The 72089-nt window shown below is 41.2% G+C and overlaps 1 protein-coding gene across 1 annotated transcript; it reads right to left on the bottom strand.

Moving 5' to 3' along the window:
* Nucleotides 1-20439: 20439 nt before the first annotated feature.
* On the bottom strand, nt 20440-53709 carry ido1 (indoleamine 2,3-dioxygenase 1). Its single transcript, XM_034169552.1, is given in 11 exon segments — nt 20440-20949; nt 21031-21144; nt 21147-21178; nt 21274-21325; nt 21405-21522; nt 21656-21755; nt 21856-21870; nt 35530-35624; nt 35626-35673; nt 36130-36249; nt 53578-53709. Coding segments are annotated over 11 exon segments (1221 nt in total). The 3' UTR covers nt 20440-20554.
* Between the last annotated feature and the right edge of the window lie 18380 nt (nt 53710-72089).

Raw genomic sequence — 72089 nt, 5'->3', positions numbered from 1 at the left:
AATGGTCCAAAATACCTTCAACCAGAATCCAGACTCTCACTGGAAGCTATAGGAAGCGTTTAGATGCTGTTATTTCTGCAAAAGGATGATCTACTACAACCCCAAATCCAATGAAGTTGGGACATTGTGTGAAATGTAAATAAAAACAAAATACAATGATTTGCAAATCCTCTTCAATCTATATTCCGTTGAATACACCACAAAGACAAGATATTTAATGTTCAAACTGATAGACTTTTTTGTTTTTGTTCAAATATTTGCTCATTATGAAATGGATGCCTGCAATACATTTCATAAAAGCTGGGACAGGGGCAACAAAAGACTGGGAAGTTGATGAATGCTCAGACAACACATGTTTGGAACATTCCACAGGTGAACAGCTTAATTGGAAACAGGCGAGTGTCAAGATTGGGTATAAAAGGAACATACCCAAAAGGCTCAGCCGTTCAAAAGCAAAGCCAGGATCACCACTTTCTGAACAACTGTGTGAAAAAATACTCCAACAGTTCAAGAACAATGTTTCTCAATGTTCAATTGCAAAGAATTTAGGGATTCCATCACCTACAGTCCATAATATAATCAGAAGATTCAGAGACTCTGTAGATGTTTCTACACGTAAGCGGCAAGACCAAAAACCAACACTGAATGCCTGTGACCTTCGATCCCTCAGGCGGCATTAAAAACCGACAATATGTGTAAAGGATCTTACCGCGTGGGCTCAGGAACACTTCAGAAAGCCATTTTCAGTTAACACAGTTCGTCGCTACATCTATAATACAAGTGCAAGTTAAAACTCTACCATGCAAAGCAAAAGCCATATATCAGAAATATCCACAAACGCCGCTGCCTTCTCTGGGCCCGGGTTCATTTGAAATGGACAGACGCAAAGTGGAAAAGTGTGCTGTGGTCTGACAAGTCCGTATTTCAGATTGTTTTTGGAAATCATGGACGTCGTGTCCACCGGACAAAAGAGGAAAAAGACCATCCAGATTGGTACCAGCACAAAGTTCAAAAGCCAGCATCTGTGATGGTATGGGGGTGTGTTAGTGCCCATGGCATGGGCAACTTACACATCTGTGATGGCACCATCAATGCTGAAAGGTACATCCAGGTTTTGGAGCAACACATGCTGCCATCCAACCAACGTCTTTTTCTTATTTCAGCAAGACAATGCCAAGCCACATTCTTCACGTGTTACAACAGTATGGCTTTGTAGTAAAAGAGTGCAAGTACTAGACTGGCCTGCCTGCATTCCAGCCCATTGAAAATGTGTGGCACATTATGAAGTACAAAATACGACAACGGAGACCCCGGACTGTTGAACAACTAAAGTCATACATCAAGCAAGAATAGGAAAGAATTCTACCTACAAAACTTCAACAATTAGCATCCTCAGTTCTCAAACGCTTATTGAGTGTTGTTAGAAGGAAAGGTGATGTAACACAGTGGTATACAATCCACTGTCCCAGCTTTTTTGAAATGTGTTGCCAGCATCCATTTCAAAATGAGCAAATATTTGCACAACAACAATAATGTTTATCAGTTAGAACATTAAACATCTTGTCTTTATGGTGTATTCAATTGAATATAGGTTGAAGAGGATTTGCAAATCATTGTATTCTGTTTTTATTTACATTTTACACAACGTCCCAACTTCATTGGAATTGGGGTTGTACAATTTCCATAAAGGATTTGCAGAGGGGATCAAAAGGCTTATTTATATGATGTTAAGTCACCAATAATCAGAATATTATCTGCAGTAGTTGACAAGTTAGAGAGGAATACACCAAATTCACCTAAGAATTCAGAGTATGGATCATGCGGGCCTATATACAGTGACAAAATCCCATGGCTGATTTCCATTCTTCTGACCCTGGCAATACGTAGCATTGTGGGCAGAGCAGAGAATTACATGCTCAGACAAATTACATTTGTGACCCCCAACAGCTAATAAGCTAAACCTAGATTTATAAATATGGCAACACCCCCGCCTTGCTTCACATCACAGGGGATGTGACTAAATGTGTATGCCGGTGGGCAGGCCTCATTTAAGGGAGAGACAACTGTAGGTTTAAGCCAGGTTTCACATAACCCAATCATATCTCAGAGATGATCCATAATTAGATCATTAATCAACAATGATTTTGAGGACAGTGATCTTATGTTAATGAGACCCAAACTAAGTACCTCAGTGGGGTTGACAGTTGGACTGTTTGGATTTAGGGCTGGTTCCAGAGTAACATATATAAGGTACCTGGAGGTAGGTTTAGGTTTGAGACATTCCATGCGGATTGTAGACAGCAGACACAAAATATTTAATATTACTGGAACAGCCAGCGGGCCATCCTCAATTTCAATGTCATCCAATGTAGTAATGGGTAATAAGTTTGCAAAACATATCTCTCTATGATTTTTAAGGATAAGATAAGATAAGAAAAGCCTTTATTCATCCCTCAATGGGGAAATATCAGTGTCACATCGCAGCATAGAACAGTAGGAATAGACAGAAGGGCATGCAATAAAACAAACAAGTATCTCTTAAAAAACAAGAACTAAAAAAAGCACTGAGTGCTGGGTAAAGCTAAGGCTACCATTGTTCAGTTCAATGCTGCACTGCCGGGATGACAGTGATCAGATAAAGTGACTTCAGCGTGAAATGTACGATAAGTTACTCTGATATTTACAATATGGACAGGTTAAAATATAGTAGGTAAAGTGACTTGAGTTTGCACCATAAGTTGAATTATTGCACCTAATAAATACAGCAGATAATGACATGATTATTGTCCTGGTTGCTATGGTTACCACAGTACTACATTGTTCACTGTACAGTCTTACAGCAGCCGGGAGAAACAATCTACGGAATCTCTCCCTGACACAGCGAGGGTGGATGAGTCTGTCACTGAAACTGCTCTCCAGAGCAGACAGAACATCCAGACACATCTACGGAAGCAGGCCACAGTCTCAACATGATATACGTATTTCCTTCCCTGAAAATCCACTATCACCACAATGGGATTTCTGCACTAATTTTCCCACTATCTTGTGGATTCCACATCCCCATTTGTCATAAGCCTTGTAGGGTCTTTAATCCACTGCTCTGTGGCCTGCTGTAAAATCTTAATGTTACCCTCCCTGTAGATCTCTATCTATGTTTGCAGAGAAGATGGTGGCACCTTCCCCAGTAGGGTGAAGGCCTTGTGTCTACAAAACTGTGCCAGCCACCTATTTAACAAAGTCAGCCTGCTAAATGCCTCATCATTACCCCGGGAGGGGAGGGGACCAGAGACTATTAATTGATGCCGACACATCTTTCTGGCAAGGTCACAAGTCCTCTCTATATTTCCTTTGTGACCTCTGAGTGCTTCATCCTGACATCATTGGCACCAACATGAATAACTATGTGACTGTATCTAGTGTTCTGTTCCTTTGTCTGTCTATCCTTCTGCAGTGTCAGGACCCTAAGATGGGAGGCAATGTCAGGAGCTCTGGCCCCTGGAATATATTTAACGTCAGCCGGCGTCTGTAACCTGACTTTGTGGGTGATAGAATCCGCTGTCACTAAAGCCCAGTGTTTCGGCCTGGAGATAGGAGTGGAAGTCACCTGTGGGATCAGAGAACTCACATCAGACATATCCAAGGGAGAAAACCGGTTCACAGTTCACTGTGGTGAGTGTGATCGGGGTACCACAACTGGGCAGCAAGCCATACGTGACTTCCTCCGCCTAACCACAGTCTGAAAGCAATCCTCCACAGCCGGAATTTGTAGGCTGATGCTAATGGGCATGCTAGCCAGCCCAACATTAACCTCATTAACATGCCACTGTCCCAGCTTTTTTGAAATGTGTTGCAGGCATCCATTTCAAAATGAGCAAATATTTGCACAAAACAATAAAGTTTATCAGTTTGAACATGAGACAATAGACACCACCTCTTTGTGGTGTCTTCAGTTGAATATAGGCTGAAGAGGAATGCAAATCATTGTATTCTGTTTTCATTTACATTTGAGACAATGTCCCAACTTGTTGAGGTTGCTCCGGGGCTGGATATTTCAACAAGACAATGACCCTAAACACTGCTCAAAATCTACTAAGGCATTCATGCAGAGGAACAAGTACAATGTTCTGGAATGGCCATCTCAGTCCCCAGACCTGAATATTATATAAAATCTGTGGTGTGATTTTAAGTGGACTGTCCATGCTCGGAAACCAACAAACCTGAGATGTTTTGTATGTTTTCTCTGTGCATCGCTCAACTATTCAGCAAATTTTGCTCAAAGAGATGTTATATGATGCTGTAATGCAGAGGAAGTCTTTTGTGCGTACACGCCACAAACAGTCAGCTTCATTTTGGAATAAGGTGCTATGGACTGATGAAACTAAAATTGAGTTATTTGGACATAACAAGGGGCAGTATACATGGCTGAAAAAGCACACAGCATTCCAAGAAAAACACTTGCTACCTACAGTAAAATTTGGAGGTGGTTCCATCATGCTGTGTGGCTGTGTGGCCAGTGCAGGTACTGGGAATCTTGTTAAAGTTGAGAGTCACATGAATTACAGTCAATATCAGCAGATTCTTGAGAACAATGTTCATGAATCAGTGACAAAGCTGAGGTTGCACTGGGGCTGGATATTTCAACAAGACAACAACCCTAAACACTGCTCAAAATCTACTAAGGCATTCATGCAGAGGAACAAGTACAATGTTCTGGAATGGCCATCTCAGTCCCCAGACCTGAATATTATTGAAAATCTGTGGTGTGATTTTAAGCGGGCTGTCCATGCTCGGAAACCAACTAACCTGACTGAACTGGAGATGTTTTGTAAAGAAGAATGGTCCAAAATACCTTCAACCAGAATCCAGACTCTCATTGGAAGCTATAGGAAGTGTTTAGAGGCTGTTATTTCTGCAAAAGGAGGATCTACTAAATATTGATATATTTTTTCTGTTGGGGTGCCCAAATTTATGCACCTGGCTAATTTTGTTTAAAGAATTATTGCACACTTTCTGTAAATCCTATAAACTTCATTTGACTTCTCAAATTCCATTTAATTCAATTTAATTAGCTTGTAATGCACCAAATCACAGCAAAAGCCATCTCAAGGCGCCTTACACAGAGCAATTCAACATTTAAATAAATGAATTAATTAAAAATGAATAAAAAAAATTAAAATACATAATTAAAAACAGAAGTAAAAGAATAAAACAGATAAAAAATAAAAACTATTCATAAGAAAGAGAATAAAAATAGGTTTTCAGTCTTGACTTAAAAATGTCCACGGACTCTGACTGCCTCACGGTCACAGGAAGACTGTTCCACAGGGTGGGTGCACCATGAGAAAAGACTCTTTGACCTGCTGATTTCTTCTTCACCCTGGGAACACAGAGAAGTCCTGCATCCTGCGACCGTAAAGCCCGGACCGGCACGTAAAGTTCCACCAGATCAGCCAGATAAGATGGTGCCAGTCCATGAACAACTTTATAAGTCAATAACAAAACCTTAAAATCTGCTCTCAGAGAGATAGGGAGCCAGTGCAAGGATGCCAAAATGGGTGTATGTGGTCTGTCCATAAATTAACGGTCCTTTTAATTTTTTTTAAAAACTATATGGATTTCATTCATATGTTTTTACATCAGACATGCTTGAACCCTCGTGCGCTTGCGTGAGTTTTTCCACGCCTGTCGGTGACGTCATTCGCCTGTGAGCACGCCTTGTGGAAGGAGTGGTCCCGCCCCCTCGACGGATTTTCATTGTCTGGAAATGGTGGAATGAAAAGGACTTTTTTCCATCAGAATTTTTTCAGAAGCTGTTAGAGACTGGCACCTGGAAACCATTCGAAAAATTTATCTGGCTTTCAGTGAAAATTTTACGGGCTTCACAGAGAATAAGGACTTTAACTACAGGTTTAAGGACCCCTTTAAGGACGGTCGGTGCACCGCGCTGTGAGCTGTGACGATGCGGCACAAACCACTGGATCATTTCTAAGCTGATGGCTCTGTGGATACGAGACCATTGTGTGCTCTTTCTCTGGTTATCACAAGACCTGGACATCAGCCATTTTCCGGCAGATTTCACTTTTAACAAGAGATTTTGTTATGGAAAGCCGCGCGGAGGCTTCGCGCGTCACGACCGATTCACTTTGGAAGCGAGACAAAGGAACACCTCCATTTTGGAGTGTTAGAGGACAAGTTGGGACATGTCTATCTCGGCTTTCAGTGCTTACCAGTCGAGTGAGTATAAAGAACTTGTGGAGAGCTGGACATGTCCCAACTTGTCCTCTAACACTGATATATCTATCAGATATCTAACATATGATATACTGAAATTGCTGAACCGAACAACCAATGATTTATAAAGGAAAATCATGGAAATCATCAGGGATGCCCAAACTTTTACATACAACTGTATATACTGTATAACTGTCCCACATGACCTTAGCCCTGTCATTCCCAACCACCTTTGGTGGCATCTCCCATCAGGACATGGGGACTTCTAATCTGTATGCGGCACAGATGTTCCTGCACATGATTCCCGACACTTGTTTGTGCCTCTAAGTGTACGCTGTACCAACTTGCATCTTGCATCCTGCTACTAGTAAGTCCCTTCAGCTGCTCCCTTGTTTGCCCTTGGGGTCGCCACAGCAAATCCAAGGTGGATCTGCATGTTGAATTGGCACAAGTTTTACGCCGGATGCCCTTCCTGACGCAACTCCACATTACATGGAGAATGTGGCAGGGGTGGGATTTGAACCCGGAACCTTCTGAACTGAAACCAAGTGCATTAACCACTTGGCCACCACCCCCTATCTTGCATCCTGCTACTACGTGTTGGAATGTTTCTGGAGCACATTTGCATGGCCTGCGTATGGCCTGTGGGGATCCACGGGCTGTAGATTGGGTAGTGTTTATAAAATAGGTAGCTGATATTTTTGTGGTACTGGTGGTAATAAATTAAGCAAAGCTTGTATAATGAGTCGAATGGCGTGTGAGTCCATTTTTAGAACCTTAGACCTCAACAATTTTTAGAAGAGGAACTCAACTCTTTTATTTACTGTTAAAATTATGTCTCTTTTATGTTAATTTACTGTCTTAATGTATTTATAAATTGTTTAGGCTGTTGTTATCATATACGCTTTTTTTTTTATTATTACCCGAAGCCATCAGGTATTGTGAAGACCTGGCGTCCGTCCGCCTGTCTGTCTGTGCTCAGCATAAGTCCAGTTCTATTACTGCCACAGTCTTTAAATTCACAGAGAACATTCTTGGGACACAGACCTTGGACAAGTTCGAAGATGGCTAACCTGGACATATTTTAAGAGGTATGTTGAGAGGTTAAAAACACACATTCTGTGTGAACTTGGTCTGTTTTGTTTCTGAGTGGCGGGCGTGACAGCCAGAGTAGAGCTGTACAGTGACATCAGTGGTTTGTCTCTCCAAAACCGCTTTGTTTTCTGTGTTTATATGCACATCTTTAATGTGTTATGTAAAAGCTAGTGAGAAATAAACACTTCTAAAACCGAAAATGCCATTTTTGGAACCTAAACACCTCTGAACTTATTTCACAGACATTAGCATGGTGATGTCACAGGCTAGTAGCTAGCTGCAAAACTCTGTTTCATTGGTGTGTAAATGTATCCTCTTTGTCATATATTATGTAAACATAGCAAGAAATAAACACTTCTAAAACAGAAAATGGCATCTTTGGAACCTAATAACACCTCTGAACTTATTTCACGGACGTTAGCATGGTGACGTCACAGGCTGGTAGCTAACAGTTAAATTTGTCTCCTTAATACCAGCAAATGCACAAAGGGTGACCTACAAATATTCCTTGATTTGCATAACTTCCGTTTTTGTCAAAACCTCATGTACACGCACATGCAAAGCCTCCTGCAGACGCTGTTAAAACGTAAATATTGTTTTTGATTGACTAATTAATAGAGGGGCTTCATTGAACATGTACAAATTCTCTGTAAGACAACAGGATCTGAATAATTAATTTAACAACTGCAAATTATAAAGAACACATACCATACATGTATTTTTAACGTATTTACAGTTATATTATGTACTTTCACTGCAGCTGATCTGCTCTGTGTCAGCCTGATCCTGTCAGATCTCAGAAGCTAAGCAGTGTAGCATCTGGTTAGTACTTGGATGGGAGACCTCTTTGGACCACCAGCGGCTGTGTGTGTGTGTTTCTCTGGGTGAAACTGGAGTTGCATCAGGAAGGGCATCCGGCGTAAAACTTGTGCCAATTACCGATGCAGATCTGGCTGTATCCACTGTGGCGACCCCGTCCAGAGATGGAAGCAGCTGAAATGACAACACACACACACATTATATACTTTCACTGAACTTAAAATCACTCACCACACTAACACTTTGAAATAAAGATGACTTACCGCTCCCTGCTGGAGTGGCATGAGTCCAGAAGGTAGTTAGCAACACACAAGCACGCACGCACAACTGCTGTAAGCAGGTGGATTTAATTTGACAAAGACAGTGGCTGAAGACATTAAAACCACTAAACATTTCACTCATGGTACCAACATGAAACTTAAGTCACTCATCGTAATAGCAACATGAGACTTATCTAAACTTACTAAACCAGCTGAGCTACAAAAACCACAATAAATCAATAACACTAACAACACTGATAACTAGCATAAACCATAATAACATTTAAAACCTCAAACCTGAACTCCCCTGGTGCATTGCAGGACAGCATCCATTGTTTACTGGTTAGCTAAAATTGCTAATTTCTTGAAAATATTGTCCTATCAACTTTCCATTTTCGCAGTGTTTATCCTTGACCCAAATACATAAGCATGCCAAACGGCAAATGTCAGCTCTCCTTGGTTTTTCGTGATCAAAGCCATACACACGCACGCACGCACATACACACACAAACACACACACACACCACACACACATGCACACAGAGTCGACTTGGTATTATAATCTAGATGTATGTATTTCCCTCTTCCCCTACTGAGGTGGTGGCATGTGTGTGTTCCTGAAGCTTGGGTCCTTTACCAGAGGTCTGAGAGTTTGAGGGTTCTGCTCAGTGTCACAGTATCATAGCTGTTCCTAGGACTGCACCCTGCTGGTCAAAGTCCTCTGATCTTGTGCCTGGAATCTGCTGGAGCTACTCTTTCAGTTTGGCTTACACCTCCTAATGCTCCTATTACCACTGGGACCACTTTGGACTTTACATTCCACATCTGGTGCAGTTGTTCTATCAGCTAGTGGTAAGAACCACTTTACTTGCGCCCTTTCTTTCTGATGTTGCTGTCGGCTAAGATTGCCACTGTCTGTTACAACTGTGGCCTTCTGCTGCTTGTCAACTTGGACTATGTCTAGTTGGTTGGTCACCAGCTGGTCTTTCATATACACTAGCAGTCAAACACACACACACACACACAACACACACACACACACACACACCACACACACACACACACACACTGTATATATATATAAACAAAGACATATTTTAATGTATTTATATTATGAATAATAGTAATAATAATAGATCTTACATTGGATTAAATAAATTCTGTAGTCCCAGCAACATCTGCAAGTGAATACCTCTTACAGACTTGTGACATATTATTCAGCATGTAAAAGGAAAGAGGGGAAGATAAAGTAGATTGCCCAGATTTTGAGATTTGTCACATTCATTTGCCCTGTTTGTTATCTGATTTTGTTGCGAGGTTGTTGTAAAGAAACCCCGATAAATAGGAAAGGTGAAGATAATCCATTCATGGCACAATTCATCCCTTCACAGCTCTGGGTTTTCCACATTCTCAGTCCAGGAAGTTGTGGGACATGTGAGGACCGGATGTGAGCTGGAGGACTCCAGAAGTGCTAAGGTAACCACAGATAAGTGATGCATCTCACCATTGTGCATTGTGTTGTTTCATAACAATGTGAAGGGCTCCATAGAACTGAGGACACAATAAAGGCTTATTATTTTTTGAGAACCTGCCACCTGAAAACACTCGAGCCATTCAAGTCAAACTTAAACTTTCATGCAATGCCCAGTGTTTTATATGTTTCAAGGCATCAGCTGTGAAAACTTCCCATAGTCTTTATTTTGACACTGACCTTTCATGCCCTGCAACGGTTTCACAAGCTAATACATGATTATATGTATGTGTGTATGTATAGTAAACACATACAGTGATGGTGATTTAGTAGTGCTTATTTGCAAAAATGGAAAATATCATATATCTCTTTATATATTTTCTGTAATATAAGTTGCACTTTTTTTTAAATGCCTCTTGAAGAGGAAAAACCCATATATTAGTTGTACTGCAGTATAAGTCACACCATTTTCTGTATGATCATTGCTTCAATTTGGGAGTTTTGTGCACTGCTGTAGTGTACCTTGTATTGTGAGCATTTATTCTTGAATTATTAGAGTCTATTTTGTTTAGTTTTGTTTTTATAGGAAAGTCCTATAAAAAAATAGCCTTGTAACTGCTTTTAATAATGAATGTGCGATTTTTCAGTATATAAGTCGCATTGAACGTTTAAGTTACAGGACCTCCTGTTGTGGTGGTACCAGGAACTAGAAGGGGACGCAAGATGCTGCAAGGCAGGTGTTAAAGAAAAATGGTTTATTATAATACTGCTGGAGAACCAAATAGTGATACTGTGAATGATGGGAACCAGGAGGTGGAGACACTGGAGAACGAACTGCAGGTGTAGGAAAAACCAGGTGGGCCAGTGGAACTGATGGTGGCTGCAGACTGCACAAAAACAAATACAAAATTAGAATTCATTCAAGGGGAAAACGACAGGTCAGAATTCCTTCAAAAAGACACGAGTCAGATGGAAGTCCCGGACGAGAGCAGGGTCCAAGATGAGGAGGCGGGACACCCAGGAATGCTCCTCAGTTCCATAAATCTCCCAGTCTACCAGACACTGGAAAGCCAATAATACACATTCAGCAGATGCCGCATGGTCCAGGCATGGGCTGGGTGGGGGAGGGGGATCAGCTGGAGGGCACAGTGGACTGCTTCACAGCGGCTGCAGGCGGGAGCCATGGAACACCAGATGGATGCGGAGAAATCCATGTAAGGCGCAAGGGAACTGCCACAGAGTTGATTAATACAGTCCACCATGAAAGGTCACAGGAAACGTGGAGCCAGCTTGCGAGTCTCTGCAATGGAATGTTGGGTAAGGGTAGCCACACCTCATCCCCGGGATGATAGAGCGGAGCCAGGGACTGATGGCAGTCTGTATGGTGGCGAGCTGGGTCCCTGGAGCAAGCAAGGCAGAACGAGCGGCAGTCCAGACCCTGCGGCAATGGCAGAGGTGCACCTGGACAAACTGCACCACCAACTCCTCCTCTTGCTCTGGGAACAACAGGGTTGGTATTCAAGGGACCACTCAAGCAGGGTCTGTCTGGTGGATATGCGCACCTGAAGAGGGGATGATGTTTTCTGGAGTACCCGAGTCTCAGTCCAGTGAACTGTTGGGATAAGTACCTGGTTTGGCGTTCTTGAATCGGGTCTGTAGGTGATAACAAAATTAAACCAACCAAAAAATAGGGCCCATCTGGCTTGTCGGGCATATAGTCTCTGGGCATTCTGGATGTAGACAATGAACAGATCTGTAGACCCCTCCAAGCAGTGTCTCCACTCCTCCAGGGTATCCTTAATACTTAGTAGTTCCCGGCTGCCAACATCATAGTTACCTTCAGCTGGAGGCAAGTGGCAAGAAAAGTATGTACATGGACGTAATCTGTTATCCGACCCGCTCTGAAAAAGTACAGTCCGATTCCGCTATCGGAGGTATCTGATAGCGGCTAGGCTTGGATTCGGCTGGATGAGGACTGGAGCAGAGGTGAACCAATGTTTGAGGTTGGTGAAGGCCTGGTCAACTGCAGGTGTCCAGTGAAACGGGGTTTTCGGAGAGGTGAGAGTGGTCAGTCAGTGGCAAGTCAGCCTGACTGTAATTGTGGATGAATTTATGGTAGAAGTTAGCAAGCCCTAAGAATAGCTGTAGCTGCTTGAGCGTAGTGTGTGTCAGCCATTCCTGAACTGCTTGAATCTTCCCGAGGGTCTGGTTTCATTTGTCCTTGTTTAATGATAAAACTTAGAAATGTAACTGGTGGTAAGTGAAACGTGCATTTCTCAGCCTTTACAACAGCTGGTTCTCCCTATAGCCACTGGAGGACCTGACAGATGTGAACCTGGTGTTCCTTAAGGTTACAGGAGAATATAAGGATATGGTTCAAACAGATGACCACAAACCGGTTGAGGAAATCATGCAGCACATCACTGACCAGGGCTTGGAATGCTGCAGGAGCATTGGTTAGCCCAAGAGGCATGACCAGGTACTCAAAATGACCAAGGGGGGTCTTAAACGCAGTTTTCCAATTCATCAACCTCTGTCATACAGACCAAATGGTAAACACTGCATAGATCCAGTTTAGTGAGCACAGGTGACCAATGGAGTGGTTGAATGGGGAACTGAGTAATGGGAGCATATATTTATTCTTGGTAGTGATGGAATTTAAAACCTGTAGTCAATACAGGGGTGGAGAGTGCCATCCTTCTTGCCTACAAAGAAGAATCCGGCAACCACTGGGGAAGATGATGGCTTAATGATGCCTGAGGACAAGCAGGGGTCAGGGTGGATATATTGCTCCATCAAGTCACGCTAGCAGTTAAGGTTAAACAACCTGCTGGAGGGCAGATTTGCTCCAGGAAGTAAATCAGTGAAGCACTCATAGGGATGATGAGGTTGGTAGGGATAGAGCCCTGTCTGTACTAAATACTGGAGCGAGGTCGTGATAAACTGAGGGGACTAAAAACAAATCAGCGGGGATGGTATTTCAGGAACAAGGACCAGGATGACTGGTGGGCATGGCGGATTGAAGACAGTGGGAGAGACACCTCTCACTCGACTGGGTGATTGCCCCAGTCAGCCAGTCGATAAATGGATTGTGAGTGAGACGTCAAGTGTGCCCTGATATGATGGGAGTGGAGGAGGAGAATATGTATATTGTCCATCCGGAAAGTATTCACAATGGTTCACTTTGTCCACATTTTGTTATGTTATAGCCTTATTCCAAAATGGATGATATAAATTTACTTCTTCAAAATTGTACACACAATACCCCATAAATAAAATGTGAAAAAGTTTTTTTTAGATTTTTGCAAATTTATCAAAAATAAAAAGACCAAGAAATCGCATGTACATAGGTATCACAGCCTTTGCCATGAAGCTCAAAATTTAGCTCAGGTGCATCCTGTTTCCGCTGATAATCCTTGAGATGTTTCTACAGCTTAACTGGAGTCCACGTGGGGTAAATCAGTTAATTAAATATGATTTGGAAAGACACACAGCTGTCTACATATAAGGTACAACAGTTGGCAGTGCATGTCAGAGCACAAACCAAGCATGAAGTCCAAGTAATTGTCTGTAGACCTCTGAGACAGGATTGTCTCGAGGCATAAATCTGGTGCTTTGAAGGTCCCAATGAGCACAGTGACATCCATCATCTGTAAATGGAAGAAGTTTGGATCCTCCAGGACTCTTCCTAGAGCTGGATCACTTTTAAACTGAGCAATCAGGAGAGAAGGGCCTTAGTCAGGGAGGTGACCAAGAACCCGATGGTCACTCTGTCAGAGGCACCAGCATTCCACTGTGGAGACAGGAACAGGAGAACCTTCTAGAAGGACAACCATCTCTGCATCAATCCACCAATCAGGCCTGCATGATAGAGTGGCCAGTTGGAAGCCACTCCTTAGTAAAATGCACATGGCAGCCCACCTGGAGTTTGTAAAAAGGTACCTGAAGGACTCTCAGACCATGACAAACAAATTATCTGGTCTAATGAGACAAAAATTGAACTCTTGCTGTGGGGATGTTTTCAGCGGCAGGAACTCAGGGACTAGTCAGGATTGATGGAAAGATGAATGCAGCAATGTACAGAGACATCCTGGCTGAAAACCTGCTCCAGAGCACTCTTGACCTCAGACTGGGGCGACGGTTCATCTTTCAGCAGGACAATGACACTAAACACACCGCCAAGATATCAAAGGAGTGACTTCAGGACAACTCTGTGAATGAGTGGCCCAGCCAAAGCCCAGACGCGAACCCGATTGAACATCTCTGGAGAGATGTGAAAATGGCTGTGCACTGAAAATGGCTGTGCACTGATGCTTCCCATCCATCCTAATCCATGTCGTGCAATTCGACCTGCAGTTGAACTGCATTCGACCTGCAGCATGAATTGCACGAATGCTGTATGAATTGGCATTTGAATGACCACTCATGCACTTCAATGAATTTAAAAGAGTAAAAAGCATAGTAACATATTATGTATGTTAGCCATATGAAAGGGAAATAAGTGTGTCTTAAGTCTGGACTTGAAAGTTTCTAGAGAATCTGACTGTTTTATTGACGCAGGGAGATCATTCCACAGAACAGGGGCACGATAAGAGAAATGTCTGTGACCCACAGACTTTTTATTCACCCAAGGGACACAAAGTAGTCCTGCACCCTGAGAACCCAGAGCCCAGGCCGGTACGTAGGGTTTAATTAGGTCAGCTAAGTAGGGAGGTGCCAGTCCGTGAACAATTTTACAGGCTAGTAGCAGAACCATAAAGTCTGATCTCACTGGGACAGGAAGCCAGTGAAGAGATGCCAAAATGGGTGTAATGTTGTCAACTTTCTGCTTCATGTCAAAAGGATGGCAGCAGCATTTTGAACTAATTGGAGACCCCTAAAGCCACCATAGACAGGATGGGACGAATCTTCGCTATATTTTGCAGGTGGAAGAAAGCAGTCCTCGTAATATCTCTAATGTGAGGTCAAAAGACCATGTAGGATCAAAATTACCCAAGGTTCCTCACTTTGTCAGTGTGATGACACACGAGCCTAGGCTAAGCGTTAGTTGGTCAAATTGATGCCGATGTCTCACTGGACCAAGAACCATCATTTCAGTCTTATCAGAGTTTAAAAGTAGGAAGCTGCAAGACATCCAGCTTCTCAGTGATGCAAGGCAATCTTCTAAGGATTTTATGTGGATGAGATTAGTAGCAGTTATTGGCATGTATAACTGAGTATCATCAGCATAGCAGTGAAAGGTAATCCCAAAACGCCGCAATATGTGCCCAAGGGAGGCTATGTAAAGGGAGAAAAGCAGGTGGCCTAAGACAGACCCCTGTGGAAACCCAAATTTGATGTCACTAAGGTTAGAGGTAGTATCGTATAAAACACAGTGAGAACGACTGGTCAGGTATGACGTCAACCATGCAAGGGCACTCCCAGTAATTCCAAAATGATTCTCCAGCCTATATGAAGAATATGATGATCCACGGTATCAAATGCAGCATTAAGATCTAACAGCACCAGAACCGTAGTGGTGTCCAAATCCATTGCATTTAGTGCGAGCTGTCTGTGGAAAGATATTTTCTAAAAGCAGACTGCAGTGGCTTGAAAAGATTATTCTCAGTAAGGTGGTCCACGAGCTGCCATGAAACCACTTTTCCAGAATTTTAGAGCAAATGATAGGTTACCCTACTAATGTTTTTAGCCTGGTACAGAGGAGATTAATCTTGTTTTAGTTGACAAAACATCAGTGTTTACATCAAATACGTCAGCTATCATGTACCAACTTGATGGAACATGTTGCTTGATGGAACACTCAAGAGCACCCCTATATCGCTCATATTCCTTCAAAAGGAGAGCTTCCTCCGCTTTTGCCCATGGTTGCAGCAGACAATTTTCATGATGTGTTTGTAACAGTTCTCACATTAGCCACTGGGCATTGCTGTTACACTGAGCATGGTTGAGTGCACAAAAAGGTTTGATGGAAGTGTAGAAGAATTGTTCGGCTAAGAGCTAAGCACATCATTGTGCAGTTACTATGTGTCCGTAAATGTTAATAAAGCCAGTTAATGAAACAGTTCATGACAACGACCAACAAACTGTCCCCCATTGGAGGTGTTTCTTGGCAACGGGCACTCGCGAGGCTGCTGTGCCCGTGCGCAAGATGGCTAATCTACAAGTTTAGCCATCAGTGTGAAATGGTGATTAGACGGATAATGCTGGGTGACGAACTGTAGTTGACTAAGTAAGTTTAACAGACTCAAAGATTAGACTGCTTTAAGAAACCGGGCCCTGGTGCAACAAGTTTGAGAACCCTCATTTTTATGAGGTGGAACTCAAGAAGACAAGGGGAATGAATTCTCATCAACAAAGAAGAAAACCCTTGAAGGGAAATTAAATTGTCGCCATTTACAGCATAAAGCAGTCTGCAGCCTCACAACTAGATGACAATAAATCGCACACACTTTAAGTCCTTTTCCTTGAAATATGTTCTGTAGGCACCTTTTGATGTATTATTACACCCACACAAGGAAGTAGTGCACGGAATGTTTTCACTTCTGTGTGTCAAAACAAACATGAGGGAACATTTGGATGTCACCCAAAGACAAAGTGATTTGATTATAAGAAAATCTGGTTAAAAGTCAAGGTCACTGGCCAAGGTCAAAATTTTATGGGATTTTATTGAGATACATGTGCACTATTAAGCACTAATATATAGTCATATGCCATCTTTCTATTAGTCACATGATGGTTGACCTTGGGTAAGATGAAGGGTCAACCTCAAGCTGAAAATTGTTTAACTCACAGTTTGGAGACCAATATGAATTAAACATAGTAGAAGTGCACTGTTATGTTCAAGGATAAAGTTGTTGATTTTTAGACAGTTTTCATCAAATATCAAACCCAGACAGAACCGCATACTATTATGGTAACACTGAATCACAAATAATAAATGTAAGGCAACGCGTGTCTTTCCCAGTTTTACTCAGTCACAGAAACACAACCCCTCTGTTATTTCTACACTATATTATTATATATTACTGTATTACTGAATCTTAAAGTTCTTTCATCAAAACACGCACATACAAACATACAAGGGAATTCAGTAATGATTTATTTTGATATTCAGTTTATAAGTTCAGTTTGGAAGGATCCTGCTCCAGAAACGTCGGTCTGGAACGGGTACATGATGTGTTTTTTGTAATCCAATTTGGATTTAAGAAGGATTTAATGGTTAAATTTAATAGAAAGTAACAGAAATGGTTTGAATTATGGTTTGGACTGAGTGATGTGTAATTATTACAGAACACGGAAGGAAAATACACCCATAGCAGCTGCTGAACAGAGTAGAAGGGAGTTCTTGCATGACTGATTGTGGTTTCAGGTTCTGTAAGCATTTAATTGTTTACAGTAGAGAATTTTAGTTTATACTTTTATCTTTAATTTCGATTTGCCTTCTTGATTTCACAGATAAATACATAGAAAATCAACATGTGTACATGATGAATAGTTTGCATCTTATATAAGTGGCTCCAAAATTCATACATTCACTGGCCATTTTATTAGGAACACCTGTTCAACTGGTTATTAAAAAAAAAATGTAATCAGCCAGTCACATGGTCGAAATTCAGTGCATTTAGGCATGTACGAGGATCTGCTGAAGATCCAGCTGACCTGCCAAAGTTTAAATCAAGCATTAGAATGGGCAAGAAATGTGATTTAAGTGACTTTGAATGTGGCATGGTTGTTTGTGCCAGACAGGCTAGTTCCAGTATTTAAGAAACTGCTGATCTACTGGAATTTTCATGCACAAGTATCTAGATCTATCGTTGAATGGTCCGAGAAAAACGAAACATCCATTGAATGGCAGTTCCGTGAGTGAAAATGCTTTTTTGATGGCAGAGGTTAGAGAAACAAAATGCCAGAATGGTCTGAGCTGATGGAAAGGCAACAGCAAGTCAAGTAAGCATTTGTTACAATCAAGGCTAAATTACAACCACTGCTTTCTGTGCTGGGAAAGGTGCTTGCAATTATTATTAACAGGATTCAGTCCCAGTTACTTGCAGTTCAGCAACTGAAGCAGTGTGACTTCATAACCAAGAAGTCAACCATTGTCCACATCCTAACTCTGTGAGAACACATTCGTAGGGTTCGGTCTGGGAGCATGCCATCCCGTCTGTTGTGGCATCTCCCATATTACGGTATCACTTTCAGTCTTTGATGGCAATCACCCAGGCAAAACAACTGATTTTTCCCACATTGTGAAAGTATCCATCTATCTACCAAGACAGGTGAAATATGGATGTCCCCTTGGTGTTCCTACGTCCATTGGGGGTCCTCAACACTAAGACACCTGTGTGCTGGTTCATACACTGAGAAAAACACCACATGGCCAAATTGTTACAGCTGACTTTCCTTATACCCCTATTCCTTCCCGTTTCATCCCGAATAGGAAATCGGGATGCGGTTTGAGCATCACAGTAACTTCTTGATCCATCTTTGTCAGTCTTGAACAAACTTGGTATACGCAGTAGTTACAGCCATCATCGGCAACAGTTTTGAAATCAGGGTGAAGTTTTTGAACAGCCTGAAAATTTCACCCCGATTCGCCAAATTAGCATCATGACATTGTCACTTTCATGTGTTCATAGTCTTAACAGCTTCAGTCATGTTCAAATACATTTAAACAGGGTAGTCCTAGTGAGTACAGCTTGATACGTGTTTGATTGTGCGCTATAGGACTAAAAATTTGAAGCAAAAGCAGCATTTGTTGCAGTTCTGACTGAGGACGCAACTGGGCGCAGCTTTACTTTTGTTATTGAGTGAGTTGACAGGTATGCGCTTTATAAGCCAGCCTGATAGGAGGCATGCATTTCATCCCGTTATTGCACTTGTCTGGATCATGGGAAGTTGTAATAGAATGGTGCCCTGTGGGATAGGGGTGTTAGTCTCCCTAAGTAACCAGTCATTTAACACAAAGTCATTCCAGTACCCATGGATCTTCTGAAGAGACTTAGTACCAAAGATGGATCATTGTTAGCATCTAGATGTCACAACCATACAGTAGGAGAAAAGAAAAGTTTTGGACCATTGTTCTCCTGTGAAGGTATCTGCATTGCCATTACCTCTGTGCAGTATTCACTGAGGAAAAAGTCAGAGATTCTACCTCTGTGCTACACGCATCTACAGTAACTGTGTATATAGGCTGGCCATGATGTCCATCAATATCTTGGTGATCCAGTGACATCTCAGGAACATATAAGGTTAGTGTGAACATTGCCAGTGGTGTGCTTTTGTAGCCTATGTTGGTTTTCACAAAAGAGTTGATTTGCTTGACTAGACTGATGGGATTGACTACGTTTTCATGCAGCCAATAACCCTTTCATAACCGGAATATTAGCAATAACCCGGTTGCGCACGGCCATGTAAACACCCGCAAAAACCTGAATATGGTCATATTTCTGTTTTTAAAAACCCGAATATGACGTCTGGGTTACTCCTTTTCTAACCCGAATATCAGGTCATATAAACACGCAGCGGAATATCCCCATAGAAAGGAACATTATTTTGTGTTCTACGCATCTCCTATCCGCAAGGAATCTTGGTCTTTTGAGTACGGCAACTACTTGTATGCGGCACGCGCAACCCACCGGACACCACAGAAGCAGAGGTAAACAAGCATGGGGAAATCCAGATGCGGCAGCACAGCACCACACTTTTGGAGCAAGGAGGAAACCGAGTACTTCATTAGTATCGTGAAAGACATGAATATACTGTCTTTTACTGATGGTAGGAAGTACCGAGATAGCGACATTTACAAGAAGGTGGCCAAAAAGTTACACGAAGCAGGATTTGCATGAACGCCAGACCAAATCAAGCACCGGTGGAAGACGTGCGTCGCTGTTTAGATGGGGATATTCCAAATGATACCAATGACCATGTACAAGGGTAGGCTGAAAAGTTCTAAGGCTCACTATGATGCAGTTAATGCATTAACTGTATCATAGTGAGCCTTAGAACTTTTCAGCCTACCCTCATATATAGGAGTAACTCTGTCTGCTTAAGCATGCAAATGGGTTATTCCAAATGATTCAGAAACCGGAATATTGACCTTAACCCGAATATTAACGGCATGTGAACGTAGCCATTGATACACATTCATTTCACCTCCAAGTTGCTGGACATCACAGACAACTTATAACTATACACACTGTGTGTTCTGTACAGAGTGGAAATAGAATGTCTAATTTTGTCCTACTGACTTCTGGAGTTTGTCACAGATGTGTCCTGGCTCTGGTACATTAATGCTTGCATGGACTGTGTATTGAGTAGGGTTGTAGAAATAATGGAAGATTAGAAAGTCATTGCCTGGCGAGGCTCAATTTCTGCTCAACCTTCACAGTAGGGTTATAACTAAACAAGATGAAAGCACGGATCCATTCTGCCTTGTATCATCGATCAAGGCTGCTGGTGTTGTAATGGTGTGGCAACTGTTGATGATAGCACATCAGTATGGAGCAAAAATCTTTGAGTAATGCTTCCTGCTGCTTGTTGAATCTATGCCATGAAGAATTACAACAGGTAAAGCAGTTCTGAAGCCAAAACAAAATCCATTCCAGTACAAGTAACCTAATGAAATGGGCAGTGGATAAATCATATGCAACAAGTAATGGTTCATCAGTGGTTGTTCAGGTCAGCTGTGGTTCTCTGTTTTCTTGGGTCTTTCAGGTAACAAGACGGCTTTTGTTTGATCCCTCACAGTCTTTAGAAAGGTCATGATGCCAGAACCACCGGTGCCTCTCTCCTCAAGTGCTATGGGTGCTCTGCTGATCATCTCCTCTGACTCCTGGCTCTGAGCACGGAGTTGGCGAGCTCGGGCAGCCGGCATTGTAATGAAGCGGGTAACTATATTGATGTGGTAGCTACGGAACGCAATCAGTTTTTCAACACAGAGCTCAAAGACCTGGTTAAGCTGCTCATTATCCTGTCGCTGCACAAAACTCCGAAGGGAAGGTTGCAGCAGGATGTCCTGGATCAGCCGTTTGTGAGCAGGAAGCATGTAGTTCCTCATACGTCTTAGAAAGTCACCTACACGAAGAGCAGAATAATCATAGTGACTCCTCACGTTTCTCTGCTGTGAACAATCCAAGAATTAATATGAACTCGTACCACTTTTCCCTTCGTGTTTGACCCCAAAGAGTTCATCGAAGCAGTGCAGCAAGCTGCTCTGCGCCGCGCTTCCTCCAGAGAACTCCATCGGTTCTTGGTGGACCCCCTCGTAACAAGTCCCTTTGGCATACAGGGGTTGTCTTTCCACCTGTGCAGTGAGTCATACATGCCCACATATATCACCAGCATGTTCTTATAAATCTCATGTCGGTCAGACATAAAAAGGAAAAAGGTTTGCTGTACCCAGACAGGTAGATCCTCATCATACCGTAGAATACCGATGGCTCGACATACACTTAAAAGATGCACATGTGTTATAATGGTGATTAGTAGGATGAATATGATGGCATCAGGGTTAAATGACTGGCTACTACCTTGCATCAGTTTGAGTGCGTCTGTCATGTCGTCTATAGACCTGCTGATGAGCTCTAGCGCTCTGACCACTGCCTCGGCGTCGTCTCGCCTGACACCATCGATAACAACAGGGATGTTCTGCAACACACATCCACTGGATTTATCTGAAATGTGCCTGTTTAATTCATAAATGAGATGTTTCTGTTCTTGTAGGTCAGTAACTCAAACTAATGCTTTTACATTTGCTTATTTTTTTTAAACATAGCTTCACCCTCAATGCTGGACTTGCTGCCACTTCCACCAGCAAAGTGACCATGAAGAAACCACGGGCACTCTCCCCACCTGGGACAGAGACCAGCAGCTCCAGGTTCCTGTGATGTAAGTAAAATAATAACCGTTGACATGAGGACTTGAGGTCTGAGGAGAACCCAAACTGAAACCAGCATTATATAATGTACTAAATGTACTTACTCCATGTCAAAAGGCCTGATCCAGGACATATAAAGGTGTACATGAAAAAGAAACAGGACAGATTTATACCATATGCATATGTGTGGATCCAACCAAACAGCAGCTCCAGAGATTTCTGTGTTGTTTTGCTGTGATTTTCTTGCTGAGGCTTGATGGCAGGCAGCGTGGTTATTTTGTCATGAGGTAGACGGATTTGTATGAAAACGTGAAAAGATGCATTTTATTGTGCATTTAAAGTGTCTGCAACATACATAAGATCTTAACAACTACCCGCTGGCAGGACACAAATGAAAACTGGGGCGGGGGGTCAATAGAATAACTACACAGTAAACAATAAATAACAATCACAAAAGAGGTTGCCTTCCTTTACTTGGGGCTTTTGTTATGTGTCGACGCGGGGTTGAGGAGCGGACCTGCGTCAGACGGAAACCCAGCGCTAAAAATGACCAGAAAGCGGTTCCAATAACAAAAAACAATTTCTTTATTTCACCCGCTGGTGCATAATAAAGTGTAAAAACTGAAATAGCGTCCTTCTGGTGGAGTGAAGGCTGGCACGCTCTCCAGCGCCCAAAAGGATCGAAGCCCGGCGCTCCTGGACCCACTATTACCGCCAACCACCCCCCTGGTGGACACGACAAACCGACTCTCTGCGAAGGATAGAAGAGGTGAGGTAAGTCAGCAGTTACAACTAATATCCTTCAAAAGACACACACTATCAGCAACACATTCAGGTCTGTATTTTGAGCTTTATGCAAATGAGCAGCTTCTCACAACAGGTGGAGGATCACTTGTCCGCATGTCACAGCAGTGAGAAGCAAGCTGCACCATTCTCATCACAATTCAAATATACTGTGTAACAAAATACCAAGTTACTATCAACAATTAGTCAAACACTTAATCACCTCTGATGTGTGCTGACAGCATGTGTCCCTCACCCCTTCCTCCTTCACGGGCTCGATGTGTCAAACCCAGGCGCGGGTCCCTCAGCGTCTCACAAACGAACATCACAAGGTCGAGTTCCCGGCAGTTCTGCTTGAATCACACATGACTTAAATGCAGAACGCCATCCAATTATCTGCTTCAGCTGAAAGTCTTTTAAGGCTGCACGTGAGCACCATTCACAGGTGCTGCACATGATGTTGATGAGGGTGAAGAACTCTTCAGCCAGCACCTTCTCCACAGACAAATCAGTTTTCATGCCACCTGGAGAGCAAAGAAAAGAAAAGAACACCAAAATGTCCAGTCACACCCCCCAACACACAACAGCTTTTCTCCTTACTTTCACCCAATCAGTTCTCAAACTACATTTTTTTGATTGGCATGAACAAATGTACAATATCTCATGGATGATAGGTAATGTGGAGATGCTATAGGACCACATCGCTCACAAAGATTGATCTGGAGCAGTTTTCTCAAACCGCTAACAACTGATGTACTTTACAGGCAGGAAAAAAATCACCCATGTGCAAAAGGTTCCTTACACCTCCATCCACACTAAATGACAACTTGCACGCTTCATTTGTTTCCGTCAGATAAAATGAGATTGGATACTTTTTGAATGTGTGTGTACACACACACATATATATGTAGGGCTGCACTCTGCATTGTATTGTTATGACTCAGCCCATTCGCTCCCCTTGGGACGCGAACCCATGATCCTCGCATGGGAGTCGGACTCTCTAACCAGAAGGCTAAAACACGGGGCTCTGGCCTTGTGACCAGAGAATCCTTTAGAGCTGTTGGGAGTGAGGTTTACTTAGAGGTCCCATTTTTTTGTCCTCAATGTTTTCTGGATCTGCTCACCTCACACATCATGTCGACACTCTCGAACTTCCCATATCCTCTGTAGCTACATCGTCTCTCTTTCACAAATCCCCTTAATTGCCCACATTTTGTGGTAATTACAACCACTGATCTGGATATACCATCAATTTCCACCAGATGGCATTTTTGCCTAGCGAGTATGAATCCGTCCAGCTTCCATGTATGTTTTTTTTTTTCTTCTGTATTTCATCAAGGTAGGTCACTGAAAATTATCTGAAGTTGTTTTTTAGGGCAAAAACATCCACAATTTCCAAATCTGCCATCACATTTGCGCCAGCTATTATGGTTCGGGTGCTATGGGCCCCGTTTTGATGCTGAAAATAGCACTCGGCAGAGCACCCCCCCCCCCCCAAAAAAAAACAACAAAAAAACAAAACAAAATATGCATAAACACAGCATAGGTTTGTGAAAGAATTGCTTCTTAATTATTGCAAACAAATGTCAGTATGTTTTATTACACTTTCTTTCCAGTCTTGCCTTGAATTTCATGCATTCTCATAATTTATTATAATCTGTCATTCCCATTATACTTCAGTATATACTAGGTGGCGCTGTTACTGCTGAAAATGTCTTTTACTGCCACCTGGTGTTGTGATAGATATATAAATTTTATTGACAACTTCTGCACATAATCAGAAAAAGATTAAAAATTACATCCATTTTCATTACAGTACAGAGTCATTTCATAATTATTAGGACTTTAAAAAGTTGAAGTGTCTGTTATACAGTACTGTTCAGAATAATAGTAGTGCTATGTGACTAAAAAGAGTAATCCAGGTTTTGAGTATATTTCTTATTGTTACATGGGAAACAAGGTACCAAAACTAAAGTCATTTCAAATGGCAACTTTCTGGCTTTAAGAAACACTATAAGAAATCAGGAAAAATAATTGTGGCAGTCAGTAACGGTTACTTTTTTAGACCAAACAGAGGGAAAAAAATATGGACTCACTCAATTCTGAGGAATAAATTATGGAATCACCCTGTAAATTTTCATCCCCAAACTAGCACCTGCATCAAATCAGATCTGCTCGTTAGTCTGCATCTAAAAAGGAGTGATCACACCTTGGAGAGCTGTTGCACCAAGTGGACTGACATGAATCATGGCTCCAACATGAGAGATGTCAATTGAAACAAAGGAGAGGATTATCAAACTCTTAAAAGAGGGTAAATCATCACGCAATGTTGCAAAAGATGTTGGTTGTTCACAGTCAGCTGTGTCTAAACTCTGGACCAAATACAAACTACATGGGAAGGTTGTTAAAGGCAAACATACTGGTAGACCAAGGAAGACCTCAAAGCGTCAAGACAGAAAACTTAAAGCAATATGTCTCAAAAATCGAAATGCACAACAAAACAAATGAGGAACGAATGGGAGGAAACTGGAGTCAACGTCTGTGACCGAACTGTAAGAAACTGCCTAAAGAAATGGGATTTACATACAGAAAGCTAAACGAAAGCCATCATTATTACCTAAACAGAAAAAACAAGGTTACAATGGGCTAAGGAAAAGCAATCGTGGACTGTGGATGAAAGTCATATTCAGTGATGAATCTCGAATCTGCATTGGGCAAGGTGATGATGCTGGAACTTTTGTTTGGTGCCGTTCCAATGAGATTTATAAAGATGACTGCCTGAAGAGAACATGTAAATTTCCACAGTCATTGATGGTATGGGGCTGCATGTCAGGTAAAGGCACTGGGGAGATGGCTGTCATTACATCATCAATAAATGCACAAGTTTACGTTGATATTTTGGACACTTTTCTTATCCCATCAATTGAAAGGATGTTTGGGGATGATGAAATAATTTTTCAAGATGATAATGCATCTTGCCATAGAGCAAAAACTGTGAAAACATTCCTTGCAAAAAGACACATAGGGTCAATGTCATGGCCTGCAAATAGTCCGGATCTTAATCCAATTGAAATCTTTGGTGGAAGTTGAAGAAAATGGTCCATGACAAGGCTCCAACCTGCAAAGCTGATCTGGCAACAGCAATCAGAGAAAGTTGGAGCCAGATTGATGAGTACTGTTTGTCACTCATTAAGTCCATGCCTCAGAGACTGCAAGCTGTTATAAAAGCCAGAGGTGGTGTAACAAAATATTAGTGATGTGTTGGAGCGTTCTTTTGTTTTCCATGATTCCATAATTTTTTCCTCAGAATTGAGTCTACAAAATTAAACAACTGAATGAACATCCTCCGAGGCCGGTGATTCCATAATTTTTGCCAGGGGTTGTATATTATATATATATATATATATATATATATATATATATATATATATATATATATATATATATATATATATATATATATATATATATATATATATATATATAAAGTGAGTAAAGTTCAAAATCCTGACAATACCTTTTATTTCCATACACGCAAATGCTTTGAAAACACTGTGCATTCTATTCCAAATCAAAAAATCAAAACATGAAAAAAAATGTCATTTGTTATTACTTTACAGAAAGTGAAGAAACAGGAATATTAGGCTGCTCAGAAAATAGCAGTGTCTGCATATTTCTTTCTGGACCCTTATTACACCCTTACAGGTGGCCCTTGTTTAAAAATGAAGGCAGCAGATGTTGCAAATGCTGGTTGTTCTGCATTTCTCTCTGAAAATCTGAGTAAAATGGGTTGTTCCAGACATTGTTCAGAAGAACAGCGTATTTTGATTAAAAAGTTGATTGGAGAGGGGAAAACGTATAAAGAAGTGCAGACAATGATAGGCTGCTCAGCTAAAATGATATCAAATGCTTTAAAATGGTAACCAAAACCAGAAAGACATGGAAGAAAACAAACCACCATTCAAATGGATTAAAGAATAGCCAGAATGGCAAAGACTCAGAGAATGATCAGCTCCAGGGTGATCAAAGAAGGTCTAAAGTTACCTGTGAGCACTGCAACAATTAGAAGACACCTATGGGAAGCCAAGTTATGGACAAGAAGCCCCCAAACAGTGTCATTGTTGAAAATATTATGTTCTGAACAGGTTACAATTTGCCAAACAACACATTGACTGGCCTAAGGAGAAATGGTGCAACATTTTGTGGACTGATGAAAGAAAGATTGTTCGTTTTAGGTCTAGGACCTGCAGACCATTTGTCAGACAACCCTCACTGTACACTGTGAAGACAGTGGAGTATGCATCATGATATGATGATCTTTCTTAGCCTACAGTTAGCCTACATTTATCGTATACCAGGGATCATGAATCAGTTTGAATACATCAAAATACTTGAAGAGGTCATGTTGCCTTATGCCAAATAGGAAATGCCCTTTAAATGACTGTTTCAACAAGACAACGACCCCAAACGCACCAGCAAGTGAGCAGCATCTTAGCAGCCTCTGCAGACCAGCAACATTAACATTATGGAGTGGCCAACCCAGTCCCAGGACCTTAATCCAGTAGAAAACTTGTGGGGTGATATTAAAAATGCTGTTTCTGAGGCAAAACCAAGAAATGCAGAGAAATTGTGGAATGTAGTCCAATTGTCCTGGGCTGGAATACCTGTTAACAGGTGCCAGAAGTCAGTCGACTCCATGCAACACAGATGTGAAGCATTTCTCAGAAACACTAGTTACACAACTAAATATTAGGTGAATGATTCACAGGAAAGATAAATCTTCAATCATTTTTCACTTTGCACAAAAAATGTTTGAGTTTGTAAAGAAAAATGCAGACACTGCTCTCTCTCTCTCTCTCAATCGCTCTACATATATATATATATATATATATATATATATATATATATATAAACAACATAATCTTACTTTTTCTTCACTACTTTCTGTAAAGTAAAAACCAATTTGATACATTTTTCTTCATGTTATGATTGTGAACAGAATATGCAGTGTGCCCAGTGTATTTAAATGTATGGAAATAAAAGCTATAATAAGGATTCAGACCTTTGCTCATTTTAATTAAAGACACTATCATTTTGAACACAGATATGTGTGTGTGTGTGTGTGTGTGTGTGTGTGTGTGTGTGTGTGTGTGTGTGTGTGTGTGTGTGTGTGTGTGTGTGTGTGTGTGTGTGTGTGTGTGTGTGTGTGTGTGAGAGAGAGAGAGAGAGAGAGAGAGAGAGAGAGAGAGGAGAGAGAGAGAGAGAGAGAGAGAGAGAGCGAGACCCATAATTATATGTGTGTGTACATATACACAGTTGTGCTCAAAGGTTTACATACCCTGGCAGAATTTTTGCTTTTTTGGCCATTTTTAAGAGAATATGAATGATAACACAAAAACTTTTTTTTCACTCATGGTTAGTGGTTGTGTGAAGCCATTTATTGTCAGACAAATGTGTTTCCTCTTTTTAAATCAAAATGACAAGATAACTACTCAAATGACCCTGATCCAAAGTTTACATACCTCTGTTATTAATACTGTGCATTGCCCCCTTTAACATCAGTGACAGCTTGGAGTCTTTTGTGGTAGTGGACGAGGCTCTCAGCTGTCACTGATATTGTTTCGGATTTTATTTACATCAGTTACAAAGAAATACAAACAGTATGGCACTCTATGGTAAATCTGCATGGAGTAGACAGTTCTCAAAACCTGAGTGACTGTGCAAGAAGTAGAAGAGTGAGAAAAGCCACCAAGACACCCAGACAACAAAGGAGAAGTTATAGGCTTACATGGCTGTGATTGGAGAAATTATGCACAGTGCAAGCTTTGCATTTTGTATCACCAGTTATCCATCTTCATGATGAAGTGATATAGAGGAGGATTTTCTTAAAAAAGAAGACCTGAAAGTTTAGCTACAAATTGCCAAAAGGTACATCTGAGATGCAAGTCTGGATTTGATCTGTTTTGGTGAAAGAAAATCCTTCTCTGCTCTACTCCACTATGAAGCTAAGAGTAGTGATGCAAAATGCAAAGCTTGCATTGTGCACAATTTCTCCAATCACAGCCATGTAAGCCCATAACGTCTCCTGGGTTGTCCGGGGTGTCTTGGTGGCTATATAAACTTTGGATCAGGGTCATTTGGGTAGTTCTCTGTCATTTTCATTTAAAAGAGGGAAACACAGTTGTTTGACAATAAATGGCTTCACCCAACCACTAACCAAGAGTGAAAAAAAAGTTTTTGTGTTGTCATTCATATTCTCTTACAAATGGCCAAAAAAGCAAAAACTTTTGAGCACAACTGTATATTGGCAGTGGTGGGCACACCAAAAAGTTAGCTTTGCTAACCCATTCATCCGAAAACTGAAAAGTTATCTTTTGTGATTTTTATATTTATGTATAAATGTATATTATGTATATTTATCTTTATTACAGATAACCAATAACTTTTAGTATTGATTCGGACGCGGCCACATCAGATTACACTGTCGGTTTCTGATAAACCAGTTTCACTTTCACTTTTCGCTGCTGGGTAAATTCAAGGATCACAAACACATAAGAACACACGAAAAAAATTAATGAATAAAAAAAAATAAAACCCCAAACACTGTCATCTTCTTTCAAAAGCAGTAAAACACAGTATTAGAAGTCACAGTTTATCTCGGTATTAGATACACCGTAATTTACGAACTAAAAAGCTGCTACTTTTTGCACACACTTTGAACCCTGTGGCTTAAACGACAAATACGTCCATTAATGCATTGATTAATGGACGGTGGATAAGCCTCCAACTCTGGAAGAAAGTAAAGGCGCCGTCAATTCCTTGAAGAAAGGCAAAGCCCCCGAGCCAGATGGAGTTCCCTCAGAAGTCTACAAATATGGTGGTCCTAGTGTTGTTCAAGCTCTCCACACTCTATTCAAGACCTGCTGGGATACAGCTGAACTGCCAAAAGATTTTAAGGATGCCAAGATGATTACTGTCTTCAAGAAGGGAGACCGTACTCAATGTGGCATCTATCGTGGAATATCACTCTTGTCAACTGCCGGCAAAGTTCTTGCGAAGGTACAGTAGTGTTCAGAATAATAGTAGTGCTACGTGACTAAAAAGATTAATCCAGGTTTTGAGTATATTTCTTATTGTTACATGGGAAACAAGGTACCAGTAGATTCAGTAGATCTCACAAATCCAATAAGACCAAGCATTCATGATATGCACACTCTTAAGGCTATGAAATTGGGCTATTAGTAAAAAAAAAGTAGAAAAGGGGGTGTTCACAATAATAGTAGCATCTGCTGTTGACGCTACAAACTCAAAACTATTATGTTCAAACTGCTTTTTTTAGCAATCTTGTGAATCACTAAACTGGTATTTAGTTTGTATAACCACAGTTTTTCATGATTTCTTCACATCTGCGAGGAATTAATTTTGTTGGTTTGGAACCAAGATTTTGCTCGTTTACTAGCGTGCCTGGGGTCATTGTCTTGTTGAAACACCCATTCAAAGGCATGTCCTCTTCAGCATAAGGCAACATGACCTCTTCAAGTATTTTGACATATCCAAACTGATCCATGATACCTGGTATGCAATATATAGGCCCAACACCCATAGTAGGAGAAACCTGCCCGTATCATCATGCTTTCACCACCATGCTTCACTGTCATCACTGTGAACTGTGGCTTGAATTCAGAGTTTGGGGGTCGTCTCACAAACTGACTGCGGCCCTTGGACCCAAAAGAACAATTTTACTCTCATCAGTCCACAAAATATTCCTCCATGTCTCTTTAGGCCAGGTTGATGTGTTGTTTGGCAAATTGTTAACCTCTTCTGCATGTCTTTTATTTAACAGAGGGACTTTGCGGGGATTCTTGCAAATAAGTAGCTTCACACAGGCATCTTCTTAACTGTCACAGCACTTACAGGTAACTCCAGACTGTCTTTGATCATCCTGGAGCTAATCAATGGGTGAGCCTTTGCCATTCTGGTTATTCTTTTATCCATTTTGATGGTTGTTTTCTATTTCTTCCATGCATCTCTGGTTTTTTTTTGTCCATTTTAAAGCATTGGAGATCATTGTAGATGAACAGCCTATAATTTTTTGCACCTGCCTATACGTTTTCCCCTCTCCCAATCAACTTTTTAATCAAACTATGCTGTTCTTCTGAACAATGTCTTGAACGTCCCATTTTCCTCAGGCTTTCAAAGAGGAAAAGCATGTTCAACAGGTGCTGGCTTCATCCTTAAATAGGGACACCTGATTCACACCTGTTTGTTCCAAAAACTGACGAACTCACTGACTGAATGCCACACTACTATTATTGTGAACACCCCCTTTTCTACTTTTTTTTTAAACCCAATTTCATAGCCTTAAGAGTGTGCATATCATTAATGCTTGGTCTTGTTGGATTTGTGAGAATCTACTGAATCTACTGGTACCTTGTTTCCCATGTAACAATAAGAAATATACTCAAACCTGGATTAACCTTTTTAGTCACATAGCACTACTATTATTCTGAACACTACTGTACTTCTTGCAAGACTTCAGCAGGTTGCCAGTAAGGTGCTACTGGAAAGTCAGTGTAGCTTCAGAGCAAACCGATCTACTGTAGATTCAATTAGCTTCAGGAGAAATCAGTTGATCAACAACAACCTCTGTACATAGTTTTATTGACTTTACTAAGGCATTTGACACAGTAGACAGAGGACATGCTATGGAAAATTCTTGAGCATTACAGATGCCCCAGTATCATAATCAGGCTTATCTGTGAATTTCATGATGGAATGCAGGCTACAGTGTGTGTTGATGGTGATACATCGGAGCCATTTCAGTATGTCACGGTGTTAAACAAGGCTGTGTACTCGCACCAACCCTGTTTGGTCTCGACCTAGCTGCTTTTTTGGAAAGTCTCTTCTGGCAAGGCATGTGAAGCTCAAAATGGAGTCTATTACGATCAAGGACAAACAGTAATCTGTTCAACCTGGCCCCGTCTTCGTGCAAAATCTCTGTGTCGTGAAATATGTGTGGAGGAACTTCTTTATGTTGATGACACTGCATTGGTGGCTCAATCTCTTGAAGACCTGCAAGCCATGTTGGATCACTTTGTGGCAACATCTGTAGCATTTGGCCTTACCATTAACATCAAGACAGAGGTTCTCTACCAACCAGCACCTGCACTTCTCCTCAGATCGTAAGCTCTATATACGAAGTCTGTGAGAAAGAAGCCGACCTTTTTATTTTATGCAAAAAAATATGGATTTGATTCATATGTTTTTACGTCAGCCAAGCTTGAACCTTCGTGCGCATGCGTGAGTTTTTCCACGCCTGTCGGTTGTGTCATTCGCCTGTGGGCCGGCTTTGAGTGAGCACTGCTCCACCCCTTTCATCGTTGTTTCATTGCGAGGAATGGTGGAATGATTTGGGCTTTTTTCCCCATCAGAATTTTTTCAGAAACTGTTAGAGACAGGCAGCTGGAAACCATTCGAAAAATTTATCTGGCTTTCGGTGAAAATTTTATGGGCTTCACAGAAAATGAGTGTTACTACAGCTTTAAGGACTGCCCACAATGGCGTACAGTGCACCGCGCTCCGAGCCGCCATCGAGAACCACATCATTTCTAAACGGATCGCTGTGTGGAGCCGGGACTGTGTGTGCAATTTCTCTGGTTATCACAAGAGCTGGACATCAGCCATTTTCCGGCAGATTTTACTTTAACAAGAGATTTTGTCATGGAAAGCCACGCAGAGGCTTCACGCGTCACGACCGATCGCTGATGAAGCGAGACAAAGGAACACTCCATTTTGGAGTGTTAAAGGACAAGTTGGGACAAGCCCAGCTCTCCACAATTTCTCTTATACTCACTTGACTGGTAAGCACTGAAAGCCGAGGCATGTCCCAAATTGTCCTTTAACACTCCGAAACGGAGGTGTTCCTTTGTCTCGCTTCATCAGCGAATCGGTCGTGACGCGCGAAGCCTCCGCGCGGCTTTCCATGACAAAATCTCTCGTAAAAGTGAAATCTGCCGGAAAATGGCTGATGTCCAGCTCTTGTGATAACCAAAGAAATTGCACATGACGGTCCCGGCTCCACACAGCGATCCGTTTAGAAATGATGTGGTGGTTTCTGCCTCTCGATGGCGGCTGGAGCACGGCGCGCCATGCGCCATTGTGGGCAGTCCTTAAAGCTGTAGTAACACTCCTTATTCTCTGTGAAGCCCATAAATTTCAACGAAAGCCAGATAAATTTTTCGAATGGTTTCCAGCTGCTTGTCTCTAACAGTTTCTGAAAAAAATTCTGATGGAAAAAAAAGCCCAAATCATTCCGCCATTTCCTCGCAATGAAACAACGACGAGAGGGGTGGACCAGTGCTCACTCAAAGCCTGCCCACAGGCGAATGATGCAACCGACAGGCGTGGGAAAAAACTCACACTGCGCATGAAGGTTCAAGCTTGGCTGACGTAAAACATATGAATCAAATCCATATATTTTTGCATAAAATAAAAAGGTCAGATACTTTTCTCACAGACCTCGTACATGGCAAACCAGTCAAATCAGTCAGCAATTTCACCTATTTGGGAAGTGTGATATCTTCAGATAATTCCATCGATTAGAGACAACAAGATGCCATTCAGAGTGCGCAAATGCTTTTGGAGCTCTTGAGGAACGGGTGTGGTCTCAGAGAGGAATAAAGCTTGAAACCAAAGCAAGCTTTATAGAGTCTTTGTTCTTCCCTGTCTTCTTTACTCCACCGAGACATACACTCTGTACAGAAGGCATGTAAAGAAACTTACAACTGTCCAGCTCCGTAACTCGAGAAACACCATGGGTCTATCCTGGCAAGAGCGTATCTGCAACGGCGAAGTTCTCCAAAGAGCTAATATGCAGAGTGTGGAGGCCTTGTTCGTCAAGAATCAGCTGCGCTGGGGCTGGTCATGTAGTGAGAATGTCACATGATCGACTACCAAAAGCTGTCCTGCATGGTGAAACTGACATCAGGTAAAAGGAAACGTGGTCGGACAAAAACTTTGCTACAAAGATGTCCTGAAGCTCCACCTAAAGACAGCAGAAATACACTCACAACAATATAAACGCAACACTTTTGGTTTTGCTACCCATTTTGTATGAGATGAACTCAAAGATCTAAAACTTTTTCCACATACACAATATCACCATTTCCCTTCAAATATTGTTCACAAACCAGTCTAAATCTGTGATAGTGAGCACTTCTCCTTTGCTGAGATAATCCATCCCACCTCACAGGTGTGCCATACCAAGATGCTGATTAGACACCATGATTAGTGCACAGGTGTGCCTTAGACTGTCCACAATAAAAGGCCACTCTGAAAGGTTGCAGTTTTGTTTTATTGGGGGGGATACCAGTCAGTATCTGGTGTGACCACCATTTGCCTCATGCAGTGCAACACATCTCCTTTGCATAGAGTTGATTCAGGTTGTCAATTGTGGCCTGTGGAATGTTGGGTCCACTCCTCTTCAATGGTTGTGCGAAGTTGCTGGATTACTGGCAGGAACTGGTACACGCTGTCATATACGGCGGTCCAGAGCATCCCAAACATGCTCGATGGGGACATGTCCGGTGAGTATGCAGGCCATGCAAGAACTGGGACATTTTCAGCTTCCAAGAATTGTGTACAGATCCTTGCAACATGGGGCCGTGCATTATCCTGCTGCAACATGAGGTGATGTTCTTGGATGTATGGCACAACAGTGGGCCTCAGGATCTCGTCACGGTATCTCTGTGCATTCAAAATGCCATCAATAAAATGCACCTGTGTTCTTCGTCCATAACAGATGCTTGCCCATACCATAAACCCCACCGCCACCATGGGGCCACTCAATCACAAACACTGACATCAGAAAACCGCTCACCCATACGACGCAACACATGCTGTCTGCCATCTGCCTTGAACAGTGTGAACCGGGATTCATCCGTGAAGAGAACACCTCTCCAATGTCCAAACGCCAGCGAATGTGAGCATTGCTCACTCAAGTCGGTTACGATGACGAACTGGAGTCAGGTCGAGACACCGATGAGGACGAACGCATGCAGATGAGCTTCCTGAGACGTTTCTGACAGTTTGTGCAGAAATTCTTTGGTATGCAAACCGATTTGTTTCAAGCAGCTGTCCGAGTGGCTGGTCTCAGACGACTCTTGGAGGTGAACATGCTGGATGTGGAGGTCCTGGGCTGGTGTGGTTACACGTGGTCTGCGTTGTGAGGCTGGTTGGATGTACTGCCAAATTCTCTGAAACGCCTTTGGAGACGGCTTATGGTAGAGAAATGAACATTCAATACACGAGCAACAGCTCTGGTTGACATTCCTGCTGTCAGCATGCCAATTGCATGCAATTTTTTGTAAATCCAAACAGTGTCTAAACGGTGAAGAAAAGTCCCTCTGTACACAGCTGTGGCCATGAGAGGTCCTCTCCCCCACCGAGTCTTGGCGATTAAATATACCGTCAGCCACAAAGAAATCAAAATGAATAATGTTAAAATTAGTCCATTTTGTTTTTGTGTCCGAGCGGATGATAACACGCACTGTAAAGTCCAAAGTGAATCTGAACTACACTACCCACAATGCTCCCTGCGTCGACCGGCCAATCACGTTTTGCACTTAACGATGACATCAGCAAATGACAGGCAGCCAGTCTGCCACAAACACCACAATAGACAGACTAAAATGGTTTGATTTTAGGGTTTACAAATGTTTTTGACTGTTAAACTTTGCTCACTTTACCAGCAAAAAAGTTATCGACTGAAACTTAGCGGAACTAAATCTATTGTAAGATAATTGGGTCCGATGACGGTTTAAAACTTTTCTGAAAAGTTAATCCGCTAGCAAAAACATTAGCTTTGATGATTATCTGTTACAGAATTAGCTGACTGTGCCCACCACTGATATATGGTTAGAATTGGGTTACTGAATTTTTTGGGGGTGGGGCTGCAGCCACATCAAACCCCATTGTAAAGCCACTTATGCAACTACACTGAATGCAGGTGTTTGTCCTTACCATGTGCATCCCTCTTCTTCCAGTTAGCCAATACACCATCTGCATGGGTGAGAATTGGTGGAAGTCCTAACCCGCTGTGATACCTCCCAGTATGGAATGGCTATGTTACATGGCAGAACCTTGCAGGGAAGTAGAAAATCAGTCAATCTGTGAAAATTAATATGTGTCCTTTTGTTTAAGTTTTTTTATTATTCTACATGAATGCAGAACAAGGCCTGGTATAATGATTTGGTGTTTTGGGACTAGTAAGAAATCTTCTTCTCTTCCATAATATGCTCCTGAATGTGAAAGACGTTGTCTTTGCAGAATCCTTTGCAGGGGTTCGAAGAAGGCAGCACTATCTGCTAGTCACCTGTTTATGATTAATCTGCTGCACACTGACTTCCGATGTAAGTCAGCCAAACAAGTGCCGACCGCTTTCAGATGAATCGGTGAGGACTGGAGCCTTTTATGCCATTCAACTTGTCTCTGACTGCTGTTATTTTGTCATTAGAAAATGTAACATTTTTACTGTTTCTCTGGACTACAGTGTGTTTACAGTGACAGAAAGCAGCCTCAAAAAGAAATGTAGATACCTCAACAGTGTCATTCTCTCCCTCTTGCCAGACATAGCACATGGTCATAACGCTGAGGGCCAGATGGGCCAGCCGTAACCTCCCGGTGACTCTGCAGAAACTGCTGCTCAGCAGCGGCATCTGCAGTGATAAGAGCCAAACTGAGCTACATACAAGGCATTCTACAAACTCCACAACTAATGAACATAATATTCAATTTATTTCATTTCATTTATATAGTGCCAAATCACAACAATGTTGCCTCAAGGAGCTTCACAAAAGTAAGGTCTAACCTTACCAACCCCTAGAGCAAGCACACAGGTGACAGTGGTAAGGAAAAACTACCTCTGATGATTTGAGGAAGAAACCTCAAGCAGACTAGACTGAAAGGGGTGACCCACTCTTGGGCCATGAAAACAGACACAATTAACAATACAGGAAATTTGAGAGTCCATGCTGGTGCACAGGACGGGAGGCCTGCAGAAGAAGACACCACTCCCATCTCTGGATGGAAGCCGCACCTCAAACAGAGAGAAAAAACAGAATCAGGCAGCAGAAAGACGAACCAAATACAGTGTAATTTGTCAGCATTAAGCAACAAGAAAAACAGAAGAAATACTAATGTGATCGCCCGGCCACTTAGCCTTAAGCTTCACTAAAGACTCAGACTTTAGATAAAGTTGATGCCACGACCTGCTCTGTTGCTAAGAAAATGGAATTTAAAAGGGTACAAAGCATAGGCCCATAATATGCCGTATGCTAGCCATACGAAAGGGAAAATAAGTGCATCTTAAGTGCACAGTAAGAGAAATCTCTGTGAACCGCAGACTTTTTAATTAAACCCTAGGGGACACAAAGGAGGTCCTGCAATCCAAGAATGCAGAGCCCGGGTCGGTACATAGGGTTTAATATGATTTCAGCGGTGTTACGTTTTGAAAAGTGATGTTGTAATAGTTATTTCAGTTCCATTCTTGCAAATGTAGGATAAGTGGACAGTGCAGCTGGGTTAAATGAAGGGGTCACATGCTATCAGTGATGTCATGATGATAGCTATGATACCATGTATGGACTCATTTTCAGCATAGTCCATTTGACCTGCACATATTTATTCCAGCGGTGCTGCATCCTCTTGCTGTAATCCATTTTGTTCATAAACTACATTAGAAAGAGCTTTCAGTCATTCGACTGCTTAAATGTTGGAGACCTTTTATGTAGACTTTTTGTGCCTACTGGTCAAAAACATTAACTTAGATATGATACAACTGTCTCTCAGGTATTCTTTTTTTTCCCCCTCCCAAATCAGGAGAATAAGATGGGTGGTCAACCACTTGGAAGCTGCAGTCATACACAACATCTATGGCAACCATCATCTCGTGGAGCTGGGGTATTGTCCTAATTAACCAAAACCCCTTTCATCAGCTTTCCTGGGTGTTGGCTTTCACAGGTTCCTGTTAGCTGCCTTAGCAATCTGGCATGCTGTCCATTTATGGTTTGACCTCTTTAAAAAGCAGGCATTTAAGGTATCATACGCTGGTTCTACACCTGACCACTTCCACAACATGTTAAAAGGAGTCCTCAAACAGAAGTCCCTTTGCATCCCAGTAAACTGAGGCTATCCATTTTACAACAAACAAAACAACCTTTGCTGTCTTTGGAGCGGGTGAGGATATGAGCTCACATATGATTGATTTACGTCTTTGTCACTTGTCTAAAGTGATTGACCGAGAACTCACTGTGGGTGAGGGAACATTTGATGAAATTTGATGGACCTGCTTCAAAGTGGTTCCAGGTTTTCTCGTGACATGATAAGCTTAGTGAGCTACTGAAGATGCAGACGATGCAGAACTCCCAGGTGGAAACCTTTGACATACCAAGTTTTGCATGAAGTGTTACAGGGTTTTTGTTTCTGTTCAGTGTGGCTGTTCCTCCATGAACAGCATTGGGTTGTCCTGTTAGGTGTGCCGGTTTGTCTGTGGAGCAGTGCGCTGGTATCTCCCGAAAGAATCCTCAGTGAGCTCCTCATGCACAATGCTCTGCCTCCTTCAATTTAGCCTTTTTGCGGTTCCTGGGTGTGTCCTTTACCCATTTGGTTGTTCTTTTGGTGTTCTTTGATTATTACCCTGTGACTGAGCTTCTGTTATGCTGTTCATCTAGTACTGTCATAGGGTGCAATACTCAAGCTCGGACTGATAATCTGTGATTTTGGGCATTTTCCCCGGTGGGCCGCTGCACGTTTAGAAGTGCGCGGGCCTGCCGTCCCATATTTATAGAGATTATGGAAATATACAGTGTTCTCGAACCCGCGCTGCTGTCAACACGAGGAAAATCCATGATCGGTGAAGCTACAGCATTTAATCGGCGCAGCTGCAGAGCCACTTCCTGAATTTGTGTCAAAATAAATGTCCTGTAGTGTTTTCATACACGGCGCAGTCTTATTCTAGGTTTCAGTTTTGTTTCCATTTGATCACACAACGGAGACTTACATCGAGCACAATGATTGACATGACCAACAGCCAATGACAATGGAGAAGTATACAGGGTGGCCAATCAGATTGCAGGAAGAGCAGGCAGCCGCTCCCGCCCCTGCGAATGGATTGAGTCCTCGGCGCCTGGACTTCTCTCCACTCTTCTACTGATACAAGGTTGGAATCATTTCTTTTATCTTAATTAACTGTGCTTTACTTTTGTTAATCTTTAAATGCAACAGCTACGGAATTCAGCCTTCAGACTTCTTCAGTTTGCTGCTGTGTGAATCCTAGCAGTGGTTACACATTACCTCTCTCTCTCTCTCTCTCTCTCTCTCTCTCTCTCTCTCTCTCTCACTCACACACACACTTTGGAGACACAAAAACTTTTTTCCGCTTGTGTGCTTTTGCTTCCGTTTTCTCAGACCCGGCGCCACAAAAAAAAAAAAAAAAAAAAATATATATATATATATATATATTATATATATATATATATATATATATATATATATATATATAATATATATATAATATATATATATATCACAGGGGGCGGGGTCACCCCCCCCCCCCTCAAAAAAAAGTGCGCACCGGAGGAGACGTGCGCTCCTGGAAAGCTCGTGTATTTATGCTGCACCGTTGTAAGAGACTGACTAAGAGTGAAGAGTGATGACAGTATTTTTTTAATTATTATTTGAACGTATAGACGCTCGGTCAAGTGATCTCCTGCATACCACAGAGCCGGTGTTCTGTCAAGATGAGATGCGCCAACTTTCGACACTCTGAGCTGTGACGTACCTTCGCATTGTCCAATAGGAACGACGCGTCGGGCCAAAACACAGAAGACTCGTGGCAGAAACCACTGATCTCTACAAAATGGATTGGAGCAATCCGATTGGTGCAGAAACCACTGATCTGTACAAAACATTAACATGTGACAGGACTGCTCATTTATAGAGCAGTTTTCTGAAGAAAATCATTGGAAATGTTTTTGTTGTTGTTTGTTACCCTCAAAATTTCTGATTACTGTTAAAAAAAAGTTTAGAACACTTGTAATTAAAACAGATAAATAAATCAATAAATGGTTCTTTAGAAACCTTTCATCTGTTATTAAACCACCTGTTATTTCAGATGAGATAATTTCTTGTTTAACATAAGGAACCTCAGACTACGGAAGCTCTGAGCTGCCAAGCCCTAAAAATATTTGGCTCAGTATCATGTAATTACGTTGATAAGTTCATGTCATAACGTGATAAATATCATGTTATAACGTGATAAATATCACGTTATTTTGTGATATGAAATTATCATGTTATTTCATGATGCGGTATTTTCACGTTATAACGAGAAATTATCACGTTATAACAAGAAATTATCACGTTAATCCGTGATATGCAACTATCATGTTATTCTGACATAACAAATTATCACGTTATTCTGAGATATGCAACTATCACTTATTCTGAGATATGCAACTATCACGTTATTCTGAGATAACAAATTATCATGTTGTTCTGAGATATTATCCGTTATTCTGAGATATTATCACGTTATTCTGAGATAAGAATTTATCACGTTATTTCATAATATGAAATTATCACGTTATTTCGATTTATGAAATTACGATGTCATTTTGTGATAAACATTTATCACGTTATTTCATGATATTTTTACGTTATAACGTGAAAACATCAATATGGTTTTACTTTCATACACAGCCAAGCCAGTCTAGCGCACTTCCCTTTCACGTCACGTCATCTATAGCGTTTGCTTGAGGATGGCTGAAAATGTGGATTCTTCACTCTTGACATTTCTTCGAGGTCGGGGGTTCCAGAGGACTGTCTCCTTCGAATGGACAAGATCATGTAAGTGTATTTTACTGTTTACGTCCTCAATTTGTAGTTTGCAATAGAACTGCTGAATATGGCTGCTAGGTGCTGTAGCGACTGATTGGCACAGTGGCAGCTCTGCTAAAATTCGGCAAATATGTGGCCTTAAGCTCTGACACGTCTGTGTTTTACGATTGTCATGGATAAACACCAATATTGTTGATGGCATGCGCTCCAGTCTTAAACCGCAAGGATATGCTAAGCAGAAAATGGGGCGTAACACTAGTTACTAGCTATTTGGCTTCTCCTGTAAAGGGGAGAGTCTGCTGTGTTTGGACTTTGACACTTTCCCGGGACTTCGGTAAAACCGCTCCTCTTTCAAGCCTAAAAATGGCACAACACTTCGGGCAAAGATTTGCACAGGGGAGAGATAGCTCTGACCACCCGCCATGATGAAAATGACTCGTTTACTTCCGGAAATAGCCGAATGGTTCCGAAGACACTTGCTGCACAGCTATAGTAAAACACGTAGTTTGATACGGGAAAATTACTCCAGAGTCTTATGACAAAAATGTTTAATTATTCAAAAATCATGCATTACAGTTACACTATAGCTTATGCATCAGACATAAGGACATTCTACAGTTATATTTATTCAAATTAAAAAATAACTATTTGCAGTATACTTTTATAAACTGGTTTAACAGGGCTGAGGATGGATGCATTATTAGCCCTGGCCAAACAAATCATTACTGATGGCTGTGAATTAAGAATAGGAAGAAGAGTTGTGAAGGCCTACCCTGACACAAACTGATGAAGGGTAGTGAAAGTTTCGTAGCCACACCAAATCGGAGTGTTACATGAAATTTAGAAATGTGAGTATAAAGGGTTTTTTACTACTCGAATAAGGTAAAATGTATGGATACTATCTTTGTTAGCTGAAAATAAATTTGGTGTGAGAGTGCATGATTTCCAAACTCAGGAAATTGCAAAACGGCGTATCAACTGTAAAAGAAAGTATCTGGCTAACAATTTAAGTATTGTGTACAATTTGACTTACATTTAAGTACCACCAAAATATCATGAAGGTTTGAAACGGTTGCCACATTACAAATGACATATTCGGGTATAGTTTAACTTCACAAAAATAATTTTAGCAAAATGTCAACTTTATGCAAAGAAAATTACCGGTAAACCGGGGTTACTTTGCCTTGGCTGGCCCTAGGGGGCAACTTTGGCCACTCCAAGAAAAACCTATTGACCTAGGCCAGTGCACTTTCTTTATAAATGATACAATGCAATCATTTATAAAGAAAGTGTCCTGACCAAGGTTAATAGGTTCTTTGTTGGAGTGGCCAAAGTTGCCCCTAGGGCCAAAGTAACCCCGGTTTACGGAACTACAAATTTGTAGAAAATTACTATAAATTTGTAAAACAGGTTTTTTTTAAGTCCTCATTTAAATTCTATGCCAACATATCATAAAATCTTAAGATAAATGATAATATTTGTAACATTGAAAAGAAGTTTTGACAGTGTCCACACATGCAGATTTCTTAAGATGCAACGTCCTTCAGCAGCATCCTCGTATAATAAACTGTAAAATTACACACATGAATGTTCTGTTCTGTATTCTGTATTTGATCGCTATGGGTTTCTGCCCAAATATTATAGTCAAGTCATGTCTGTACTTTTATGTTCAGCTTCTATATGAAGTCTTTCAGCAGAGGGCTTCCGACAAGATCATCAGTAGTCTACAGCAGGTAAGTGCCCGGGGGGGAGAAGGGAGTGCCTGCAAACTATGCCGGAGAACGTGTAGTAATTTTCCCGTAATCAAACTACATGTTTTGCTATAGCCGTGCATCAGTGTCTTCGGAACCATTCGGGTATTTCCGGAAGTAACACGAGTCATTTTCATCATGGCGGCTGGTCGGAGCTATCTCTCCCCTGTGCAAAATCGTCTTCAGGCACAACATTATCAGGGCCTCTACACTTGAACTTGAGCATTATTAGTGTAAACATTGGGTGGGTGGGATCCTACGTTGTTACCGGCGTGAAGTTAGACAGTAGTTCATATTCAGACAGTAATTCGCGATGAAGCAGTTCTGGCTGTATTAAGGGCAAAAACATGTTTTTAAATGGAAATAAACGTCCCCTGTTAAATCTACCCCCTACATCACATATTCAAAATCTACCTTCATCAATGAAGTACAACAGACTTTTTCAAGGTGAAGGTAGATGAAGGTAGATTTGAATATGTGATACAGTGGGGTTTAAGGATCAATAAAAGAACTATTACTATTGTAATTTGTTTTTGTTGCACCTTTTTTTTAGATGATTGACTGGGCTATTAGTGATCTGAGTTTAGTCATCTCATTTTAGGCTATATGGCTATAGTGAGAAGTTGATTGATGAGACTTGATTGTGTTTGTCTTAATTCCTGCAAAAGGTGAATTTCAAACACACTGAGCAACAATTGAAGAATCAAATGATTGATTACAATTGTATTTAATTACCAAACAAATAATTTAATTACTGTGTGCATTGTTTACTTATTATAAGCACTTAGTCTCAGTTCATAAAGATGGTATCATACTACCCCCTTCTTTGATTCCTGTGTGTGTACATGTAGTCTTGTACTTGAGTTGTAATTATTATTATTATGTCTTGACAGATTGATGCCACAGTCCTTGCTTATATGGACGACAACACTCCTTGCTGACTACATCCCACTTATGGAGACAGGATCGCGGCAAGACGCTTCTGTTTGCAACACTAGTGCCACTGCAAAAAAAAAAAATCTGCAAAGCATTCAATGCTGGAAAAGCTGAAGAAAAAAAAACGGGCATTGCTGTGAGTGTGATGAGAACAATAACCAGGAGACATCTACCGAAAGACCGAAAAGACATTATGCAAAGCACAACAAATTTGCAGAAAAAAAGAACAAGAAAAGTGGAGTTTGGGATGGATTCACGAAGGCAAACAAGTCAGAAAACGCAAAGGAGGGGGGACAAGGACCCTTGATGTACCCAAAGAATCAAAGAAGGCGGACATACTGCAGTATGCCAAAGATATTTTCTTCCCAAATGGTAAAAATAAGCTAGGAAAGTTTGAAACATTTAGCCATGACATAGTAGATACAGGAAGAAGCTATTTTTGATGATGCTATTACAGTTGGGGAACTCTACCGACAGCGTATAAGAATGGGAGTGTTGAGATTCTACCCTTGCACAAAGGTTGCAAAGATGAGGATGCTGAAGAATGTGTCAGGGGGAGAATCAAAGATGAACCAACAAATACAGAATAGCATGCATGACGAGACGAGCGACCTCTTCAAACTGTCGTTACAGAAGCATTTCTACACATCTGGGTGATGATTGGCCCTTTTCTCGGAGAACCCATGGCTGCCAACTGGATGACACTTTGTTATATCAACCTGACCTGCAGGTCAATGAGGACACTGCCATCATATCAGTCCTTATTCCCCAGTGCAAGCTCAGCACTCTCAATTCCAGACACAGCAGTGACAACTCATCCAGCATGTCTCGCGCCACAAGTGCAGCAAACATTGCTCCCAAGTCAGCAGCTATACAACCCCTGGCAAAATTATGGAATCACCGGCCTCTGAGGATGTTTCATTCAGTTGTTTATTTTGTAGAAAAAAAGCAGATCACAGACATGACACAAACTAAGTCATTTCAAATGGCAACTTTCTGGCTTTAAGAAACACTATAAGAATCAAGAAAAAAGATTGTGTCAGTCAGTACCGGTTACTTTTTAGACCAAGCAGAGGAAAAAAATATGGAATCACTCAATTTCTGAGGAAAAAATTATGGAATCACCCTGTAAATTTTCATCCCCAAAATTAACCCATATCAGACTGCTCGTTAGTCTGCATCTAAAAGGAGTGAACACACCTGGAGAGCTGTTGCACCAAGTGGACTGACCATGATCATGGCTCCACACGAAGATGGCAATTGAAACAAAGGAGAGGATTATCAAACTCTTAAAAGAGAGTAAATCATCACGCAATGTTGCAAAAGATGTGGTTGTTCACAGTCAGCGTGTCTAAACTCTGGACCAAATACAAACAACATGGAAGGTTGTTAAGCAAACATACTGGTAGACCAAGGAAAACAAAGCGTCAAGACAGAAAACTTAAAGCATATGTCTCAAAAATCGAAAAATGTACAACAAAAACAAATGAGGAACGAATGGGAGGAAACTGGAGTCAATGTCTGTGACCGAACTGTAAGAAACCGCCTAAAGGAAATGGATTTACTACAGAAAAGCTAAACGAAAGGCATCATTAACACCTAAACAAAAAAAAAAAACAAGGTACATTGGCTAAGGAAAAGCAATTGTGGACTGTGGATGACTGGATGAAAGTCATATCAGTGATGAATCTCGAATCTGCATTGGGCAAGGTGATGATGCTGGAACTTTGTTGGTGCCTTTCCAATTAGATTTATAAAGATACTGCCTGAAGAGAACATGTAATTTCCACAGTCATTGATGATATGGGGCTGCATGTCAGGTAAAGGCACTGGGAGATGGCTGTCATTACATCATCAATAAATGCACCAAGTTTATGTTGATATTTTGGACAATTGAAAGGATGTTTGGGGATGATGAAATAATTTTTCAAGATGATAATGCATCTTGCCATAGAGCAAAAACTGCAAAAACATTCCTTGCAAAAAAGACACATAGGGTCAATGTCCATGGCATAGGGTCATGTCAATGAGCAGATCTGATTTGATGCAGGTGTTAATTGGGGGATGAAAATTTACAGGGTGATTCCATAATTTTTCCTCAGAATTGAGTGATTCCATATTTTTTTCCTCTGCTTGGTCTAAAAAAAGTAACCGTTACTGACTGCCACAATCTTTTTTTATTGATTTCTTATAGTGTTTCTTAAAGCCAGAAAGTTGCCATTTGAAATGACTTTAGTTTTGTGTCATGTCTGTGATCTGCTTTTTTTCTACAAAATTAAACAACTGAATGAACATCCTCTGAGGCCGGTGATTCCATAATTTTTGCCAGGGGTTGTAGATGATGTAGCAGGTACCTCTACAGATTCATCTGTTATGAATATAACGGTTAAACTACACAGCGTCAATCTTCTGGAAGAGATGATAGCCCAATTCAAGGATTCAGCACTTCTCAAGCACTCCCTTCAATACACTTACATTGATGAAAGAGGAGCCGACCACAGTGGTGTCTCAAGGGACGTGTATGCTGCATTTTGGACACAACGTCTGGACCACACAGCTGAAAGGGAGGACATGAGAGTTCCATCTCTGTGTCCTAAATGGCAAGAGGAAGAATGGAAATCCATTGGCCGAATCCTACTCAAAGGATTTCAAGACCATGGCTATTTTCCCTGTCGCTTATCCCCCGCTTTCGCAGTTTCACTCATTTTTGGTGAGAATGAGGTCTCAGATGATGTGCTTTTTGAAAGTCTTCTTCTGTTTGTTAGTCAATCAGATAGGAAGTTAATCATTACTTGCCTTAAAAGAAGATCTTTCAGAGGACGACAGGGATGAGCTAATTGATCTGCTGGACCGCTTGGATGTGACAGCCCGTTCCAACACAAAACAATTTGAAAGGCATCCTTCTAAAGGTGGCACACAAACAGCTGATCCAAAAGCCAAGATATGCATGCGAGAAGATGTCCTTAATTGCTGGTGCCTCCCTGAAAGAAGCTTTCGTGAACACACACATGTTCTGCTTATGTACGAAGACAAAAAAGGCCAACAACTAAAAACCTTTTGAAATTACTAGAAGCTTCTCCTTCCATTCAAGCAGAAAACCAGAGTTTTCGTTTACTGAAACAGTACATCAGGGGACTGGATGATGTTGGTCTGAGAAGGATGCTAAGGTTCATGACAGGGTCTGATGTTGTCTGCGTTGACAAGATTGACATCATGTTTACACCTGCAGATGGACTTGCACGCCGGCCTGTAGCACACACCTGTGGCCCAGTTCTGGAACTGCCATGGACTATGCCTCCTATCCTGACTACGCACCAAATTTTAACAGCATACTGATCAATAATACCTCGTATGAATTTAGCATTGTGTAAGTTTACTATGATATAGTTGTTATCTCATCTGATAGTAGCAGAAGCAGAAGGATTACGGGTATGTATGTTTGAACATCTGAACAGAAATGGTTTAAAAGTTAACAGTTCTATCGGCATTTATTGTATTGTTGTGTGGGCCGCCACAAGAGGAGGTACTGCTGGCCCACCACCAAAGGGCGCCCTGCCTGAAGTGCGGGCTTCAGGCACGAGAGGGCGCTGCCGCCACGGACACAGCCGGGAGTGACAGCTGTCACTCATTAATTCCTGACAGCTGTCACGCATTCTACATCATCGCACTCCATAAAACCCAGACGTCATCTCCACCTCATCGCCGAGATATCGTACTTCATTAGAGGTAATATCCTCAGCCTTTTGTAGTATTTTGTAAACAGTTTTATTGTGAGTGTTTGCAGGAGTACCGGTCCTTTTTGTGGAGGCTGTGCAAGACGGCACTCTTTTTCCTCTGAGGGATCGCTGCAACTTATTGAGTGAGAGGTGGAGGTGGCATTCCCACCATTGTTGTTACTGGGTGTACACACACCCACACTTGACTGTCTTTGTTCTCGCCAGCAGTACCAGATCCGACAGTCGGGGATGGTGATCACCTGGGAATTCGGGACTTGGCGGCTCCAGTATTCACCAGGTTCTGTGGCAACGGAAATCGTGTGGTTCCGGCTCTTCTCAGGACGGACGTCTTCTATCCTCGAGCCTGCCCACACGTCACCTTTTGTGGATTGACTGTAATTATATTCTAAGATTGTCTGTATGTTCGTTGTGCACATTTCATTTTTGGCTCATCTATTGGCCGTTTATTTGCGCCCCCTGTTGTGGGTCCGTGTCACTACACTTTCACAACAGTTTTTTTTTTTTACTCTGTAAGTCGTTTTACCTGTTATAGTGACACCAGTCATAAAGTGCCTTATCGGCTTGAGAGCTGTTGTTGAACATATTTTTAGACATTGGAGCAGAGCATTTTATAATCTGTCAAATTTAAACAAAGCAAGTCTGTTGTCTTATGTTCATGAGTTTAAGGTACAGTCGGTTCAAGACATTAATTGAATTCTTAACTGTTGATAGGTTCCCACAGAGCACAATGTGTTTAAATCCTGTTATGTCTTCACATAGTGATTGTCTTCACCTGACAACTTGTATGTGATATGTAATGCATTTTGAGCTCAGAGGGAGAGAGCATTGTTGCACTATAATGGTTCATCTACTGTATGTTACTACACTTGTATGTCTCATTTTTTCAATGATTACAGTTAGACCCTAATACTATATGCTGTGAAACAACAGCTTTTGTGTCTAGGTTTATTTCACTTTTATGAAAACAAAAGCGAAGAGGTTGAAGGAAGCAAGCACAATAAACCTCCATGTTATGTTGATGTGCGCCCCCTTGTGTTGAGAAACATAACCACTCCTTGATTCTAACACTACCCTGTTAAACAATGCCCTCTTACTTATACATTTTACTGTATTTACCTGTCTAACAACACTTATTTCTTATAGGTATTCAGGTCACAGCACTGCATGGCCACTACATCGTATGGGACAGTAATGTTACTACTAGAGATATGTCGAGTATTTTAACTGCAGATTTAGGGCAGGAATTCATGAAAAAATTGATCAAGTAAAGAACAAAACAAAAACATGATCATTGTGCTTTAGATGTTCACCATTCATTATTCTTAGCACTAAAGATACAGCTATCATGGGATAGTGTCCAGGTCTTTAAGGATGTATGCTCTCAGGAAAAGATACAGCTCTATAGCTTCATCAGCTGTGGTAGGTGAGTGTAAGAAGTTCTCTGCCATTATAAGGCAAGCACATGTCAAACACTGTTTCATCACAAGGACATGGTCCTCTCTGTTGGCATTCTTCTTTGCAAGCCTCCACTGCTACCTGAGGGACCTGTTTCAAGTAATCTTGTCCTCCAAATAGATGGGGCAGGGTGGTACATGAGAATCGGACGTCCACTCGGAGCTATTGCATTCCTGCTCTTTCGGATGAGATGGGTATTCCACAACTGTGCAACTTGCTGCAGTTCCTCCTATTAAAAAACAATATGTAAATTGTTACTTGCAGTATAATATTGACAGCTTTTTGAAAAGCCATGATTTGTCTATTCAACAAAGCACAATCCCAAAATCATTACTGGTTATATAAACGTGTATTATATAGATAGGCCTATATTTCTCCTTTGTCTTTCTAAAGCACATTCAGTGACATAGGCCAATGCAGGCCTTCTTTTGATTGATAAATGTAACCTTGTATGTTATGCTACTTCCTGTAATAGTTAATGATGATGACAATAATGATTTATTATTATTATGTCAGAGAAGTTGAACATCAAATCAGCCAAACACACCTGGATGATGGACAGGCAAGTAAACAAGATAAGCTGCTTGTCCAAGAAGTCTCCAGAGAAACAGTCTTTATCCTTAAGTTCCTGAAAACGATTCATCCAGTACTGGGCATGATGACTTCTTAAAAACGCCCACCAGCTTTCAATCCGCTGATTGTGATTACTAGACCCAGCGATATAGCAGTTACTGACGATGCTGCGATTGGTACTCCAGCATAAGAACCTCTGCATTTCGGCCATTGTGACATTTTCTGTTCCCAGATCTGCGCGAATTCTGGAAGGCGTCCCATCCTCCTCTCAACTTCACTTATGAAATAATCAGCAATGATTTCGGGATTGCTGTTGTTGAATAGGCATGAAGCCATACAACGAGTCTTGAAAATCCATCAATAGCTCCATTTATGCACACACCAAACGGCTTTAATTTATCATAAGAATCAACGTGGCCACATGTAATTAGGCCCAGGGTTCAAGTACAAGCGTCGCATCAACGATTTCGTCGTCTTCTTTCAACACCATTGGGGTCGAGAAACTTCAGCAAATGTCTCACCGTACTTTGGGTGACAACATATCCAGCTTGGATGCAGTTGAGATGGTGGAACTTGTATCCGTGCAGCCTCCATGTCCACCCCAGTTGATCAATGAGAAATGATGCAACGTCAAGAGGGTCGGATTCATTCTTTCTTCGGTACAACCCCATGCTTTTCAAAATCCTTCGCAGAGTACGCATACTGACAACAATAGCATCTACAGTGCTCAACAACTGTAGAATTTCACCATGCCTTAAACCAAGCTTGAAATAGAACTGAATTAAGTCATGTAGACGAGCCATGTTCCTTGACTGAACCTGGGAATTGTTGAAGCGAATAGCCTACATATCATGAAATAACATGATAAATGCTTAAACACGAAATAACGTGATAATTTCTTATCTCAGAATAACGTGATAGTTGCATATCTCAGAATAACGTGATAGTTGCATATGTCAGAATAACATGATAATATCTCAGAATAATGTGATAATGTCTTATCTCAGAATAACGTGATAATATCTCAGAATAACGTGATAATTTCTTATCTCAGAATAACGTGATAGTTGCATATCTCAGAATAACGTGATAGTTTGCATATGTCAGAATAACGTGATAATATCTCAGAATAACGTGATAATATCTCAGAATAACGTGATAATATCTCAGAATAACGTGATAATTTGTTATCTCAGAATAAGGTGATAGTTGCATATCTCAGAATAACGTGATCATTTGTTATGTCAGAATAACGTGATAGTTGCATATCATGAAATAACGTGATAATTTCTTGTTATAACGTGATAATTTCTCGTTATAACGTGAAAATACCGCATCATGAAATAACATGATAATTTCATATCACGAAATAACGTGATATTTATCACGTTATAACATGAAACTTATCACGTAATTACATGATACTGAGCCAAATATTTTTTAGGGCTTGGCAGCTCAGAGCTTCCGTATCAGACATTTATTTTTAGACAAAATAACATGGAAACTTGTATATTTTTTGAAGTCTGGTAGATTATTTATATCTTATTTCAACCAGAAAAACAAACACTAAATAAATACAAATGTTTATTATAAATGCAAAAGGAAATAATTTAACAATGACTGCAGTGTGATTGTAAAGTAGGACTTCTGTGACATAAACCTCATGATGTTTTATATATATATATATATATATATATATAGTCATTTAAACTTATAATTTCATCAAAATATGTAATTGCCTTTAATGTTATCAGGACGCCCCCTCGTGGCGCCGGGTCCGCGTTTTGTATTATGATCAAGGTGAAATGACAGTGAAAGTGTGTGTTTAGGTGTGTGTTCATGGTGTTTAGGTGTATAGTATTTGTTCATTGGGGGTTCGGTATGGACGGGTGGGTGTGCGTGTTTGGGAATGGATTCGTCGAGCCAATAGTGGGCTGGTCCAGAGGAAAAATACCAGGGCCAAAATTTGTTCCCAGTCCGACCCTGGCAATACTGTATGGGCTTTGGTCAGTATTTGTACTCACACTAGTTTGTTGTCTATTTTTCCCTTTACATTGTTTTGTCTCCCCAGTTTCTCTGTGTCATGTTTCCCACAATGCACTCCACAGGTGTGTCTCACCCAGATTTTGTTTTCATATTCTCCACTCACTCCTGCCTTCTCTTCGCCGTCTTTGTGTTTCCTCCCAGTAGTTGTTCATGCTTTGTGTTCATGCATTTCCACTTTTTTTATTATTACTGTTATTCTGTTCTCTCCGTGCACCAGTACTTCCTGATTAATGTGTCGGTGTCCTTGTGCCTTTGCATTATTGCCATTAATTGTCTGGCATCCTTAATAGACTCTTTCATGTGTTCTCCACAAGATCGTCATGGTGCAGCCCTGCTATCTCACTGGTATCTCCAGAGCTTCCTCTTGTGATTGTTCCCAGAGCTTCCTTGTGTTATTAACCCTCCATGAATTACCTCATTTCCTCATTGTCACCTTGGAGCTCTCATTGCAGTTGTGGATTTCTGATTGCCTGGTAAGACTGTTCTGTTTTCTGATCTAAGTCTGTAGTTTGAATACCCTTGTATTGTTCCCATTTTTGAAAGACTGCCACCTAGTGTACTGAGCACACGTGTTTTCACCTTAGACCTGAAGGGGTACTGAGAGATAACGTCCTGTTTTGGACACTTTTGCTGCCATGTACTGCCCCCCTGTGTAGTGACCTCTGGCTGTCTGTTTGACCAAGTCTTCAACCAGCTGTTTAACTATACTATCCAAAGTGACAATAAAATGTGTCTAACTTCTAGCCCATGACATGAAGAATCTTCTCAGTTCTTTCACATGGACATTCTTAGTGTTATTAATTGATAGTGGCTCAGTTATTGTTCATTAACATGTAATAACAGACCATATTTTCTTCTGTGGTAGCAGTGGTAGGCATCTAGAGCTTGGATCATCTTTAACACACTTTCAACCACTCTTAAAATCAGCTGATTACTTTTATACTGTTGAGATAGCTTCTTTTTCTGCAGAAACCATATCAATAGGAGTGCTCTTGGGATATTAACCATCCTTCTGTGGGCACTTGAAAAAACTACAATAGGAATTTAATGCATTCTGATGAAAACCTTTAGTATCTACTATGCAACCCCAAATATGCTTTTGCCTTGAAAATAAATTCATTTACTATGCTACTTTATTTACCATTTGATTGTACAACCCCAATTCCAGTGAAGTTGGGACGTTGTGTAAAATGTAAATAAAAAAGAATACAATGATTTGCAAATCCTCTTCAACCTATATTCAATTGAATACACCACAAAGACAAGATATTTAATGTTCAAATTGATAAACTTTATTGTTTTGTGCAAATATTTGCTCATTTTGAAATGGATACCTGCAACACATTTCAAAAAAGCTGGGACAGTGGTATGTTTACCACTGTGTTACGTCACTTTTCCTTCTAACAACACTCAGTAAGCGTTTGGGAACTGAGGACACTAATTGTTGAAGCTTTGTAGGTGGAATTCTTTCCCATTCTTGCTTGATGTACGACTTCAGTTGTTCAACAGTCCGGGTCCTCCGTTGTTGTATTTTGCGATTCATAATGAGCCACACATTTTCAATGGGCGACAGGTCTGGACTGCAGACAGGCCAGTCTAGTACCTGCAATCTTTTACTACAAAGCCACGCTGTTGTAACACATGCAGAATGTTGCTTGGCATTATCTTGCTGAAATAAGCAGGGACGTCCCTGAAAAAGACATTGCTTGGATGGCAGCATGTGTTGCTCCAAAACCTGGATGTACCTTTCAGCATTGATGGTGCCATCACAGATGTGGAAGTTGCCCATGCCATGGGCACTAACCACACCACAATACCGTCACAGATGCTGGCTTTTGAAGTTTGTGCTGGTAACAATCTGAATGGTCTTTTTCCTCTTTGTCCGGAGGACACGACGTCTATGATTTCCAAAAACAATTTGAAATGTGGACTCATCAGACCACAGCACACTTTTCCACTTTGCGTCTGTCCATTCAAATGAACTCGGACCCAGAGAAGGCGGCGGCGTTTCTGGATCTTGTTGATGTATGGCTTTCACTTTACATAGTAGAGTTTTACTTGCACTTGTAGATGTAGCGACGAACTGTGTTAACTGACAATGGTTTTCTGAAGTGTCCCTGAGCCCACACGGTAAGATTTTTACACAATGATGTCGGTTTTTATGGACTGTAGATGATGGAATCCCTAAATTCCTTGCAATTGAACATTGAGAAACATTGTTCTTAAACTGTTGGACTATTTTTTCACGCAGTTGTTCACAAAGTGGTGATCCTCGCCCCATCTTTGCTTGTAAACAGCTGAGCCTTCTGGGGATGCTCCTTTTATACCCAGTCATGACACTCACCTGTTTCCAATTAACCTGTTCACCTGTGGAATGTTCCAAACAGGTGTTCTTTGAGCATTCATCAACTTTACCAGTCTTTTATTGTCCCCATTTTTGAATTGTGTTGCAGGCATCCATTTCAAAATGAGGAAATATTTGCACAAAAACAAAAAAGTCTATCTGTTTGAAGATTAAATATCTTGTCTTTATGGTGTATTCAGTTGAATATAGGTCAAAGAGAATTCGCAAAAAATTGTATTCTGTTTTATTTACATTTCACACAACGTCCCAGCTTCATTGGAATTGGGTTGTACATATATCACTTACCCTGTGAATACAGGAGCGTAACTCATGAGAGTTTACAAGCTCGGGGACGTGCAGGGCAATGTCCATCCATGGCTGGTAGTAAGGTGGAAGTTGCTCCTTTAAATGTGAAGTTTCACCACAGCCATAGTTCATCATACGAAAGAAGAAAGAAAAAAGAAATACAACAATGAAAACAAGTGAAAATGAACATTCAAAAAAGAATAATACCGTATTTTCTGGACTATAAATTATGGTTTTGTTCTTTTTTGTTTTTTGTTTACTTGGCCACTCCATTGTGTGTGTGTGTGTGTGTGTGTGTGTGTGTGTGTGTGTGTGTGTGTGTGTGTGTGTGTGTGTGTGTGTGTGTGTGTGTGTGTGTGTGTGTGTGTGTGTGTGTGTGTGTGTGTGTGTGTGTGTGGTGTGTGTCAGACACTAAATGTTTTTGTATGTTGGATATTGATGTAGCTTCCCCAGGGGGAAACAACTTGGATGTCTAAACCACAGGTCATACACAGTTCAACCTCTGGTTTCACCAAAAAAAGTGTTTTCTCGACTCAGAAATACCTGCAAGAATTGAAGAGTTCAACACACAACGTAAACATGGCAAATTTTACATCATGCTCTGAATCAATACCAGCAGTGAAAGGTTCATATTTCTTTTTTATTTTATTTTAAAGTTTGAATGAGAGCAACAAAATTTATCATGAATAAAATCTGAATCTGGTGGTAATATTATATATATAGAAATCATGGAGGGGTCTGAAATGTTCATCTTAGGTGCATGTCCACTGTGAGAGATATAATCAAAAAAAAAAAAATCCGGAAATCACAATGAATGATTTTTTAATAATTTATTTGTATGTTACTGCTGCACATAAGTATCTGAACACCTGTGAAAATCAATGTTAATATTTGGTACAGTAGCCTTTGTTTGCAATTACAAAGGTCAAACGTTTCCTGTAGTCCTTTCATACATTGTGATTTCCGGATTTTTTTTTTTTAAGATTATGTCTCTCACAGTGAACAGGCACCTAGATGAAAATCTCAGACCCCTACATGATTTCTATGTGGGAGAACTTGCAAAATCGCAGGGTGTTCAAATGCTTATTTTCCACACTGTATATATATATATATATATATATATATATATATATATATATATATATATATATATATATATATTTATCTCTCTCTCTCTCTCTCTCTCTCTCTCTCTCTATATATATATATATATATATATGGGTGATTCTTAGACTACGGGCACTTATTATGTCCCTTGATCATATTTTATGAAAAAAAGAAAAAAGGGGAAATTTCACACTTTTATAGTTATCTTTACAATGAAAGTGTTTTAAGAAATTTGTTCTAGTAGTCTATGATGACTTTTTCACCTTTTTTCAGCATCATTATATGCAAATATTGCCGTTTTGTGCTTGTCCCACACCCAGACTTATGATCTTCAATGATGAAAATGAATATTAAAAAAAACGTTTTTTCTAATGTTTTAAAATATCTCTGAATAAAATATCAATAAAATAATCAAAACATAATTGGGGTATTCAATGTCATACAACTGTTGTGATTTTTTTAAACGAAATGTAGTTGTCCCACACTATTGCCGTAATTTCCACCACAACAATAATGTCCCTTTAAAAAGTTTGTATGAAAGATTGTGTGGGTAGTTTCTATGGAGATAAACAGTGACATCAGAGCACATGTATATAGCGCCAAATCACAACAAACAGTTGCCCCAAGGCGCTTTATATTGTAAGGTAATGGTGTGGTGGAAATTACATTTACAAGGCCAATAGTGCCCATAGTTAAAGAATCACCCATATATATATATATATATATATATATATATATATATATATATATATATATATATATATATATATATATATTCTTCTTTCAGCTGCTCCTGTTAGGGGAACAGATCAAACATTTCCATCTCACTCTGTTCTCTGTATCTTCCTCTGTCACACCAACCACCTGCATGTCCTCCCTCAGCACATCCATAAACCTCCTCCTTGGCCTCCCTCATCTCCTCATGCCTGGTGCCTCCATCCTCAGCATCCTTCTCCCTGTATAACTTGGGTCCATCCTCTGCACATGTCCAAACCATCTCAATCTCACTTCTCTGACTTTGTCTCCAAACCTTCCCACCTGAGCTGTCCCTCTGATATGTTCATTCCTAATCCTGACCAGTTGTCTTGTAGACTTTCCGCTTCACTCTTCGCATGTATTCTTTGGTCACAAATCACTCCTGCCACCTTTCTCCACCCATTCTACCCTGCCTGCACTCTCTTCTTCAACTCTCTACCACACTCTCCATTACTTTATACAGTTGACCCCAAGTATTTAAACTAATCTATTTTCACCACTTCTACTCCTTGTAACTGTAGCTATTCCGCTGGGCTTCCGCTCCTCACACACATGTACTCAGTCTTGCTCCTACTGACGTTCGTTCCCCTGCTCTCCAAAGTGTATCTTTGCATATTTCCAGGCTCGACTCAACCTGCTCTCTACTCTCACTACAGATCACAAAATCTGCAAACATCAGAGTCCATGGAGGCTCCTGTCTAATCTCATCTGTCAACCTGTGTATCACCCATTGCAAACAAGAAAGGACTCAGAGCTGATCCTTGGTGTAATCCTACCTCTACCTTGAATGAATCTGTCATTCCTACTGTGCACTATCCTTGTACATGTCCTGCACTGCCCTCACATACTTCTCTGCCACTCCAGACGTCCTCGTGCAATACCACAACTCTTTTCTTAACACCCTGTCAAAAGCTTTCTCTAAATCCACAAACACACAATGTAACTCCTTCTGACCTTCCTTTTGCTCTCCATCAGTACTCACAGCAAACATTGCATTTGTAGTGCTCTTTTCTTGGAATGAAACCATATTACTACTCACAGATCTTACCTGTTTTAAACCTAGCTTCTACTACTCTTTCCCATAATGTCATGCTGTGGCTGATCACCTTTATGCCTCTGTAGTTACTGCAGCTCTGCACATCACCCTTGATCTTAAAAATATGAACCAGCACACTTCGTCTCCCACCTCAGGCATTCTCGCACTTTCCAAGATTTGTAAAACAATCTGGTTAGAAACTCCACTGCCATCCCTCCTAAACATTTCCATGTGCCACTGGAATGTCATCTGGACCAACTACCTTTCTATTCTTCATCCTCTTCACAGCTGCCTTCACTTTATCCTTACTCATCTCTTGCACTTACTGATTTACTCTCTCCACATCATTTGCCTTTTCTCTCTCTGATTTTCGTCATTCATCAGCTTCTCAAAATATTCCCTCCACCTTCTCAACACACTCTAGTTTTATTTTATATATATATATATATATATATATATATATATATATACAGTGAGGAAAATAAGTATTTGTACACCCTGCGGTTTTGCAAGTTCTCCCAACCCTGCGGTTTTGCAAGTTCTCCCACTTACAAATCATGGAGGGGTCTGAAATTTTCATCTTACGTGCATGTCCACTGTGAGAGACATAATCTAAAAAAAAAAATAAAAAAAAAAATCAAGAAATCACAATGTATGATTTTTTTTTATATATATATATATATAATTTATTTGTATGTTACTGCTGCAAATAAGTATTTGAACACCTACTAACCAGCAAGAATTCTGGCTCACACAGACCTGTTATTTTTCTATAAGAAGCCCTCTTATTCTGCACTCTTTACCTGTATTAATTGCACCTGTTTGAACTTGTTACCTGTATAAAAGACACCTGTTCACACACTCAATCAATCACACTCAACCTGTCCTCCACAGCCAAGACCAAAGAGCTGTGTAAGGACACCAGGGACAAAACTGTAGACCTGCACAAGCCTGGGATGGACTACAGGACAACAGCAAGCAGCTTGGTAGAAGACAACAACTGTTATCATTATTTATTAGAAAGTGGAAGAAACACAAGATGACTGTCAATCTCCCTCGGCCTGGGATTCCATGCAAGATCTCACTTGTGGGGTAAGGATGATTCTGAGAAAGCTCAGAACTACATAGGAGGACCTGGTCAGTGATCTGAAGAGAGCTGGGACCACAGCCACAAAGATTACATTAGTAACACATGATGCTGTCATGGTTTAAAATCCTGCAGGGCAGCAAGGTCCCCCTGCTCAAGCCAGCACATGTCCCAAGCCCGTTTGAAGTTTACCATTGACCATCTGGATGATCCAGAGGAGGCATGGGAGAAGGTCATGTGGTCAGATGAGACCAGAATAGAGCTTTTTGGAATCAACTCCACTTACCATGTTGAGAGAATGAGAACAACCCCAAGAAAGCCATCCCAACCATGAAGCATGGGGGTGGAAACATCATACTCTGCGGGTGCTCTTCTGCAAAGGGGACAGTGCAACTGCACCTTATTGAAGGGAGGATGGATGGGGTCATTGCGAGATTTTGGCAAACAACCTCCTTCCCTCAGTAAGAGCACTGAAGATGGGTCATGGCTGGGTCTTCCAGCATGAAGATGACCCCAAACAGACAGCCAGGGCAACTAAGGAGGGGTTCCGTAAGAAGCATTTCAAGGTCCTGGAGTGGCCTGGCCAGTCTCCAGACCTGAACTCAATAGAAAATCTTTGGAGGTAGCTGAAACTCAAAACCTGAAAGATCTAGAGAAGATCTGTGTGGAGGAATGGACCAAAATCCCTGCTGCAGTGTGTGAAAACTTCGTCAAGAACTACAGGAAATGTTTGACCTCTGTAATTGCAAACAAAGGCTGCTGTACCAAATATTAACATTGATTTTCACAGGTGTTCAAATGCTTATTTGCAGCAGTAACATACAAATAAATTATTAAAAAATCATACATTGTGATTTCCGGATTTTTTTTTTTTTTTTTTAGATTGTGTCTCTCACAGTGGACATGCACCTAAGATGAAAATTTCAGACCCCTCCATGATTTCTAAGTGGGAGAACTTGCAAAACCGCAGGGTGTTCAAATACTTATTTTCCTCACTGTATATATATATATATATATCACCAAAAAAACTGAATGCGAAAGAGTACACATAGAATTTAACCAGACATTGTCTCCCAACCAAAAACTGTAAATAGCTGCACATAAATGTGATGTATGGTGTTATTTGTTCATGTCTGTTGATTGTTGTATTGTGGTGACATTATGGAGATAGTATACAGTTTTGCTCAAACATTTAAATACCCTGGCAGGATTTTTTTTTTCTTTTTTTTATCGATTTTTCAGAAAATATGAATGATAACAAAAAACTTTTTTTTCCACTTTTTTTTTTTTTTTTGGTTAGTGGTTGGGTGAAGTCATTTATTGTGTTGGATGACACAAGAAAGTGAAAATACTTATTTCCATTGTGGTTCATTTAAAACTCAAATGACAAAATAGAATCATAAAATTAAAAAATAATAATGATAACAATAATGATGATAGTGTGTATATGATAACAAGAACCTAAACAATTTCTAAATAGATTAAGACAGTAAATTAACATTAAAAACACATAATTAACAGGAAATAAAAGGGGCTGAGGTTCCTGTTCTAAAAATGGTTGAAGTCTAAGGTTCTATTAATATTCTGGACTCACGCCATTCCAACTCACTGCTTAATTTTTTAATACCCTTGAAAAATGTCAACTACCTATTTTAGAAATACTACCCAATCTAGAGCCAGTGGATCCCCACGGGCAACACACTAGTTTACAAATAAAACACAATCATTTTGGTCACAGTTAAGTTAAAAAAAAAAAAAAAAATTAAGATTTAAAAACATAAAATTTACCTTGCTTTTACCCATTGGGTGACAGATGTAAAGTGTCAGAGCACGTAGTTCATGTGTTCTGGTCTTGCTGTGTTCTGACAGGATTCTGGTGTAAGATATTTGTTTGGTACTCAAAGGCGTATGTGCGCCATCTCCCCTGATGCTGAACTGGCCATTCTCGGCTGCTCAGAAGCCTCTATGAGTCTCCCTAAAGCCACACAGTTGTCTCTCAGGTTAGGCATGGTAGTTGCCAAATAGCTCATTCTCTATGAGTGGACATCACCAACTCCTCCATCCTTTAAAAAGTGGATTGCAGACATGATATCCGTCATACAGATGTAAAATTTGAGACTTTCTCGAACGGACTCTTCCACATGGTTATTACCATCTGGGACTCCTTCCTCATCCACTTGGGATCTGCGTGACCACATAATGCCCTCCATGGGACACCGCGTAAACAACACCTTGCACTTCATGTTACAAGCAGCAGTTCTGAAGATGTATCTTGTTTTTCATTCTCTGTTCTTGGGTATTGATGTGTGCACTATTTCTTTCTGTTTGTCTGGGCCTGTTGTTTTTTCTTTGTTCAAATAAATAAATAAATAAATAAAAACTATTTCATTCATCAAAATAAAAGGGTTGAATTCTTCTAAAAACTGTTGATGTCTAGGTTCTAAAAACATTCTGGACTCACACACCATTCCAACTCATTATTGTTGTGTGTTGGGGGGGCGTGGCTGGATGTTTTGGTGTTCTTTTCTTTTCTTTGCTCTCCAGGTGGCATGAGGGCTGATTTGTCTGTGAAGAAGGTGCTGGCTGAAGAGTCTTCACCCTCATCAACATCATGGAAAGCACCTGTGATTGGTGCTCACGTGCAACCTGGACGACTTGCAGCTGAAGCAGATAATTGGATGGCATTCTGCATTTAAGTCATGTGTGATTTGAGCAGAACTGCCGGGAACTCGACCTTGTGACGTTCGTTTGTGAGACGCTGAGGACCGCGCCTGGGTTTTGACACATCGAGCCCGTGAAGCAGGGAGGGGTGAGGACACATGCTGTCAGCACACACTAAAGGTAATTAAGTGTTTAAGTAATTGTTGATAGTAACTTGGTGTTTTGTTACACAGTATACTGGAATTGGGAAGAGAATTGTGCAGTTTGCTTCTCACTGCTGTGGCGTGAAGGATAAGTGATCCTCCACTTGTTGTGAGAAGCTGCTCATTTGCATAAAGTAAAAAAAAGGACACTGACCTGAGTGTGTTGCTGATAGCGTGTGTTTATTGGAAGATATAGTTGTATCTGTTGACTTACCTCACCTTCTCTTTGCTTCACAGAGAATCAGTTTGTCGTGTCCACCTGGGGGGTGTTTGGCGGTGGTAGGAAGTCCAGGAGCGCCGGCTTTAATCCTTGCGGGCGCTGGAGAGCGAGCCACGAATCACTCCACCAGAGGGACGTTGTTTTTATGTTTTTACACTTTAAGCACAGGTGAATAATAAATAGTTTCTGTTTGGAACCGCTTTCTGGTTATTTTTAGCGCTGGGTCCTGTCTGACGCAGGTCCGCTCCTCAACCCGCGTCGACACATAACAGTAGTTCCCGGCCATTCCATAATGGACCCAGCGGCAGAGGCGGTTCCTTTTGCCGAAAAGATTCAAGAACACTTGGAGAAAATATGGGAGCAATTACAGCATCTCGCAAATCAAATTAAACAAACAGACGCCCGTGTTACGGAGCTTGCAGCTCAAGCCGTTCCGCTTCCTGCAGCGCCAGCTGCGGCATCATCGATACCAGGGCAGATAACTCCGTCACCCAGAGATTCGGTGTTTGAACCGATCATTTGTCATCCGGAGCCTTATGCGGGAGACGTCGAAGCTTGTGCTTCGTTTCTGATGCAGTGTTCTCTGGTTTTTGCTCAGCGACCGGCTTCCTTCTCTTCTGATGGAAGCCGTGTTTCGTATGTGACAAATTTGCTCCGAGGTGACGCCTTAGCTTGGGTCACAGCGTTGTGGAGTAACAACTCGCCATTGTTAGGGTCCTTTAAGGATTTCTCCCGGGAGTTCCGACTGGTTTTTGACCATCCGGTGAAAACGAATACCGTTGCTCAACGGTTGCTGAATCTCAGGCAGGGGAGGCGGAGTGCGGCGGAGTATTCCGTGGACTTCCGGATTTTTTCTGCTCAATCAGGTTGGAATGCCGCAGCATTACGGGGCGTGTTTGTATACGGGTTAAATGAGTCATTAAAAGACGAGCTGGCGGTCCGTGACGAGCCAAACGATTTAGATGAGCTAATATCGTTGGTGATTCGTCTAGATGATCGGATGAAGGAGCGTGGACGCGAGAGAGGACGCCCATCAGAGCGGGTTTTTTTTGTCTCGGGGCTTTCCCCGACACAAAGCTGGGCCGCCTCTTCTTCGCCCCACTGAGGCTCCTCCGACGGGACCTCTGGCTCCTCCTATTGACGAGCCCATGCAGCTCGGACGAGTCGAGATTCCTGTATTGCCCCGACACGTAAGCGTCAAGAGAAATAACGGTGACGTAACTCCAAGTGTTCTGGGACAGGCAAAAGAACCCACATAAAAAAAAAAAAAAAAAATTCTAGCACAAGTAAATGTTTTGTTTTCTTTAATCAGGGTTATACTTGTTTGGGGAGGTAGGGGCGTATCTGGTGGAGTGATAGGCGGTTAGAAGCCTGCCTGGGCTCACTTACTTGTCAATTTTGTATGTGTTTTTAGGTATTTTCTGTTTGGGTTGTTGGGTCGTTTTATTTTGTTGTTTTTGTTTCTCTACATTCCTAACCCCAACCTCACTTGCCCTTGGACCGCTTGTCTTGTGGGTTGTGGGGTGGTGCAGGTTGGTCACGCTGAGCATTCTCAGAAGACCTCTGCACCTGGGGGGGGGGGTGTTAGAGGCGTTCTTTTTAGTTTGGTTAGGGCCCAGTTCCACTCCAGCCTCGGTGAGCCTTTGTACCGATTGTCATGGGTGTTGCCGGAGTGTGGTGCAGCGGAGACATGCCTCAGTCGGAGGGGTGGGCCGATCTGTTGCCGTTTGCCATTTCGGTAGTTCCACCCCTCCCGAGTGGCTGGGGTATGGTCGAGTTGGGGCACTGGACGTATTTCCGGTTCTCCACTGCGCCTTGGGGTTGGAGCTGGGTTAGTTTTTACCTGTTCCCTTCTCCGGCTTAATATTTTGAGCCGTTCGCCAAAATAGAGCCGCCGAAGGGCTCCGGGAGGGACCTGGGGTCTTTCGGGGTGCCGGGGAGGGTAACAGGGTTTATGGTCGTTTTATATCCCCCCGGGGTTGTTTTTGGTTGTCCTCCGGGGGTTGGTTTTTGGTTTTATTTTGTTTCCTTCCGGGTTCCACCTCCAGGGTTGATGGGACGGTCCTCTGGGGGGGAATTGGCTTGGGACCGACCGGCCAAGTGTGACCGGATCTGGGGTTCCGGGGTTGTGGGGAGGGTACCTCCTGGGGTTGATGATACGGTCCCCTGGGGGGCACCGTTTTACTCCATGTATACCTGGGGACCTTTGTGGGATTACGGTTTTGGCTGTTCCTCCTGGAACTGGCAATGAAGGCCTTCTGAGGGGGGTTGGGCTCTGCAGGTCATTCTGGGGGGTTGTTTGTTATTTTTCTTTTATGCATTTACGTTTGTACTGTGTTTGTGGGACTGTGTTGGGTTTTTGCGTTTGGGAGTTTTTCTTTTCCTCCCGGGGTTTGATGGGACGGTCCCCTGGGGAGGTTTGGGTGGGTTTTATGTTTTTTTTTGTGTGAGTGGACTTGTTCTGGGGAATGTTTTGGGGCTTTTGTTGATTCCAGCCGGCCTTCCAGCTGCGGTTCCTGCTTCCTGACGTGGACCCCGGAGGGAGGTGCTGTTCTCGGGCCTGGTCTGTTCGGTCGCCGGGAGGCTTCCCGTTGATGGGGGGGTACTGTTGTGTGTTGGGGGGGCGTGGCTGGATGTTTTGGTGTTCTTTTCTTTTCTTTGCTCTCCAGGTGGCATGAGGGCTGATTTGTCTGTGAAGAAGGTGCTGGCTGAAGAGTCTTCACCCTCATCAACATCATGGAAAGCACCTGTGATTGGTGCTCATGTGCAACCTGGATGACTTGCAGCTGAAGCAGATAATTGGATGGCATTCTGCATTTAAGTCATGTGTGATTTGAGCAGAACTGCCGGGAACTCGACCTTGTGACGTTCGTTTGTGAGACGCTGAGGACCGCGCCTGGGTTTTGACACATCGAGCCCGTGAAGCAGGGAGGGGTGAGGACACATGCTGTCAGCACACACTAAAGGTAATTAAGTGTTTAAGTAATTGTTGATAGTAACTTGGTGTTTTGTTACACAGTATACTGGAATTGTGAAGAGAATTGTGCAGTTTGCTTCTCACTGCTGTGGCGTGAAGGATAAGTGATCCTCCACTTGTTGTGAGAAGCTGCTCATTTGCATAAAGTAAAAAAAAGGACACTGACCTGAGTGTGTTGCTGATAGCGTGTGTTTATTGGAAGATATAGTTGTATCTGTTGACTTACCTCACCTTCTCTTTGCTTCACAGAGAATCAGTTTGTCGTGTCCACCTGGGGGGTGTTTGGCGGTGGTAGGAAGTCCAGGAGCGCCGGCTTTAATCCTTGCGGGCGCTGGAGAGCGAGCCACGAATCACTCCACCAGAGGGACGTTGTTTTTATGTTTTTATACTTTTAAGCACAGGTGAATAATAAATAGTTTCTGTTTGGAACCGCTTTCTGGTTATTTTTAGCGCTGGGTCCTGTCTGACGCAGGTCCGCTCCTCAACCCGCGTCGACACATAACAATTATAGAAACTTTGCATAATTTATTACCACCCTTGAAAAATGTCAGCTACCTATAAATACTACCCATATTAGAGCCCATAGATCCCCACAGGCAACACGCTACTGTCAAGGAATCCAATGGACGTCAACATCGTTTGACCTTTACTTTGCAGACCAAGAATTCAACAGTCAAAACTACTCCATTTATTAATCCTGTTAACTAAACCAATACTTTTCACCATTTGTTTACCAAAATTGGAGCAACTTTAACTTCTGACCCCTGTACAAACTGAAATTGACTTTTGTCAACATTGTTGCTATTTTTACCCCATAACTCCATAACATTCAGTCATAGATCACCAAAGCTATATCTTTTTAGAATATTTATTATCAGGCAAATAATGTGGTGTAGTTTTCAATATGACTGGAGCATCCTTTCATTTTGACTCCTGTGTAATTCTTCTATTGACCCCTACCTGGCTGCCTATTGAAACTTCAAGTGGCCAATCTTTTTTTTTTTTTTTTAAAGAGTAATGTCTAAGGAGCATTTGTGCAGAATATGGTGCTTCTGTCACAGTTTGCAGGATTGTTTCAGTTATCTGCTACACTACTAGGTTTGCTGACCCTAAAGAACAGATATATGCTGCTAAAGTATGCAGCAAAACCATGGGCATACCCTTAAGTGACCCAACAAGTTTACATGATATCAGGTCTTTGAAAATCTTGGAAAAACATTTTGGTGGATCCCAGTCACTCTCTGTTCAAACAGTTTCAGGTGCTTCCATTTGGCAGAAGATACAGAATGCCAAGATGCAGATTTAGGGATTCTTTATCCCAGCTGTTACAGGCCTTTTAAATAAGCTTAAATAATTATGATGTGCTTATATGCCTTTTATTATTAATCAGTCTGAAGGCAGGTTTCGTGTCATTTTTAAATAAGGTGGATGTAAGTGTGCAGATGAACTACTGCCTCCACAATATTTCCCCTTTGTAGACATAAAGCATTAAAGCATTGGTTCAAAGCTTAGGGCCCCTTCGCACATAGTACGAATAAGTACAAATCAGTGTGAATCACAGTGGAACAGCTTGTACAAGTGAATCACGAAAACATCAAGACGGTGGGAACACAATGTGAGCAGCTGGAGCATGTACGTATAACCACATCGCGCAGCTGCTGTGAAAGAAAAAAAAACATGCCACCCATGGGATTTGAACCTGCAAGTTACAAAAGCTCTGACTGCCAGCCAGAAAGCTTACCACTGCACAACCATCACTGGCCTGTAAAAGGTGCAGAAAAATGCCTGAAATCAACAAGGACATGGACGTATTTAAAAAAATAAAACCACACACCATTTAAAAACACCGCATTTTATTGAATCCCTCTTATCAAGCGGACAGTGCAAGTATGATCCATCTGTTCCTGTAGATGACCCATGGTCACAGACCTACAGTCATGAAATGACATGAATGAAGCAGGGCGCTGTATATCCACATCTACTGGTCTGGTGTGTCCAGCAGGCCCCGCACATGTGTCCAGTCCAACACGCATGCCGCAGCACAGACACCACATCATGTGGAACAGCACTCACATGGGTGACATGACATTCAGATCACGTGTTATGATCTGACGGTCTGTCTCACCTGGGGCAGCCTTTCAATGTGCCCGCCGTGCGCTCACTTGTTGCAGCCGGTCGCGACAGCAATATATGTTTTTATGTATGTCCACGTGAGGACAGCAAGGAGACACACACGCGTCACAGTGGACAGTTAATGTCCAGCCAAACACGGTTTGTGGTCGCCAGCTGGGATATCCAAAACCAGAGATCTTAACAGCAGCTGCTGTCGACGGCCACACCTCCAGTCAGTTCAGCGCACACACCAAGGTGTCACTGTGTTTCTGTGTTATGTGAGCTGTCAGTGAGTCTCTGGTCAACAGCTGGGCAGTTCACTGTGCTGTGTGCACTCAGACCTGCTTGTCCGGCCCCCATGTGACCATGTCTGGGCAGCATACATATCAGCGTTTTATACAAGTGTGCCCCGCCTCCCCCAATGCATGTGCCCAGTGGTGGGCACAAATAACCAAAAAATTAACTTCGATAACAGATAATCAGATAACTGAAAAGTTATCTTTGATAAAGATGAAATGATAAACCACCCAATACAGATAACCGATAAATTCCAGTATCGTCTCTGGTACATTTGCAACTACTAATAAACTGAATTTGAGTTTTAACACCACGATCGCTTCTAGTAGCATCAAAAACGACAACAGACCCAAACAATGAGCCCACACTTCTGTCTTTGAACGTCCTGCCCCCTGCTGGAAGCTCTTGTTTACTACACAGCTTCCAGCATAGATGCACCCTGAGAGCAGCCACAAAGCTAGCTCTCTACCAATCACAATGCTGTGGTCAGGTGGAGGTCTTGGAAAATAAAGTCATGCTGACTTATGGTTTGGTGTGAATACTGATAGATTAACTCCATTAATGTCAATTCTGTCATTTGTACAAAGTTAAAATATAACATATATATTTTAATGTTGAATAATGCACTAATTCTGAGGTTTTGTAACAAACACAGACAGACTGCAAGGGATTCTGGGTAAAAGTGCCTCTGCTAAACACTGATTGGTTCAGTCATTTATTATGTAAACCAACACGTTAATGTGACATGTGTCATGTGTTAGTGTTTACAGATAAATATGCTTTTGTAAAATATTCCATTTTTTTATTTGTAAAAACAGGCATTTTTCCGGAGCTCTGGAAGTGTCATCGCAAAATGTTTTGCATGTGGAGAGAATGTGCGCACGTTTTATTATATTGTAAAATGTGCACTCAATATTGTCTTGACACATAAATGTTGGCTTTACACTGTGTGAGTTTTGGCCCTTGTTCAGTTGATTTTTCATTTGTGCGAGACTTTTTTGGACCGAGTTTCAGGTTAATCACGCATCCTGCATCGTGTAGTGTACATGGAGTAACAAGCTGCGTTTAACATCTCACGACCACCTCCTGATTGCCGATCGTATGGTCGAATGAAAATCAAACCTGTTTGATATTATTCTGGTCGGCCGTCGTGAGGGTATCCTGCTACTGAAGAGCTACAAGCGTCCACTGTGCATGTGCAAACACCGCAGAGCTGTCTTGTAATGTTTTTTGTTTTTTTTTTGTTGTTGTTGTTTTGTTTTGTTTCATGTCTCCCATCGAGAGTTTTTGTAAATTAAGTTTGGAAAAAAAAGCTTATGTTTTGCTTCTAGAAACACGTGTTCGATGTGTGGTTTTTGAACGTACAGTGTGTGTGAGAACATAAATCGGGTGCTCTGAACTTTTACACCGTGCAGTTCTGTGGTACAGTTTGAACTGAAACCGAGTACAGTGATTAAAAATATCATACAGCGTCTGCCCAGCTTCAGGACGAATACTGCCATGAACGGCCATGAACACAACCGGCCAGTAGATGGAAGTAGAGGCCTTGAATACTTGCCAAAACAAAATTCCAGATTATCCGTGTCTGCTACATTTAAGATGCGTGGAATTTAACAAACGCAAATACAGTAACAACGTCTATAAACCCAGAGAATATATTCACGAGAGTTTTAGGCACTAGAGTTTAATGCTGTTGTCCGTGGAGCCTGAACAGAGTGTCTCAAATGCATTTGTCCTGTCGTGAACGTACTGCGATTACCCTATCCTACCCATAATGCACTGCTGGGCACAGCATGTGCTCACTAAAACCTTAAATATTAGCACATTACTTTAAAACTAAAACATATATCTGATATTTTCACTTTATAAAACTTCAGACATGACAGTAATTGTAAATAACTTGTCTGAAATTAGTTTGGTTAAAATTTAACCCATAAGTTAAAAATGTATGCTTCTGGAAGACTTGGGTGATATTGCCAGCCTATCAGTATGGTGTTAAAGGAAATGATTTTTCTTCTTTTTTTTTGTCACCAGTTCTCTTTTGCCTGCAGATAGCGCAGTTCCTCCTAGAAGGAGCTATCTTCTGTTTGCAGAGGGTAGAACTATACATCTGTTATGAAACTTTTAACAGGTAGGTGCTCAACTGATTTTAAACGTTTGCCACTGTTCAGCTTTGTTTTCTACGTTATCGGTCTAAAAGTTATTGGACAAAAACTTATCAGAAGATAATTAGTCCAATAATGGTTTTTCAAGTTATCTAAAAAAATAATCCGGTGTGTTGCTTTTTGCAACGCCACACTTGTGGGGGAACTTTTTGCAACACCACACTCGTGGGGGCACATAGACAAATTTCAGATCAGCTCGAAAGTGTCTGCTGACTGTTTTCATACTAACAGTGCGAATGGTCACACATTTTCTAAGTGCCAAGCGAACAGTGTTAGATGTTCCTGTGTTACCTGGAATTTGGCCGACACCTGCCACAAGAGGGATCAAATGGGCTCTCACAGCTCACACTCTGTCTTTCAGCTGCTGGTGTGCACAAATAGTTGTAGCAACAGGTGTACGAGGTGTTAAAGGCAGCTCACATTTTTCACAATTGGTATGCAATTCCTTTTTCGTGCACTAGTCGACTTAAATCATGTTAATTGTGAAGGAGCTCTAGGCATGTGTTAACTGAAAGAAAATAATGTTGATGCAACAAAATAAAGAGCACAAGCAGTAGATATTGATTCTTCTTATTTACAAAAATGTGATTTGGCGCTACATAAATAAATTGAATTGACTTGATAAAGGCGCTATTAGTTATACTTTGTTCATTAATTTGATTGCTGACTGTATATATTTATTCAGTATAATGTACCAATTTATGTATGATTCAATTCTATTCAACTTTTTATTAATCATGTTAATGTATGTACATATATTTTCACTCATTTTAAAATCTTGGAATGGATGTTCTCATATGTTGCATTCATTTTATTCACCCATTACTTTAGAGACCAGTAATAAAATGTTCCTTCAAACTCTGACCTGTGTGTTGCATGGATAAAGCGAGTTTGTAGTTGAATTTCCATTTTGAAACGTATCCAGTTCCATTCAGGTAAAAAAAAATGCTATCTGATATTCCTGCATGATGGCATTTGCACAATGAATTGTAGAAACTGTAAAAAGTAGATCATAAAGTAAATCCTTTGGGATTTCCCACCTACCAGAGGCTCAGGAAGGATAAAGCCGAGTTCATCGGAGACATGGTAGGACTCCAGAAAGAAAGGTCCTTTGGATTTTCTTTCAGCAGCAGCCATAGATAAAGCCACACAATCCCACAGACAGTACTGATTTATCTCAATGCTTCACTGCACTCCACACTGTTTGAACTCAAGCACAAAGTTCATTTTAATGCATTATAGTGTTTGCTTACACAACACTGTTTCTGATAACTGTTGCACAAATCCAAGTAAATCAATCCTTTGTCAACTCCAAAGCTCTCAGTGTGCAGTGAGCTCCTTGCATAGCAGCACCCATGATGTTGATATGTATGGGTGAATGTGAGGCATAATTGTAAAGCGCTCTGAGCTTTGGATGCAGATGGAAAAACCACTATATAAATGCACACCATTTAACATTTCAGGGTGATAGACTACGGGCACTTATTATGTCCTTTGATCATATTGTATGAAAAACAGAAAAAAGGGGAAATTTCACACTTTTATAGTTATCTTTACAATGAAAGTGTGTTAAGAAATTTGTTCTAGTAGTCTATAATGACTTTTTCACCTTTTTTCAGCATCATTATATGCAAATATTGCCGTTTTGTGCTTGTCCCACACCCAGACTTTTGAGCTTCAATGATAAAAATGAATGGTAAAGAAACGTTTTTTCTAATGTTTTAAAATATCTCTGAATAAAATATCAGTAAATAATCAAAAACATAATTGGGGTATTCAATGTCATACAACTGTTGTGATTTTTTTTAAACAAAATGTAGTTGTCCCACACTATTGCCGTAATTCCACCACAACACTGTAATGTCCCTTTAAACAGTTTGTATGAAAGATTGTTTGGGTAGTTTCTATGGAGATAAACAGTGACATCAGAGCACATGTATATAGCGCCAAATCACAACAAACAGTTGCCCCAAGGCGCTTTATATTGTAAGGCAATGGTGTGGTGGAAATTACATTTACAAGGCCAATAGTGCCCATAGTTAAAGAATCACCCTTCAACGCAATTTTACTTTCAGGCCCCTTTTTAATATTAAGTATCATCTGACTGCTTCATGAACTTTTATAAACAGTAAGATTAGCACATTCAACACAATGAAAGGTTCAAAGGTTACCTCCTTCTCTTTGCCGTTTTGTGACTGTCTCTCTGATCGCATGCTGACTCAGATGAGTTGGGGTTTCATTAATAGTTTTCGTGTTGCACAAACCTTTCATATTTACATTTCTATTTTACTGCTCCTGCATGAAATTCCTTAATAGACAGTGTATATTTCAAATTGAATAGCTTGATGTGTTGATTTACTGTTTTAAAATAAACTCATAACACAATTGATGTGAAAAAATATGCTTCTGTAAAATTTGGCACGTTTGTGTATCAGCTACCATTATTTAGGTGGAAGGAAACTGTTCCACCTGCTTCCATGTTAAAAATGGAATAAGAAAGTCAGACTGTCAGCCTCACCTGGTGGTGCAGAGTGATCAGTGCAGGCTCTAACAAACGCGTTGGATAAAACTATATTGTTCAGTTTTTCACAGCACAAGCAGAGTTATTATAACTGTCAGTGGGAATCAAAGTTGAGGAATTTAATTAACAGCAATAATCTGAAGGAACATCAAATAAAGATGTTCATGTGGCTACAGGTTCATGTTTTCTCAAAAGAACAAAACTGGATTGGAATTAATCTTCTGGTCTTGGATCATAGTTTTATATTGTAAGTGGATTATTAAGATGTGTGTACATACATATGCATGGACAAAAAAAAAAAAGAAAAGAAATGGGAGCCAAGAGGTAATTAATCCTGGTTAGAGTCAAAATTGCTTTGTGGTTAAAATCAGAATTAGGATTAAATGTAGGACCTGTTAAGGGATTGGGGACGCTAATGTATTTTTTGTAATTGATACAGTAGATTTCCAGGGTTTTAGCACAGTGGAGCAAACGGTTGGTATGTTTGTCTCCAAACAAGAAGCCCCCTGGTTCTAGGTCACCCCTGCCTGTTCTCCTTGTTCATGTGGATTTGAGTCATGAAGGGTATGTGGTGTAACAATTGTGCCAAATCAAAATGCAGAACAATACCGGAGCTGAGCAACCCTGAGCAAAAAAGAAAAAGCCAAAAGACAGCAGACTCCAGTGTACGGCAGATCCAGTACAAATCTGGGTTTGGCTCAAGTTTTACACCACATGTGCTTCCTCACACTATTTCAGGTGTAGAAACGTGCAGTTCCTGGTGTTCTTAAACAATCGGCCGTCCAAGTACTAATCAGGATGTACACTGTCTAATGTCTTAGATTTAATGGGATCAGGTGTGCACAGGGCACCATAGCTGGACACTTTCATGTTCTTGAGTGGAAAAAAGAAACATTCATTTGACTGGGGCTCTCACTGACTTTGCGTTGCGATTTACATATGTGAGCTAAAACTAATGCTACATATACAGCAGTTACCTTTTAGATTTTGTTTGTTTCACACTATTTGACCTGCCACAAACTGTTAAACAAAGAGAAGCTCTTTGGGCTTTTATGTGCTTTCAAATGAAAAAAAATAATCCTGTTTTTTTTTTAATTCAATAATTCCATTGGATGGTAATGACTTGGACAGCAAAAATGTAGATGACTGGGTAAGTTCATCCATGTCGGCCAGCTTGTGTGGACAATAAATGAAAAATAATAGCAAGCAGAGATTTCTGACAGCCGCCAATCCGGATCCAGATCACCTCCAAATTCAGTGGAGTCTTCCATGCCCTAACATCTATTTGTGGTGAAAATTGAATCAAAATCCGTGCAAGAGTTTTGAAGTAGTCTTGCTAACAGCCAGACAGACAGACAAATAAATAAATA

Source organism: Thalassophryne amazonica, chromosome 5 (genome assembly GCF_902500255.1).
Source record: "Thalassophryne amazonica chromosome 5, fThaAma1.1, whole genome shotgun sequence".
Classification (NCBI taxonomy): domain Eukaryota; kingdom Metazoa; phylum Chordata; class Actinopteri; order Batrachoidiformes; family Batrachoididae; genus Thalassophryne; species Thalassophryne amazonica.
This window is presented reverse-complemented; position numbering and strand designations above follow the sequence as displayed.